This window comes from Ovis canadensis, chromosome 15 (assembly GCF_042477335.2).
Source record: "Ovis canadensis isolate MfBH-ARS-UI-01 breed Bighorn chromosome 15, ARS-UI_OviCan_v2, whole genome shotgun sequence".
Classification (NCBI taxonomy): domain Eukaryota; kingdom Metazoa; phylum Chordata; class Mammalia; order Artiodactyla; family Bovidae; genus Ovis; species Ovis canadensis.
In genome coordinates this window covers 8,298,399-8,370,487 of record NC_091259.1, presented here as the reverse complement: position 1 = coordinate 8,370,487, position 72,089 = coordinate 8,298,399, and the positions used below count along the sequence as shown (strand labels likewise).

The 72,089-nt window shown below is 37.7% G+C and overlaps 1 protein-coding gene and 1 pseudogene across 1 annotated transcript; both read right to left on the bottom strand.

The window, feature by feature from the left end:
* Window positions 1-5,681: 5,681 nt before the first annotated feature.
* Window positions 5,682-6,599, bottom strand: LOC138420376 (olfactory receptor 4A15-like). Its single transcript, XM_069553565.1, has one exon. It carries the CDS (start codon window positions 6,597-6,599, stop codon window positions 5,682-5,684), a length of 918 nt encoding a protein of 305 aa, XP_069409666.1.
* A 17,683-nt stretch (window positions 6,600-24,282) lies between these two features.
* Window positions 24,283-49,528, bottom strand: LOC138421042 (olfactory receptor 4A47-like; annotated as a pseudogene).
* Between the last annotated feature and the right edge of the window lie 22,561 nt (window positions 49,529-72,089).

Below are 72,089 nucleotides of genomic sequence, written 5' to 3'. Positions count from 1 at the left end.
CTGCAGCAAAAGATGGAGAAGCTCCATAGAGTCAACAAAAAACAAGATCAGGAGCTGACTGTGGCTCAGATCATGAACTCTTTATTACCAAATTCAGACTCAAATTGAAGAAAGTAGGGAAAACGGCTAGACCAGTCAGGTATGACCTAAATCAAATCCCTTATGATTATACAGTGGAAGTGAGAAATAGACTTAAGGGCCTAGATCTGACAGATAGAATGCCTGATGAACTATGGAATGAGGTTCGTGACATTGTACAGGAGACAGGGATCAAGACCATCCCCATGGAAAAGAAATGCAAAAAAGCAAAATGGCTCTCTGGGGAGGCCTTACAAATAACTGTGAAAAGAAGAGAGGCAAAAAGCAAAGAAAAGGAAAACTATAATTATCTGAATGCAGAGTTCCAGAGAATAGCAAGAAGAGATAAGAAAGCCTTCTTCAGCGATCAATGCAAAGAAATAGAGGAAAAGAACAGAATGGGAAAGACTAGAGATCACTTCAAGAACATTAGAGATACTAAGGGAACATTTCATGCAAAGGTGGGCTCGATAAAGGACAGAAACGGTATGGACCTAAAAGAAGCAGAAGATATTAAGAAGAGGTGGCAAGAATACACAGAAGAACTGTACAAAAAATATTTTCAACTGAGATAATCATGATGGTGTGATCACTAGTCTAGAGCCAGACATCCTAGAATGTGAAGTCAAGTGGGCCTTAGAAAGCATCACTATGAACAAAGCTAGTGGAGGTGATGGTATTCCAGTTGAGCTATTTCAAATCCTGAAAGATGATGCTGTGAAAGTGCTGCACTCAATATCATAGCAAATTTGGGAAACTCAGCAATGGCCGCAGGACTGGAAAAATTCATTTTTCATTCCAATCCAAAAGAAAGGAAATGCAAAAGAATGCTCAAACTACAGCACAATTGCACTCATTTCACATGCTAGTAAAGTAATGCTCAAAATTCTCCAAGCCAGGCTTCAGCAATATGTGAACCATGAACTTCCAGATGTTCAAGCTGGTTTTAGAAGAGGTAGAGAAAACAGAGATCAAATTGCCAACATCCGCTGGATCATGGGAAAAGCAAGAGAGTTATAGAAAAAAAATATCTATTTCTGCTTTATTGACTATGCCAAAGCCTTTGACTGTGTGGATCACAATAAACTGTGGAAAATTCTGAAAGAGATGGGAATACCAGACCACCTGACCTGCCTCTTGAGAAATCTGTATGCAGGTCAGGAAGCAACAGTTAGAACTGGACATGGAACAACAGACTGGTTCCAAATAGGAAAAGGAGGACGTCAAGGCTGTCTATTGTCCCCCTGCTTATTTAACTTCTATGCAGAGTATATCATGAGAAACGCTGGACTGGAAGAAACACAAGCTGGAATCAAGATTGCTGGGAGAAATATCAATAACCTCAGATATGCAGATGACATCACCCTTATGGCAGAAAGTGAAGAGGAACTAAAAAGTCTCTTGATGAAATTGAAAGAGGAGAGTGAAGAAGTTGGCTTAAAGCTCAACATTCAGAAAACGAAGATCATGGCATCCTGTCCCATCACTCCATGGGAAACAGATGGGGAAACAGTGGAAACAGTGTCAAACTTTATTTTTGTGGGCTCCAGAATAACTTCAGATGGTGATTGCAGCTATGAAATTAAAAGACGCTTACTCCTTGGAAGAAAAGTTATGAGCAACCTAGATAGCATATTCAAAAGCAGAGACATTACTTTGCCGACTAAGGTCTGTCTAGTCAATCCTATGGTTTTTCCAATAGTCATGTATGGATGTGAGAGTTGGACTGTGAAGAAGGCTGAGCGCTGAAGAATTGATGCTTTTGAACTGTGGTGTTGGAGAGGACTCTTGAGAGCCCTTGGATGCAAGGAAATCCAACCAGTCCATTCTGAAGGAGATCAACCCTGGGATTTCTTTGTAAGGAACGATGCTAAAGCTGAAACTCCAGTACTTTGGCCACCTCATGTGAGGAGTTGACTCATTGGAAAAGACTTTGATGCTGGGAGGGATTGGGGGCAGGAGGAGAAGGAGATGACAGAGGATGAGATGGCTGGATGGGATCACTGACTCAATGGATGCGAGTCTACGTGAACTCCGGGAGTTGGTGATGGACAGGAAGGCCTGGTGTGCTGTGATTCATTGGGTTGCAAAAAGTCAGACACGACTGAGTGACTGATCTGAACTGTGGAAATATACAGCCCTGTGTGTGATTAAATACAGACCTGTGAATGGCAAGATAGAGCCCAGTATGTGCAGACAAATCAAGTCTGTGTGTGATCACATCACACATATGTGCATATAAATATGCAAGTACATTCAGGTCTGTATTCAGATACTCATCCGTGGGTTTTCAGATGCAGACTGGTGTATGTTCACATACAATTGTTGTTTAGTCGTGTCCAACACTTTGCGACTCTGTGGACCATGGCCTGCCAGGCTCCTCTGTCCACGGGATTCCTCAAGCAAGAATACTGGATTGGGTTGCCATTTCCTTCCTCAGTGGATCTTCCTGACTCAGGGATCAAACCTTTTTCTCTGCATCTCCTGCATTGAAAATGCATTCTTTACTGTTGAGCCACCCGGAAAGCTCCTTCATGTATACAGACATACATGCGTATAGTTACAGATCTACAAATCATTGATGATGTAGATACATTATGGTCCTACAAATTCACAGGAGATGGATACAGATCTGAAGCCATGATGGGACTCATTATGCATTTTTGGATTCGGGCCTATTAATCTTTGAATACAGACATACACCTGTAGATTTGTGGTTGTGCTGTAATTCATGCCAGAATAAGACTTTAAGTCCTTTCTACTCAGCTTACTGAAAATGTGAATCAAATATAAGTAAGAAAAGCAAAAGGCAAAATTTTATATACTCCATGGAGATGATTGTAAATTTTTATTAAAATGTCAATCAGTTTTTCACAATATGTGTCTTTTTGTAGACGGGAAAACAAAATATTAAAGCATGTAATTTTCCTCAAAATAAAAATGCAGTCATAGTATTCTAAATAAGTCTTTATGGGATGTATTCCATCTTTGTAAATGGTCATAAATTTTAGAAGAGAAGGGGGAAGTAAGGTAGGAGGACAAAGAGGAGGATTTAATAATTATGGTGACAGATATTTTCACCTGTTTGGGGAAACAAGGCTTAGATATTTCTTCATCACAAGCAAAAATAAATTATTGATGGGTTTAACAATAAAATATTTTGAAAAGTTATTTAAAGAAAAGCAATAGGTTAAAATTTATAAATTCAATGGAAGGAAATGGAGTTTTCCAAGTGTAATGTGATGGAAAAAAAGTGAAATTATATATAAATAGCATAATTATATTAAGACATCCATTACTATGGCACTAATAACATGATAAATAAATATATCAAATGTCAAAGTACAGAAATTAGTTGTAGCAAATATATGCATTTAATATAAGAAGAGTTAATCAAATCAAATTTATCAATAAATTTCTCACTCCAATAGATTCACAATTCAAGGAATTGTCAAACTTTATGAAGTGGATTCTTTTCCCATATATTGTATAAGGAACAGGGAACACAAAGACAGTTAAATAACTTTTTCTGCCTTGGTGAACATGGTGACTGCAGCCATGAAATTAAAAGACGCTTACCCCTTGGAAGGAAAGTTATGACCAACCTAGAGAGCATATTATAAAACAGAGACATCACTTTGTCAGCAAAGGTCCCTCTAATCAGGTATGTTTTTTCCAGTGGTCATGTATGGATGTAAGTGTTGAACTATAAAGAAAGCTGAATAATAGGCTCCAGTTTCATCCACCTCATTAGAACTGATTCAAATGCATTCTTTTTAATGGCTGAGTAATACTCCATTGTGTATATGTACCACAGCTTTCTTATCCATTCATCTGCTGATGGACATTATACAGAGTGAAGTAAGCCAGAAAGAAAAACACCCATACAGTATATGAACACATATATATGGAATTTAGTAAGGCGATAATGATAACCCTGTATGTAAGAAAGCAAAAGAGACACAGATGTATAGAACAGTCTTTTGGACTCTGTGGGAGAGGGAGAGTGCTGGGAGCCAGCATGGGGAATCCCGCCTGTGGCAAAGGTTATGAGGAAGAGGCCTGATAGGCAAAGGCAATATCAGGCCTCAAGGAAACCCCCCTGAGCCTTCTCGAGCATCTACCCCAAAACCAGAATCTAAGACCCACAAGAGAGGGAGCCCAAGGTGGGACACCCTCTGTTATTCAAGCAGGCGCCTGTGGCCTTATGTAGATGGTGTAAGTCTCTTGAGTGAGGCTTTATTGGCTTTCTATGTAAACCAAGGAATACAGCCTCTTTCTCTCCTCTATTCTTTTAACTGAAAACTCTTTCCTTATCTCTCTCTAAATCTGAATCTCTCTCTCGCCACACTGTCCCTGTTTCAAATTACCCTGGATCCAACCAGGGCTGGTCCCCGGCAGGAGAGGGTGGGATGATTTGGGAGAATGGCATTGAAACATGTATAATATCGTATAAGAAACTAATCTCCAGTCCAGGTTTGATGCAGGATACAGGATGCTTGGGGCTGGTATACTGGGATGACCCAGAGGGATGGTATGGGGAGGGAGGTGGGAGGGGGGTTCAGGATGGGGAATATGTGTACACCCATAGTGGATTCATGTTGATGTGTGGCAAATCCAATACAATATTGTAAAGTAATTAGCCCCCAATTACAATAAATAAATTTAAATTAAAAAAAAAAAAAAAGAAAGCTGAGGGCCAAAGAACTGATGCTTTTGAACTGTGGTGTTGGAGAAGATTCTTGAGATTCCCTTGGACTGCAAGGAGATCCAACCAGTCCATCCTGAAAGAGATCAGTCCTGGGTGTTCATTGGAAGGTCTGATGTTGAAGCTGAAACTTCAATACTTTGGCCACCTGATGCAAAGAGCTGACTCATTGGAAAAGACCCAGATGCTGGGAAAGGTTGAAGGCAGGAGGAGAAGGGGATGACAGAGGATGAGATGGTTGGATGGCACTACTGACTCAATGATCATGAGTTTGGGTAGGCTCCAGGACTTGGTGATGGACAGGGAGGCCTGGCATGCTGCAGTTCATGGGGTCACAAAGAGTCGGACATGACTGAGCAACTGAACTGAAATAAACAGACTATGAACAAAGGTAATTAACAAATATGTTTAACTCATCATTTAAAATGTCTCTACAAATTAAAAGATTAAATTTCTGTCTTTGATCACATTAACTACAAAACAAAGCTTCTCCACTTAAAGCAATAATACACTTGCCCAATTGGCAAAATAACTATGATCTGATTACTTTCTGCATATACACCTTTTTCATTCAGATTATTCTTGTATACTTAGCCTCTTTATGCTTAGTAGTATACTGTCTGAGACATCACTGTTCTTCAATGTTAAGATGTTAAGCTATATAAAAAATAAGATATGAAAATTATCTGACAAAAACAAACATAAAATATCTACTTCAAATATTTATGTGGGCTGTCTTTGAGTGGAGAGATGTGAATCAATTTGTTATGTCTTATTTTTTATTATTGCTAGCTAGTAAACCTAAGAAAAATTTACTACAGTTAAAAAATTATACAAGGCTTTCATGGAAAGAGCAATTTTTCATTGAAAATAGGTGATACACTTTCCTTTTGCCTCATTTTCTTTTATTAGTCCAGAGCTTTTTCATGGCATTTTTCATTTCAGCATTTCTCAGAGTATAGATTAGAGGGTTCAACATAGGAGTGATAATTGTGTAAAACACAGTCAAGGATTTATCAATTGGTAAGGTGGAAGGAGGTCTCACATACATAAAAATACAGGGCACAAAAAAGAGGACCACCACAATGATGTGGGACCCACAGGTGGACAAGGCTTTGTGCCTCCCTTCCTGATTAAGATTCTTCAGGGAGTGCAGGATGACCCCATAGGAAAGGAGTAAGAGCATGAAAATGACCACACAGATCGCCCCATCATTGGCAACCACTGTGAGGCCAATAATGTAGGTGTCAGTGCAAGCAAGTTTCAACAAGGGGTACATGTCACAGATGAAGTGGTCAATGACATTGGGGCCACAGAAAGGAAGGCTGTAAACAAAGAGAAGTTGAACTACAGAATGTAAAAACCCTCCAACCCAGGCCAGGAGAAGAAGCATTACACACACTCGCTGACTCATGACGGTCAAATAATGCAAGGGTTTGCAGATGGCCACATAGCGGTCATAGGCCATGACCACCAGGAGTAAAATCTCAGCACCACCAAATAGGTGTCCTATAAAAAGTTGTGTCATGCAAGCTTGGAAGGAAATGGTTTTCTTTTCATAGAGTAAATCTATGATCATATTTGGGGTGACTGTAGTAGAATAAACAGTATCCATAAATGATAAGTAGCCAAGAAAGAAGTACATAGGGGCGTCCAAGGTTGGACTGAACACCACAGTCAGGACAATGAGTAGGTTGCCCACCATGGTCACAGTGTAGATGAGCAAGAACACAAAAAATAATATTTTCTGACCCTGGACACTCTGAGTGAGTCCCAAGAGGACAAACTCAGTTACATTTCTGCTTTGTTCCATAGATTTTTCTATATTTCATATTTCAGAGCTCAGGACAGATTAGCTATAAATATAATTCTTACACATGGCTGCCTGAAAAATTGAGATAATGCATTTACTTATTGAACCAACAGGTAGTATGGTTATTATGTTCTAATACTTTCAGAGATTATAATACCAGCCTGATTAAAATATCCTAACTTCAACAATATTATAAGGAGGAGGCAAGTGATTAGATAAGTCAGTGAAGTTCTACAGATAATACATCATCTTCTAATGTTTAACATATTACCAAACAATGCTTAGAGAACTTTATCAATTAAACCTATTAATTTAGATATTTAGAAATACCTGCCCTTTAAAATATCCCCAGATAGAAATATTTGAAGTTGGTTTCCAGGAACACTTGATATTAGAGAAAGTAAGTCTATTCTGGATCTTTATAACTTTAAACTATGTGGAAAAGGACACATTACAAAATACATGAGTTTCCACAGCTAGAACTAGCTTTCAGTTTGGAAGCTAATTAAACTGTACATATAGCTAATACCTTACACAAAGATAAAAATTGATTAAAGACTCAATAAAAAGGTAAAGCAAGATTTACTTCATATTTACATTACAGCTAGTAAAGAAGATGATTTTCTCCATTCTAATGGTGGAAGAATCTTCTTAACAAATCACTGAAATTCCAAATAGATGTCTTTGAATTTTTCCATTATTTTTAAGGATTTAGGAAGAGATACCACAACATCAGTAGACATAGGTAGTTACTGGAAATCATTTACATTTTATAAGGTATAATTGGAAATAATATCTAAAATAGACAAAGATATTTAAAGACTCAACTAATAAAATATAAATTAAATATAAAATAAATGAATTAAAAACAAGCAATTAAAAAAGAACACATCTAAATGGTAAACAGACATATGGTTGGATGCTAAAGCTCATCTGTGAAGAGAAAAATAGGAATTGAAGTAATAGCTTGCTTACAACAGTATTATTTTGGCTTCTTTAAAGCCACCTGGTCAAGTTCTACAGATGCTATATCATCTTCTAATTTTTAAAATATTAAGCAATGCTTAGAGAACATTATCAGTTGAACTTATCATGAGATTTAGAAGTATGTGTCCTTTAAAATAGCCCCAGATAGATACACTTGAAGTTAGTTTCTAGGTACATTTGATGTTAGAGAAGATAAATCTGTTCTGGATCTTCAAAATTTGAAAGTATTCTAAAAGAATATTACATAATAAAACTGATTCCAAAATATTTTAGTAACAGCAAAGGACTCCTGATTTGGCTGATCAAGAGAATTAGATAGGAGAACTTTTAAAGGACTGAATTCTCACCCCACCAGTGTACTGCTGCAAAATGGAAAACCTAGTTCAGAATCTTGTTTCTCAATATACTTCATAAGTTACCTGCATAAGGAGAAAGACTTTCAATTGATGTTCTGGGCTCTGGTGGCTTCTTCTTTCTTCTTGAGGCATTGATGCCATCTCTAGGAACACAGAGAGCAAGATACATGCAGCATCACTGGACCTTGAACTGAACATTTTTCATGTTTGTAGAAAATCAGATTTATTTTCAGTCTTTCAGAAAAATATTATTCTTCAAATTGCTGGAATTTTCAGAATGAATCTAAATGTCCTGTTGCCCAAATAAATTTGATTCTTGATTGTAAGCAGAGATTTAAAATATTTATTTCAAGACAGGGAAAGAGACACAGATGTGTATAACGGACTTTTGGACTCAGAGGGAGAGGGAGAGGGTGGGATGATTTGGGAGAATGACATTCTAACATGTATACTATCATGTGAATTGAATCGCCAGTCTATGTCTGACGCAGGATGCAGCATGCTTGGGGCTGGTGCATGGGGATGACCCAGAAAGATGTTATGGGGAGGGAGGTGGGAGGGGGGTTCATGTTTGGGAATGCATGTAAGAATTAAAGATTTTAAAATTTAAAAAATAAAAAACTAAAAAAAAAATAAAAAAATAAAATGTTTATTTCCAGCAGAATTTCTCCTTTTAAAAAACAAATGTTAAATCAACATTTTGAGTAGAGAGAAAATTGTAAGTTCTGTGTAAACTTTTAAATAAAAATTGCTCTTTTTTGTTTTATAACAATAAAAGTGAAACAGAGCAATAGCATTTACCACATTTTCATTCTCGACCAGTTATACTATTCTGTCTTCATTCAGCGTTTCTGGATTTTGTGTTTTCTGAAAGATGGAGAATAATTTCATACACATACTTTATATGTATGTATTTATTATGATTTTGAGTCCATCATTTTAATTCATGAAGAAGTCAGTCATGTAAGCACTGGTATAGGCTAATACTTTCAGAGCTAAGGGCAATTGTCTGTAAACACTTTATCTACCTTTAAGCTACACCACATATAATTGAGGCATTCAATTGGTGCATCTCCAAGAGTGATTCTTTTCTAATTATATTCACTGGGACCTTAATCACAATTTTGACAATAGACTCTACCTCCAGAGGTGCCACCAGATCACCAAGCAGATCTAGACTTAGAGAACTCTTTTGGGGAAAAAGTATAAAATAAAAAATTGAGGTCAAGCCACCAAAAGGGAAAAGTTCAATCTAAATAGAAATGAAATATGTAGAAACTTCTCTTTTAAATCATGACCTTCAAAGTCAGCAAATCTGCTGAGGTTCATTCTTTGTCTTTGCACATGACATCTGATCTGATTTCCAGAAATGATGAATGGCAACTTTAGAACAAGTCATTTAAAACTTATTTCTATTGCAGATGAAATTGTCAATAGAATCTGTACTTGTGTGAGAGTGAAGAAAGAAAAAAAAATTGTGGGACTCTTCTATTTATCTCAAAATGCTGCTCATGGAGACTCAATTCAGCAATATAAACAGCACATGAGTGCTTAGGCATTCAGTTGTGTGTGACTCTTTGCCACCCTTTGGACCATAGCCCATCAGGCTCCTCTGTACATGGGATTCTCCAGGCAAGAATACTGGAGTGGGTTGCCATGTCTTTCTCCAGGGGATCTTCCTATTCCAGGGATTGAACCTACTTCTCTTATGTCTCCTGCATTGGCAGACAGGTTCCTTACCATTAGTGTCACCTTGGAAGCCACAGAAAATATACATATATACAATTCAATTGGAAGTTTATAATTGAAATGTAATATTTTCCAGATACTTATGAATTAAACAAAATATCTAAATTGCTAGTGTATAATTTTAACAAATATAATTTCAATAGGAATATAATGGCATATATGTATAAAAGATATATGTAAGATATTTATGAAGAATATATAAACTACATGCTGTATTATATATATATATATATATATATATATATATATATATATATATATATACACACACACACATATGAATTAACTTGAGGCAGCTAAAGAAGTGGTTAGACATTTATGGCTTTAAAGGCAAGCATTAGAAGACAAGATATATTAAGAGCTGAACTAAGCTTCATTGTCAGGAAATTAGAAAAAGAAAAGCAAAATATGCATGGATAATATGGTAAAATGGAAATAGTAAACATTAGACAGAAATTATTGAAATAAATATTAATTGAAAAATAGGGAAAATCTGTGAATGCAGAAATTGCTTCTTTGAAAGTTTGATAAAATTGATAAGCTCCTAGTAAAATGAGTTAAGAGGAAAATAATAGGAAAAACAAAATGTCAGTTGTTTGAAATTGAATTGAAATTCAATCAATTGAATTTAAAATGTAAAGACTGTCTTCACTGAAGATTTTACTAATCTTAGAAAGATGAGAGAAAATATGATAAATGTACTTATGACAATATACTTGTCAATTAAAAGAAAATGGGCTACTGCTATGAAAAACACAACCTTCTCAAAACAATGAGAAAAATAATGAAAAACAGGAATAATCTAATACTCCAGAAAAATGAGACTTCCCTGGTGACTCAGATGGTAAAGCATCTGATAGAATGCAGGAGACCTGGATTCAATCCCTGGGTTGGGAAGATCTTCTGGAGAGGGAAATGGCAACCCACTCCAGTATTTTTGCCTGGAAAATCCCATGGAAAAAGGAGCCTGGTAGGCCACCAGTTCATGTGGTCACAGAGTCAGACACGACTGAGTGACTTCACTTTGTTTCCAGAAAATTAACTCTTACAATCCTTCCCTTCCCAAAATGAAATTCTATTTTCATAAAGCTTTGCAAATAAATTATATATTAAAATTAATCAAGAAATATAAACAATCCTATATTATCACTTTCAGAGATGACCAGAAATTATACTTCCCAAGTCATTTCATGCAGGCAGCATTGCTGTTACACCAGAATGAAACAAGGGCATCTCAAGGAAAATAGTGATATCAATATCACACATTAACACAGACAGAATTCTGAACATAATAATGTTTGATTCTTTTGAATGTTTTCTTTTTGGATTATTTTCCTTGCTGTTATAGTTTATGAGGCAACTGCAAAGGAGTGCTCAGTCTTGAGCTAATTATGTCCTACTACTTCATTCATATTCATAAAGGATCATATTCATGATGCACAGCCTCCATCATATTCAACCCACTGCACAGGCCTTGTGCATTATGAGGTTTTCCAGCTGGTGAAAATAAGTGCTCTTTCTGGTTCTGTGTGAGAACCAAGCTATCTTCTCTCTAATCCATCTGGATAAGTCTTTCCCCAGCCTGGTGTAGTCTCCTCAACTGCATGAATAATTGAGGGAATGCTATCCAGATCTCCAGCATTTCCTCCCTCAGTCTCTCTGAATCTCTCTCACTGTATCCCAGGTCTATCAGGCTATCATTTGCAATATTCTATCATCACTGTTCTAGCCACCTTTGTCTCCTCAGAGCCTCAACCTCATTTCTTACGCTCAGGGGAACCATTCCACTCCACAGGGGAATCTGCCTGACCCAGGCATTGAAACCCAGTGTCCTGCATTGCAAGCTGATTCTTTACCATATGAGGAATCAGGGAGGCCCTGACTGTGATAAGTTTGGAATGCTACTCAGTAATGAAATGAACTACTGACAAACAGTAATCGGTATAAATTTGAAATGCATTCTACTGGGCACAAGAAGAGATATTTAAAACAATATATATTAGACATGATCTCACATATGGAAAATCCAAAAATTGCATCAAAAATTATTAGAATTAATAGATAAATTCAAGAAGATTGCAGGATACAAAATCAACAAAAATAAGCTACGTTTGCATATACTAACAATGATTACTGGAAATAATTTTAATTTTGTATATAATCCCATATACATTAGCATTAGAAAGAATAAGTTCAGTTCAGTTCAGTTCAGTCGCTCAGTCATGTCCGACTCTTTGCGACCCCATGAATTGCAGCACTCCAGGCCTCCCTGTCCATCACCATCTCCCGGAGTTCACTTAGACTCACATTCATAGAGTCCATGATGCCATCCAGCCATCTCATCCTCTGTTGTCCCCTTCTCCTCCTGCCCTCAATCCCTCCCAGCATCAGAGATTTTTCCAATGAGTCAACACTTTGCATGACGTGGCCAAAGTACTGGAGTTTCAGCTTTAGCATCATTCCTTCCAAAGAAATCCCAGGGTTGATCTCCTTCAGAATGGACTGGTTGGATCTCCTTGCAGTCCAAGGGATTCTGAAGAGTCTTCTCCAACACCACAGTTCAAATGCATCAATTCTTTGGTGCTCAGCCTTCTACACAGTCCAAATCTCACATCTATACATGACCCCTGGAAAAAACCATAGCCTTGATTAGATGGACCTTAGTCGGCAAAGTAACGTTTCTGCTTTTGAATACACTATCTAGGTTGGTCATAACTTTTCTTCCAAGGAGTAAGCGTCTTTTAATTTCATAGCTGCAATCACCATCTGCAGTGATTTTAAAAATAAAGTCTGACACTGTTTCCACTGTTTCCCCATCTATTTACCATGAACTGATGGGACCAGATGCCATGATCATCATTTTCTGAATGTTGAGCTTTAGGCCAACTTTTTCGCTCTCCTCTTTCACTTTCATCAAGAGGCTTTTTAGTTCCTCTTCACTTTCTGCCATAAGGGTGGTGTCATCTGCATATCTGAAGTTACTGATATTTCTCCCGGCAATCTTGATTCCAGCTTGTGTTTCTTCCACTCCAGCGTTCCTCATGATGTTCTTTGCATATAAGTTAAATAAGGAGGGTGACAATATACAGCCTTGATGTACTCCTTTTCCTATTTGGAACCAGTCTGTTGTTCCATGTCCAGTTCTAACTGTTGCTTCCTGACCTGCATACAGATTTCTCAAGAGGCAGGTCAGGTGGTCTGGTATTTCCATCTCTTTCAGAATTTTCCACAGTTTATTGTAATCCACACAGTCAAAGGCTTTGGCATAGTCAATAAAGCAGAAATAGATGTTTTTCTGGAACTCTCTTACTTTTTCTATTATCCAGAGGATGTTGACAATTTGATCTCTGATTCCTCTGCTTTTCTAAAACCAGCTTGAACATCAGGGAGTTCACGGTTCATGTATTGCGGAAGCCTGGCTTGGAGAATTTTGAGCATTACTTTACTAGCATGTGAGATGAATGTAATTGTGTGGTAGTTTGAGCATTCTTTGGCATTTACTTTCTTTGGAATTGGAATGAAAACTGACATTTTCCAGTTCAGTGGCCAATGCTGAGTTTTCCAAATTTGCTGGCATATTGAGTGCAGCACTTTGGCAACATCATCTTTCAGAATTTGAAATAGCTCAACTGGAATTCCATCACGTCCCACTAGCTTTGTTCATAGTGATGCTTTCTAAGGCCCACTTGACTTCACATTCCAAGATGTCTGGCTCTAGATTAATGATCACATCATCATGACTATCTGGGTCGTGAGGATCGTTTTTGTACAGTTCTTCTGTGTGTTCTTGCCACCTCTTCTTAATATTTTCTGCTTATGTTAGGTCCATTCCATCTCTGTCCTTTATCGAGCCCATGTGTGTATGAAATGTTCCCTTGGTATCTCTAATTTGCTTGAACAGATTTCCAGTCTTTCCCATTCTGTTGTTTTCCTCCATTTGTTTGCATTGATAGCTGAAGAAGGCTTTCTTATCTCTTCTTGCTATTCTTTGGAACTCTGCATTTAGACGCCTATATTTTTCCTTTTCTCCTTTGCTTTTCACCTCTCTCCTCTTCACAGCTATTTGTAAGGCCTCCTCAGACAGCCATTTTGCTTTTTTGCATTTGTTTTCCATGGGGATGGTCTTGATCCCTGTCTCCTGCACAATGTCACGAACCTCATTCCATAGTTCATCAGGCACTCTCTCTATCAGATCTAGGCCCTTAAGTCTATTTCTCACTTCCACTGTATAATCATAAGGGATTTGATTTAGGTCATACCTGAACAGTCTAGCGGTTTTCCCTACTTTCTTCAATTTGAGACTGTATTTGGTAATAAGGAGTTCATGATGTGAGCTACAGTCAGCTCCTGGTCTTGTTTTTGTTGAATGTAATGAGCTTCTCCATCTTTTGCTGCAGAGAATATAATCAATCTGATTTCGGTGTTGACCATCTGGTGATGTTCATGTGTAGAGTCTTCTCTTGTGCTGTAGGAAGACAGTGTTTGCTATGACCAGTGCATTTTCTTGGCAAAACTCTATTAGTCTTTGCCCTGCTTCATTTCTCATTCCAAGGCCAAATTTGCCTGTTAATCCAGGTGTTTCTTGACTTCCTACTTTTGCATTCCATTCCCCTATAATGAAAAGGACATCTTTTCTGGGTGTTAGTTCTAAAAGGTCTTGTAGGTCTTCATAGAACTGTTCAAATTCAGCTTCTTCAGCATTACTGGTTGGGGCTGCGAGAGCCAGCTCACTAAGCGTGGCCGAGAGGATCTACCTTTTTTTCGAGGTCAAGGGCAGTGGCCGAGAGGAGCTACCCTGGGTCCGAGGTCAGTGGAGACCGGGAGGAGCTACCCCCGCTTCCGAGGCCAGGGCCTGCAGCCGGGAGGAGCAACCCGAGGAGCCTTGGTTGCACAGGCACAGGAGGGCCTAGAGGAGCTATCCCACGTTGAAGTTCGGAATGGTGACGGTAAGGAGATACCTCTCATTCAAGGTAAGGAGCAGTGGCTGTGCTTCGCTGGAGCAGCCGTGAAGAGATACCCCTACGTCCAAGGTAAGAGAAACCCAAGTAAGATGGTAGGTGTTGCAAGAGGGCATCAGAAGGCAGACACACTGAAACCATACTCACAGAAAACTAGTGAATCTAATCACACTAGGACCAAGCAGCCTTGTCTAACTCAATGAAACCAAGCAATGCCTGCGGGGCAACCCAAGATGGGTGGGTCATGTTGGAGAGGTCTGACAGAATGTGGTCCACTGGAGAAGGGAATGGCAAACCACTTCAGTATTCCTGCCTTGAGAACCCCATGGACAGTATGAAAAGGCAATATGATAGGATACTGAAAGAGGAACTCCCCAGGTCATTAGATGCCCAATATGCTACTGGAGATCAGGGGAGAAATAAATACAGAAAGAATGAAGGGATGGAGCCAAAGCAAAAACAATACCCAGTTGTGGATGTGACTGGTGATAGAAGCAAGATCCAGTGCTGTAAAGAGCAATATTGCATAGGAACCTGGAATGTCAGGTCCATGAATCAAGGCAAATTGGAAGTGGTCAAACAAGAGATGCCAAGGGCGAACTTCGACATTCTAGGAATCAGCGAACTAAAATGGACTTGAATGGATGAATTTAACTCAGATGACCATTATATCTACTACTGCGGGCAGGAATCCCTCAGAAGAAATGGAGTAGCCATAATGGTCAACAAGAGTCCAAAATGCAGTACTCGGATGCAATCTCAAAAATGACAGAATGATCTCTGTTCATCTCCAAGGCAAACCATTCAATATCACAGTAATCCAAGTCTATGCCCCAACCAGTAATGCTGAAGAAAGAATAAAATACTTAGGTATTCATGTGAAGTGATGGATACATAAATCAACTTGATTTTTGTAATCATATCACAGTATATTTGTATATAAAAAACTGACTTAAAACTTGGCACCCATAAATCTTAGATCATGACATCCACTTCCATTACTTTTTGACAAATAGATGGGAGAAAAAGTTGAAACAGTGGCAGATTTTATGTTTGTGAGCTCAAAATCATTGTGGATAGTGACTGCAGGTATGAAATTAAAAGACACTTGCTCCTTGGAAGAAAAGTTATGACAAACCCAGGCACTGTATTAAAAAGCAGAGACTTTTTTTTTTGTATTTATTTATTTATTTATTATTTTTTTTTAAATTTTAAAATCTTTAATTCTTACATGCATTCCCAAACATGAACCCCCCTCCCACCTCCCTCCCCATAACATCTTTCTGGGTCATCCCCATGCACCAGCCCCAAGCATGCTGCATCCTGCGTCAGACATAGACTGGCGATTCAATTCACATGATAGTATACATGTTAGAATGTCATTCTCCCAAATCATCCCACCCTCTCCCTCTCCCTCTGAGTCCAAAAGTCCGTGATACACATCTGTGTCTCTTTCCCTGTCTTGCATACAGGGTCGTCATTGCCATCTTCCTAAATTCCATATATATGTGTTAGTATACTGTATTGGTGTTTTTCTTTCTGGCTTACTTCACTCTGGATAAGAAAGCTGTGGTACATATACACAATGGAGTATTACTCAGCCGTTAAAAAGAATTCATTTGAATCAGTTCTGATGAGATGGATGAAACTGGAGCCGATTATACAGAGTGAAGTAAGCCAGAAAGAAAAAAGCAGAGACTTTACATTCTGAACAAAAGTCCTTAGAGTCAATGTTATGTTTTTTTTCTAGTAGTCATGTATGGATGTGGCAGTTGGACCATAAAGAAGGTGGAGAGCCAAAGAATTGATGTTGCCAAATTGTAGTGCTAGAGAAAACATTTGAATGTCCCTTGGACATTAAGAAGATAAAATCAATCCTAAAGGCAGTCATTGAAAGGAGTGATGCTGAAGCTGAAATTCTTACACTTGGCCACCTCATGCGAAAAGTTGACTCATTGGAAAAGACCCTGATGCTGGGAGGGATTGGAAGCAGGAAGAGAAGGGGATGAAGAGGATGAGATGGCTGGATGGCATCACTGACTTGATGGACATGAGTTTGGACGCACTCCATGAGTCGGTGATGGACAGGGAGGCCTGGCATACCACGATTCATGGGATCGCAAAGAGTCGGACACGACTGAGCCACTGAACTGAACTGAAAGGAAATCAACCGTGATTATTTATTGAAGGACTGATGCTGAAGAGGAAGCTCCAATACTTTGGCCACCTGGTCTGAAGAGAAACTCATTGTAAAAGACTCTGATGTTGGGAAAGATTGAGGGCAAGAAGAGAAAGAGGTGACAGAGGGTGAGATGTTTGGATGGCATCAGTGACTCAATGGACATGGATTTGAGCAGATTCCTGGTGGTAGTGAGGGACAGGGAAGCTTGGGGTGCTGTAGATCATGGGATCACTAATAGTCAGACATGACTTAGAGACTGAATAACAACAACAAAAATTATGAAATTGTACAACTTTACATACAACTCTAATTTATCAATCATACCTCAATAAAGTGGGGGGGGGGGGCTAGGACATTCTCAGTTCAGTTCAGTTCTCAGTCATGTTCGACTCTGTGACCCCATTGACTACAACATTCTAGGCTTCCTTGTCCATCATCAACTCTCAGAGCTTGCTTAAACTCATGACCATCAAGTCAGTGATGCCACACAATTTCCAGTGAGTCAGTTCTTCGCATCAGGTGGCCAAAGTATTGGAGTTCCAGCTCCAGCATCAGTCCTTCTACTGAATATTCAAGACTGATTTCCTTTAGGATCGACTGTTTTGATCTCCTTGCAGTGCAAGGAACTTTAAAGAGTCTTTTCCAGCACTACAGTTCAAAAGCATCAATTCTTCAGTGCTCAGCTTTTAGGGCCCAACTCTCACATCCTAGAAAAGACAAAGAATGGGAATAGATCAGAGTTTTCCAAGACCTGGAGTGAAAGAAGGAGGTGATACAAAGGGGAATGGGTTAATTTTTATTGATTTAAAATGATAATTTGTAAGACATTCTGCATATTTATTGATATGGTGGCTACCCAACTGTATGTATTTGTCAATACTTGGATAACTTTAAGTAAAAAGAATGAAAGACATACTATGAAGTTTATGTTGCTGCTAAGTCGCGTCAGTTGAGTCTGACTATGTGCGACCCCATATACGGCAGCCCACTAGGCTCCCCTGTCCCTGGGATTCTCCAGGCAAGAACACTGCAGTGGGTTGCCATTTCCTTCTCCAATGCATGCAAATGAAAAGTGAAAGGGACATCGGTCAATCATGTCTGACCCAGCGACCCCGTGGACTGCAGGCTACCAGTCTCCTCCGTCCATGGAATTTTCCAGGCAAGAGTACTGGAGTGGGGTGCCATTGCCTTCTGTGATGAAGATCATATGCAAAAATGGGAGCAAAAATAATTCTTACACTGAAACATCAGACAACTGGAAGATGTAACAGAAGACAAAATCTTATTAACAATAGTGCAAAAAATTTTAATTCAAAAAAATAGTAGCAAAATTCAAAAAGACGAAATCTACAAAGATCATAGAAGAAGACTTGTTAAGTGGAAATATCTACCCAGTTTACAGATAAGAATTCTCTTCAATAAGGTATGTTTTTTTGAATCAAATCTTACTGAGAATGCTATCTAAATGTAGCTTTTACCAGCCTACCTTGTTGAATTTTAGCTTAAAACTGTAAGTATGGAAAAATAAGAACTACCCTGGCAGCTCAGATGGTAAAGAATCTGCCTGAAATACTGGAGACTCGAGTTCGATCCCCGGGCTGGAAAGGTCTCTTTGAGAAGTGAATAGCTACCCACGCAAGTTTTCTTGCTGAAGAATTCCATGGACAGGGGAGCCTGGCAGGCTATAGTCCATAGGGTCACAAAGAGTTGGACAGGAGTGAGCGACAAACACACACAACACACACAGAAGAATAAACATAGTTCTGATAAGGAATAGTAATGAATGACTCCTAGGCTTATGAGGCATCACAGTGTATTTTAAATCAAATGCAGTCATGTTACATATTAAATGGTATATGAGTAAGGAGATCACTGGCAATTAATAGCACCCTGTTTTTTTTTTTAATTCAAACATGTCATACTGTAGAATACAAAGTTGGAATATCAAATTGTGAGGGAAAATAATTATGCATCTATAAAAATGGCTATCATCAAAAATGATTAAAATGCAGTGCCTACTTAATTCCTTACATAAAAGTATATGGCTCAAAAACTTAAACATTAAGTACAACAAAAGACTTTAAAATGTTGAAAAATATACGAGTATGTTGATAACATTTTAATAGGAAAGTTCCTTTAGCAAGACATAAAAATTGACAGATTTCATAATATAAATGTAAAAATAATTCTACATGACCAAAAATATTTTGCACCATATAGAAACAAAAAAATCAAATCAAGCAATGGTAAATTGGAAAAAAAATCATAATCAACATGCATGGTAAATGGGATAACTTCCTTGCTATCTAATTAAATCATGAAAATCAGTATCAAACAAGACCAGTAGTCAAATAAAGTGCATAAAGTGCATTCATTGACAAGCCATGAAAAGAAATACATGAGACTAAAACATGAAGAGGTACCCAAATTTGAATCTTAATTTGTAATTAAACTATATGAATGAAACACAATACCATTAACCAGACTCTCATAACTATAAATGTTTAGCCTGTACTGGTGATTGACAATGTTGTCAAATATATATTTGCCAGAATGAGGGAAGTAGGGAGTGTGATTGAAGTCATGGATGGCATTTTATCAATAAATATAAACATCAATAGTTTAAATACACATACTTATTGACTCAACAATTTCACTTCTAGGAACTCATATTTAGAAAATTTGATAAAGACTTTATTGCATAATTATTTGTCAGAGGAAAACATGAAGATAATTGGATACATTAATTTTAATGTATAGAATGGTATACAAAGGTCTTGAATAGACATAGTAGTAAAATACACATGTATACACAGAGACATAATCACAAACACATACATGAAAATATACTTGTTTGTGCAATGATTTTTACTTGAATAAAATAGGAATAGAGTAACTGCATCTGAAACAATTGGGAGAATCTGGATTGGGATGGGAAAGAAGTTTATCTTACTTATTTCATTTTGCATGGATTCTATTTTTCATATTTACTGTTTTCCATTATATTTTTTGTTTTCTACTTAAAGGGTAAAAGACTACATTAAAATGTCCCGTGTAACACAAATGAAATTGAATAAAGAGAAAGGTCTATATAATATGAAATATTCTACCTGGTGCAATTGAAAAATAAAGATAAATTAAGACTCTAAGAATAGAACTAAAAATAGGAAAATAATAAAAAGTAAATATAGAAATTAAGTAAATTTTAGTGGAACTGTATGAAAAATTAATTGATTAGTCCATTGCATCCTATTTAGTGAGTTTCTATTGTAAATGCATTCTATGGTGCGGTGTTGAAACAAACGTCATAGAGTTTACATTCTAGTAGGGAAATAGTTACTAATAATGTTGAGGATGATGCTAGCTATAGATGTGTTATATGTGGATTTTCTTCTGTCCAGGTACATGCCTTCTTTTTCCAATTTGTTGAAAGATTTTTTTACAAAGTGATGTTGAATTTCTATGTGATAATTAACAACTCAAGGAAAAATTAAGAAAATTATTCCACATAAAAAGAATTAAAAAATAACATATTTAAGTAAACAACAAAATAAGCAAATCTTGTAAACTGAAAACTACAAAAGTTTACAAAGAGATATTATGGAACAAACACAAATATGAAAAGACATTTATGACCTGGGACACTTAAAATTATTAAGCTGTTAATATTATCTCAAGTGATCTACAGATCAAGATAGCAAAATTGATTTTTCAGAAGCAGAAAAACCCATGATAAAATTCATATGTAATCTCAAGGATTTGAAATTGCCAAAACAATCTTAAAAATAAGAAAGCTGGGGGTCTCATAATTCCTGACTCTAAAACATACTATACAAAGCAATGGTAATCATGGCACCAGTATTCTAATAAAGATGGACAGTGGACAAATGGAATAAAATAGAAAGTCTAGAAATAAACCTTCGTATATGTCTTTAGATAATTTTCAAAAGGGGTGCCAAGAGTATTTAGTGGGGAAAAGATATAACAAGTTATAAAAAGGCAATCACAAAGAAACAATTATCATATGATTTCACTTACATGAAACACTTAAAGCAGTCAGATTCATAATGGGACTCCATGAGCTTAAATGGAGAATTTTGTTTAATGACTGAAATTTCAGTTTGGGAAATTGAAAAAGTTTAGGAGACGGATAGTGGTAATGTTTGCAGAACAAGTATGTGTCACTTTAAAATGATTAAAATTGTAAATTTTGTTATGTATGTTTTACCAAGTCATGTCCATCTCTGCTGATCCCGTGGGCTGCAGCAGGTCAGCCTTCCCTGTCCTTTTTTGATCTCCTGGATTTTGCTCAAAGTCATGCTCATCGAGTTTGTCATCCTATCTAACCATCTTATCCTCTGTCATCCCCTTCTCCCCCTGCCTTCAATCTTTCCCAGAATCAGGGTATTTTCCAATGAGTTGGCTCTTTGTATTAGGTGGCCAAAATATTGGAGCTTCAGCTTCAGCATCAGTCCTTCCATAAACAGTCGGGGTTGATTTCCTTTAGGGTTGGCTGGTTTGATCTCTTTATTGCCCAAGGGAATCCCAAGAGTCTTCTCCAGCATCACATTTCAAAAGTATCAATACTTTGACACTCAATTTTCTTTATGTATATATGGCCACAATTTTCAAAATAAATGTAAGAACAAAGGGACTTCCCTGGTGGTGCAGTGAATGGGAATCCGCCTGCCAGTGCAGGGGACATAGGTTCAATTCCTGGTCTGAGAAAATTCCACATGCTGCAGAGCGATTAAGCCCATGCTTCACAACCGCTGAGCACAGGCTCTAGAGCCTGAGAGGCATGACTTGAAAGCTGCATGTCACAACTACCAAAGTCTGCATACTCCAGGGTCCTCTAGCCACAACTAATGAGCCCCAGTGCTGCAATTACTGAAGCCCAGGCACCCTAGAGACAGCAAGTCACAACTACAGAGCCCTCAGGCTGCAACCATTGAAGCCCGTGCACCTAGAGCCTGCAGTCTTCAGAAAGAGAAGCCACAGAAATGAGAAGCCCGCACACCACAGCTAGAAAGCAGCCCCAACTCTCCACAACTATAGAAATCCTGCGTGCATCAATGAAGACCTAGTGCAACCAATAACTAAATAAAACAGTGTATGTGTTAGTTGCTCAGTCATGTCCAACTCTTTGCAACCCCATGGACTGTAGCCAGCCAGGCTCCTCTGTCTATGGGATTCCCCAGGCAAGAATACTGGAGTGGGCTGTGTTCCATGTAAAAAAAAAAAAAAAAAAAAAAAAAGAAGAAGAAGCAGAAGAAGAAGCAGAAGAAGAAGCAGAAGAAGAAGCAGAAGAAGAAGAAGAAGAAGAAGAAGAAGAAGAAGAAGAAGAAGAAGAAGAAGAAGAAGAAGAAGAAGAAGAAGTCAGTTTCTTAAAAGGAAAAAAAAAAAACCTAAGGTGACTTCACTAATTGGTTTATGATGGGAACATAAACCATAGCTAAATAACTCAAAGAAAGTGCAAATATCACTGGCTTTAGATAAACTTGAGTAACTTGTTTAAGAGGTAAATATGTCAATCCAATGGCAAAACCACTAAATTAAATTTTCTATTGTTTATTTTTATTTTATATTAGAGTACAGCTGATCAACAATATGTTAGTGTCAGGTGTAAGGCAAAGGGACTGAGTTTATACATATATATGTATCTATTGTATCAAATTCTTTTCCCATTTAGATTATTACAAAATATTGAGAATAGTTCCCTGTGTTATAGAGTAGGCCCTTGTTGATTACCTATTTTAAATATACTAGTTTGTATTGTCAATATCCAAGTATTATGTAATCAACTTGAGCAGCCTGCCAGGCTCCTCTGTCCATCGAATTTTTCAGGCAAGAATACTAGAGTGGGTTGCCACTGTCTGCTTCAAGGAATCTTCCCAATCTAGGGAGCAAACCCAAATATCTTGCATCTCTTGCACTGGCAGGTGGATTCCTTACCACTAGTGCCACCTGGGGTTGTAATAAGTCATAATAAAATAAACATGTTCACATTTCAGGAAAAAAAAATCTCTAAAACTGTATCCTAACACATTTTCTTTTTTTTTTTTAACTTTCTGTTGATGTTTATTCTACTTCATGTAACAAAGCTATGAAGTTCCATGTTTAAATGTACAGTGATATAATACTTTGCAATATAAAATAAAATTTACAGAAATTTCTATCAAGTAAACCTGAAGAAACACATTTGATTTTTTACATTTGTTGTATTTAAATTAGAAAATTTTTGCTTTACATGTTAAAAAAAAAAAAAAACACCTTCACATCACATTAGATGTTGGAACTCGTCACCACTTTAATGTAACTTAACCTACTGATAGGGTCTGTAACACCCATAAATTACCCAAACTGCCAAGTTCAATGTTCTCACAGCTTAAACGTTTGTACTAGAAAGGGAAGAATCTATAGTGATGTACAATGGAATAGACTCCAAAGAACAAAGGAAATTCTCTAACTTTACAATTGCTAAATTGTTTATGAAAATATAAAAAAAAAATCAAAGTACAGTCAAATAAATTAGCAAGTTTTCCTCTACTTTCCACTTCAGAAATACTTGGAAAACGCACGACGAGAAGCAGCTTACTGTGCTTTACGGTGAAAAGCATTCTAATTTGCAGTTTTTGAGCTAATTGCAGGCTTTTTACAAATATTTTTCACCTCAGGCTTTATACAAATATTTTTCCATTTCAAAGACAAATGCTGAGATTTATCACTTGACAAGGACAGCAGTGTGGAACTAGTGCACTTTTCCTGGGACAAGAAAGAGCTGCTCAGGTGGTAAAGTCCAACCAAACTCTGTTCCTGATTATTCAAGTAAAAGAACACCCCCCCCCACCACCTTTGAAATTACACTTAATTGATTTATTTACTTTCTTTAGACTGGTAAAATTTAAATCTTTTAAACTAAATGTTATATAAAATTCAACAGTTTCTATTCAAATGTTGCTTTTAATCATGTTTTTTCGGAAAGAAAAAGTGTAAGACAATACATAAAAACTGAGCAAAACTAAGAAATGTTTTGTTTCCTGGTTGAAATTTGTAATTCAAATTTCTTTGTGATGAGAGAAAGATGCATCTGTTAAGTTTGGCATTTCTCAACCAGCCGAGGTTAGCTGACAGCCATGCACAGAAACCCATGGCCACCAGGTCTGAACCCTGTGAAAACAGACTCTGGAAACAGACACACAGGTGAGATGTCAGGAAAGGTATGGCTCTAACAGCCACTAAACTCCCTCAGAATTTACAACAGTCAAATTATTAGAAAAGATAACTTTATAATCTGAAAAAGCAATATGCTTTTGTAGGTACGTTCCCATTTCAGGACATTTAAATGGAAATGTTAAGAGTTCTTAGTTTTTTGTTTCTAAAAGAGCATCGGAATTGTAAAGATGTGAAATTTTGTAAGAAATCATTATACACAAAATTACAGTAACACTTCAAGTCCATAAGGTTCTCTTTGCACATGAGCCCTCAGTTCTTTGCAAGACCATCTGCTCAGCAGGGAATGCGGCTCCTGCAGGGCCCTCGGTCTGGGGAGTGGGTGCAGCAGCCCGAAGGGTCTTGGTCTTGGGGTCCCAGGGCCGCTCTGGGCTCCGGCTGCGGTCCCTCTGGTGATCTCGCTCACGGGCCTTGTCACGGTCGCGGTCCCTGCTGCGGGACCTCTCCCGGTCTCGCCTGCGGTCGTGGTCCTGGTAAATGGATAAAAAATATTGACTGAAAGCACCAGAATGCAACTAAGGTATCGATAGAGGTTCACCAAGACTGAATTCAAGGTAGCCGTCTTCCTGAAAAGCTATTTGCCTTTATTATCTTTAGCTTGTAGAGCCTGATCAGAGAATAAGATCTGGAACTTGTGTTGTTTCCACTGAGCTGGTGCAGTGGATATTGAAGTTTATGGATACCACAGGAATTAAGAGGAGAGGATGGCAGATAAATGGAAGGATCAAAGTTGATTCGGGTCTTCTGTATACAATCACTCAAAAGGCATTTTCCAATTCCTGAGTTGGACATGCCCAGAGTAAAAGGTTAAAAACAACAAAATAAAACAGCTACTAAGAAAGAAAAGTGAATTATGACATTACCAGCTTGAATAAGTCATAGAACACTATCATCAATGCTATGACACATAATGAAGAATCAGGCAATTCTAGCCATTAACTGAATATTCACACAGTGCTTAAAATCACATCACAGGTGTATATCAAACTGGAATCAGAGAAAACTTCCCAAAGGAAGCAATGCTTCATCCTTTTTTTTTAATGAGAAAATAAAAAACATGGGAAGAAAATTCCATGAAAAGGAGCACCATTTATAAAGTCACAAATACGTAATACCTATGACTCTCTTAAGGTAATTTATGCAATCAATGTGAGTAGACTAAACTATAAATAGAAGATCCCTGTCTTGAATTGTCTCAGACCTCATTGATACGTCTTAGGTCTTTAGGTGGCTATTTCTCTTTTCCTGACTGATAAACGCTACAGCAGTCTAATTTTGTGTCTTCAGCCCACTTCTTCCACTTAATTTTCAAATTTATGTATGCAACATCTCTAGTTTTTAACATCCAGTTGATTGGTAATCTAGTATTTATAAAACTAGCTTTTAAATTTTTCATGAAAAACATAAGCAGTCCCTATCATGGTCAACAAAAGAGTCCAAAATGCAGTACTTGGATGCAATCTCAAAAACGACAGAATGATCTCTGTTCATCTCCAAGGCAAATCATTCAATATTATGGTAAACCAAGTTTATGCCCCAACCAGTAACACTGATGATTCTGAAGTTGAACGGTTCTATGAAGACCTACAAGACCTTTTAGAACTAACACCCAGAAAAGATGTCCTTTTCATTATAGGGGACTGGAATGAAAAAGTAGGAAGTCAAGAAATACCTGGATTAACAGGCAAATTTGGCCTTGGAATGAGGAATGAAGCAGGGCAAAGACTAATAGAGTTTTGCCAAGAAAATGCACTGGTCATAGTAAACACCGTCTTCCTACAAAACAAGAGGACTCTACACAGGGACATCACCAGATGGTCAACACTGAAATCAGACTGATTATATTCTTTGCAGCCAAAGATGGAGAATCTCATTACAGTCAACAAAAATAAGACCAGGAGCTGACTGTGGCTCACATCATGAACTCCTTATTACCAAATTCAGACTTAAATTGAAGAAAGTAGGGAAAACCGCTAGACCATTCAGGTATGACCTAAATCAAATCCCTTATGATTATACAGTGGAAGTGAGAAATAGATTGAAGGGCCTAGATATGATAGATGGAGTGCCAGATGAACTATGGACTGAGGTTCGTGACATTGTAGAGGAGATAGGGATCAAGACCATCCCCATGGAAAAGAAATGCAAAAAAGCAAAATAGCTGTCTGAGGAGGCCTTAAAAATAGCTGTGAAAAGAATATAGGTGAAAAGCAAAGGAGAAAAGGAAAAATATAAGCATCTGAATGCAGAGTTTCAGAGAATAGCAATAATAGATAAGAAAGTCTCCTTCAGTGATCAATGAAAAGAAATAGAGGAAAAGAACAGAATGGGAAAGACTAGAGATCTCTTCAAGAACACTAGAGATACCAAGGGAATATTTCATGCAAAGATGGGCTCGATAAAGGACAGAAATGTCATGGACTTTATAGAAGCAGAAGATATTAAGAAGAGGTGGCAAGAATACAAAGAAGAAATGTACAAAAAATATCTTCAAGACCCAGATAATCATGATGGTGTGATCACTCATCTACAGTGAGACATCCTGAAATGTGAAGTCAAGTGGGCCTCAGAAAGCATCACTATCAACAAAGCTAGTGGAGGTGATGGAATTCCGGTTGAGCTATTTCAAATCCTGAAAGATGATGCTGTGAAAGTGCTGCACTCAATATGCCAGGAAACATGGAAAACTCAGCAGTGGCCACAGGACTGGAAAAGGTCAGTTTTCCTTTCAATCCGAGAGAAAGGAAATGCCAAATAATACTCAAAATACCACACAATTGCACTCATCTCACATGCTAGTAAAGTAATGCTCAAAATTCTCCAAGCCAGGCTTCAGCAATACCTGAACCGTGAACATACTGATGTTCAAGCTGGTTTTAGAAAAAGCAGAGGAACCAGAGATCAAATTGCCAATATCCACTGGATCATGGAAAAAGCAAGAGAATTCCAGAAAAACATCTATTTCTGCTTTATTGTCTATGCCAAAACCTTTGACTGTGTGGATCACAATAAACTGTGGAAAATTCTGAGAAAGATGGGAATACCAGACCACCTGCTCTGCCTCTTTAGAAATCTGTATGCAAGTCAGGAAGCAACAGTTAGAACTGGACATGGATTCTTCCAATCCATGAACATGGTATATTTCTCCATCTATTAGTGTCCTCTTTGATTTCTTTCATCAGTGTTTAATAGTTTTCTATATATAGGTCTTTAGTTTCTTTAGGTAGATATATTCCTAAGTATTTTATTCTTTTTGTTGCAATGGTGAATGGAATTGTTTCCTTAATTTCTTTTTCTACTTTCTCATTATTTGTGTATAGGAATGCAAGGGATTTCTGTGTGTTGATTTTATATCCTGCAACTTTACTATATTCATTGATGAGCTCTAGTAATTTTCTGGTGGAGTCTTTAGGGTTTTCCATGTAGAGGATCATGTCATCTGCAATAGTGAAAATGAGTATACTACCCAAAGCAATTTACAAATTCAATGCAATCCCTATCAAGCTACCAGCCACATTTTTCACAGAACTAGAACAAATAATTTCAAGATTTGTATGGAAATACAAAAAACCTCGAATAGCCAAAGCAATCTTGAGAAAGAAGAATGGAACTGGAGGAATCAACTTGCCTGACTTCAGGCTCTACTACAAAGCCACAGTCATCAAGACAGTATGGTACTGGCACAAAGACAGACATATAGATCAATGGAACAAAATAGAAAGCCCAGAGATAAATCCACACACATATGGACACCTTATCTTTGACAAAGGAGGCAAGAATATACAATGGAGTAAAGACAATCTCTTTAACAAGTGGTGCTGGGAAAACTGGTCAACCACTTGTAAAAGAATGAAACTAGATCACTTTCTAACACCGCACACAAAAATAAACTCAAAATGGAGTAAAGATCTAAATGTAAGATCAGAAACTATAAAACTCCTAGAGGAGAACATAGGCAAAACACTCTCAGACATAAATCACAGCAGGATCCTCTATGATCCACCTCCCAGAATGCTGGAAATAAAAGCAAAAATAAACAAATGGGATCTAATTAAAATTAAAAGCTTCTGCACAACAAAGGAAAATATAAGCAAGGTGAAAAGACAGCCTTCTGAATGGGAGAAAATAATAGCTAATGAAGCAACTGACAAACAACTAATCTCAAAAATATACAAGCAACTTCTGCAGCTCAACTCCAGAAAAATAAACGACCCAATCAAAAAATGGGCCAAAGAACTAAATAGACATTTCTCCAAAGAAGACATACGGATGGCTAACAAACACATGAAAAGATGCTCAACATCACTCATTATTAGAGAAATGCAAATCAAAACCACAATGAGGTACCACTTCACACCAGTCAGAATGGCTGCGATCCAAAAATCTGCAAGCAATAAATGCTGGAGAGGGTGTGGAGAAAAGGGAACCCTCCTACACTGTTGGTGGGAATGCAAACTAGTACAGCCATTATGGAGAACAGTGTGGAGATTCCTTAAAAAATTGCAAATAGAACTGCCTTATGACCCAGCAATCCCACTTCTGGGCATACACACCGAGGAAACCAGAATTGAAAGAGACACATGTACCCCAATGTTCATCGCAGCACTGTTTATAATAGCCAGGACATGGAAACAACCTAGATGTCCATCAGCAGATGAATGGATAAGAAAGCAGTGGTACATATACACAATGGAGTATTACTCAGCCGTTAAAAAGAATTCATTTGAATCAGTTCTGATGAGATGGATGAAACTGGAGCCGATTATACAGAGTGAAGTAAGCCAGAAAGAAAAACACCAATACAGTATACTAACACATATATATGGAATTTAGGAAGATGGCAATGATGACCCTGTATGCAAGACAGGGAAAGAGACACAGATGTGTATAACGGACTTTTGGACTCAGAGGGAGAGGGAGAGGGTGGGATGATTTGGGAGAATGACATTCTAACATATATACTATCATGTGAATTGAATCGCCAGTCTATGTCTGACGCAGGATGCAGCATGCTTCGGGCTGGTGCATGGGGATGACCCAGAAAGATGTTATGGGGAGGGAGGTGGGAGGGGGGTTCATGTTTGGGAATGCATGTAAGAATTAAAGATTTTAAAATGTAAAAAATAAAAAACTAAAAATAAAAAAAAAAGAAAAGAAAAAAAAAAAGAACTGGACATGGAACAACAGACTGGTTCTAACTAGGAAAAGGAGTACCTCAAGGCTGTATATTGTCACCTTGCTCATTTAACTTATATGCAGAGTACACCATGAGAAACGCTGGGCTGCAAGAAACACAAGCTAGATTCAAGATTCCTGGGAGAAATATCAATCATCTCAGATATGCAGATGACATCACCCTTATGGCAGAAAGTGAAGAGGAACTAAAAAGCCTCTTGAAGAAAGTGAAAGAGGAGAGTGAAAAAGTTGGCTTAAAGCTCAACATTCAGAAAACGAAGATCATGGCATCTGGTCCTATCACTCCATGGTAAATAGATGGGGAGAGAATGGAAACAGTGTCAGACTTTATCTTCTTGGGCTCCAAAATCACTGCAGATGGTGATTGCAGCCATGAAATTAAAAGATGCTTAATCCTTGAAAGAAAAGTTATGAGCAACCTAGATAGCATGTTCAAAAGCAGAGACATTACTTTGCCGACTAAGGTCCGTCTAGTCAAGGCTATTGTTTTTCTAGTAGTCGTGTATGGATCTGAGAGTTGGACTCTGAAGAAGGTTGAGCACCAAAGAATTGATGCTTTTGAACTGTGGTGTTGGAGAAGACTCTTGAGATTCCCTTGTACTGCAAGGAGATCCAACCAGTCCATTCTGAAGGAGATAAGCCCTGGGATTTCTTTGGAAGGAATTGTGCTAAAGCTGAAACTCCAGTACTTTGGCCACCTCATGGGAAGTGTTGACTCATTGGAAAAGACTTTGATGTTGGGAGGGATTGGGGGCAGGAGGAGAAGGGACGACAGAGGATGAGATGGCTGGATGTCATCACTGACTCGATGAACGTGAATCTGAGTGAACTCCGGGAGTTGGTAATAGACAGGGTGGCCTGGCGTGCCACGATTCATGAGGTAGCAAACAGTCGGACACGACTGAGCGACTGAACAGAAGTGATACACTATTTAAAGAGGCATTCCCTATTGATCTCATTAAATACTATTATTTTCTGTGCTATTGTCCAGACAAAAAAATTGCAGTCCTCTGCACTTGATACCCTCATAAAACTTTATTAAGTCCTGTTGACTCTACTTTCAAAATATCACCAATTTTTCATTCCCTTCTTAATTTCTCCCTGTTCTACTGCAATACTCTCCTACCAATTTTTTTGTGTGTTTATTCTCCAAAAATTGGTTCTCCTAAAGCAGCTCAAATTGTTTTTTTAAGTTGTATTCTTATGACATCACTCTATTGTTCAAAACTTCTACAGTATATTCCAATCGTTCACTCCACTTATAGTCTGCTGCTGCTAAGTCACTTCAGTCCTGTCCGACTCTGTGCGACCCCATAGACGGCAGCCCATCAGGGTCCCCCATCTCTGGGATTCTCCAGGCAAGAACACTGGACTGGGTTGCCATTTCCTTCTTCAATGCATGGAAGTGAAAACTGAAAGGGAAGTCACTCAGTCGTGCCCAACTCTTAGCGACCCCATGGACTGTAGCCTACCAGGCTCCTCCATCCATGGGATTTTTCAGACAAGAATTCATGTTGATGTATGGCAAAACCAATACAGTATTGTAAAGAAAAATAAAGTAAAATAAAAGATTACTTGAAATGTTAAAAAAAAAAAGAATACTGGAGTGGGGTGCCATTACCTTCTCCGACTTATTGTTTAATATATCATACTTAATATTAACAATAACAAGAAATACAATTGCCATTTTATAATTGAGGATCTAACACTCAGAACATATCATTCATTTCTCCAAAATCATACATTTCTAAATGATATATCTAGAACTGAATTTATGCTTGTTTGACTTCAAAGTAATGTAATTTCTTACATAAAGAAAGTCATACAACTGTGAGCCTGGTTCTCATTATTTTCTTTTAGTCTTACCTTGCGGAGGTTTGTTCAGAATCTAAGGATGATTTGAAGTTACTCATAAACACTTGAAATTATTTTTCATCCAGTTTGATGACAGAGGCCAAATGCTGCCTTATTACTTGAGTTTATTTCATTTGGCAGTCTGTCCTTTTTCTCCACCGAATCTTCTGGTTATTCAGAAGTTAATTTTTATAAAAAAATATAGATTATTTGAAAGGAGTTCCATGTCACACAGAAAAACAATTTATCCTGTGTAATTTATCACATCAGGAAATGTATCAAAATTACCAGCAACTCCACCATATTCATAGAAACATAGGTAGACCTCAACTAGCCACTTTCTAAGGAAGTTTTTCACAACTTATTTCCTACTAACATCAAAATGAAAAATAGCATTTGAATGTTTAGCTCTTCTCACACTCATGTTAACATGGACAGACTAATTGATTTCAGATTTCAAAAGATTTTGCTGTGATTTTTTTTGTCATGTTTTAAATGTAAGAAATGACCTCCTGAAAAATGTATTACAGTCATTGAGTAAATAACATCTTTTCCTTGTTAAGGGTGAGATTAGGGAATATTCCATCATTTTCAGGTGAATTTATCATGGAGTCTCGGATTGTAATCTGTCCAAGACTGATTCTTGCTTTAATTAATACACTGGAATTTTCAACAAAGTTTTTAAAGAACATCTATAGGCAAAGATATTATTAGACCAAATTTCATTTTTAATATCATAATGGTGCAACATAATGATGGAAAAATAGCTTTAGAATCATTATGAGACTACTGCCAATCAAGAATAAAGTCAACCCAATCTTTTTGTCCCAGTGAACTTATTTGTTATATATTTCCCCCACCTGACGTAGGAAGATTTTCCATTTTTTTATTTACTACTCAATATTATCAGCTTGCCAATAAGTAGTTCATGATCTGAGCCACAGTCAGCTCCCGGTCTTGCTTTTGTTGACTGTACAGAGCAAAAAAATAATAAAATTGAAACCCTTAAATTTTAAATTTAAATTTAAGTTTACTTTAAAAAATTCTTAAATAGAAGAAAGTAGGTAAAACCATAGGATCATTCAGGTATGACCTTAATTAAATCCCTTATGATTATACAGTGGAAGTGACAAATAGATTCAAAAGATTAGATAAACAGAATGCGTGAAGAATTATAGACAGAGGTTGTGACATTGCACAGGAGTCAGTGATCAAGATCACCCCCAAGAAAAAGAAATGGAAAAAAAAGGCAAAATGGTAGTCTAAGGAGGCCTTACAAATAACTGAAAAAACAAGAGGAGCTAAAGGAAAAGGAGAAAAGAAAAGATATACCTATTTGAATGCACAGTTCCAAAGGAGAGATAAGAAAGCCTTCCTCAGTGATGAATGCGAAGAAATAGAGGAAAATAATAGAATGGGAAAGACTAGAGATCTCTTCAAGAAAATTAGAGATACCAAGGGAATATTGCATGCAAAGAGGGACACAATAAAGGACAGAAATATTATGGACCAAACAGAGTCAAATGATATTAAGAAGAGGTGGCAAGAATACACAGAAGAACTATACACAAACTATCTTCATGACCCAGATAACCATGATGGTGTGATCACTCACCTAGAGCCAGACATCCTGGAATGAAAAGTCAAGTAGGCCTTAGGAAGCATCGCTATGAACAAAGCTAGAGGAGGTGATGGAATTCCCTGTGAGCTATTTCAAATCTAAAAAGATGACTCTGTTAAAGTGCTGCACTCATATGCTAGCTATTTGGACAACTCAGCAGTCGCCATAGGACTGGAAAATATCAATTTCCATTCCAATCCCCAAAACAGGCAATGACAAAGAATATTCAAACTACCACTCAATTGCACTCATCTCACAACCTAGCAAAGTCATGCTCAAAATTCTCCAGGCCAGGCTTCAACAGTATGTGAACTGATAATTTCCAGATGTTCAAACTAGATTTAAGAAAGGGAGAGGAAAGGGAGATCAAATTGCCAACATGCGATGAATCATCAAAAAAGCAAGAGAGTTCCAGAAAAAAACATGTTTTATGGATCACGCCAAAGCTTTTGACTGTGTGGATCACAACAAACTATGGAAAATTCTTAACAGATGGGAATATCAGACCACCTTATTGGTCTCCTGAGAAATCTGTATGCAGATCAAGAAGCAACAGTTGGAATTAGACATGTAACAATGGACTGGGTCAAATTGCAAAATGAGTGAGTCAAGGCTGGTTATCGTCATCCTGCTTATCTAACTTAAACGCAGAGTACATCATGTGAAATGCTGGGCTGGATGAAACAGAAGCTGGAATTAAGATTGCTGGGAGAAATATCAATAACGTCAGATATGCAGATGACATCACCCTTATGGCAGAAACTGAAGAGGAGCTAAAAAGCCTCTTGAGGAAAGTGAAAGAGGAGAGTGAAAAAGTTGGCTTAAAGCTCAATATTCAGAAAATGAAGATCATGGCAGCTGGTCCTATCACTTCATGGGAAATAGACGGGGAAACAGTGGAAACAATGTCAGACCTTATTTTGGGGGGCTTCAAAATCACTGCAGATGGTGATTGCAGCCATGAAATTAAAAGACACTTGCTCCTTGGAAGAAAAGCTATGACAAACCTAGACAACATATTTAAAAGCAAAGACATAACTTTGCAGACAAAGGTCCATCTAGTTAAAGCTATGGTTTTTCCAGTGGTCATGTATAGATGTGAGAGTTGGACTATGAAGAAAGCTGAGTGCAGAATAATTGATGCTTTTGAACTGCAGTGTTGGAAAAGACTTGAGAGTCTCTTGGACTGCATGGAGATTCAACCAGTTCATCCTAAAGGAAATGAGTCCTGAATATTCATTGGAAAGACTGATACTGAAGCTCCAATACTTCAGCCATCTGCTATGAAGAACTGACTCATTTGAAATGACCCTGATGCTGGGAAATATTGAAGGCAGGAGGAAAAGGGGACAACAGAGGATGAGATGGTTCAATGGCATTACTGACTGGATGGACATGAATTTGAGCCAGTTTCGGGATATGGTGATGGGCAAGGAAGGCTGGATTTCTACAGTCCATGGGATGGCAATGAGTTGGACATGACTGAATGACTGAACTGAACTTATTCTCAGTTTAAAATTTTGTTAGAGATATAAAATTATATCAGAAAACACAACTGAATGTGTTAACATTTTAGAGATAACAGCTAATTATTTATCCAATTATTAATTTTTAAAAGGTTAGGACACCTATGTTATGCCAGGAATTGTACGTTGAGTAACAGCCCAGCAATTTCTAAAATTGTTTGGAAAATCATGCAAAATTTTTCTCCTGCATGGATGTTGTTTATTTATGATTCAGACAATAAAGAAAGAGACAGTTTAATAAAGTAGTTTTATTATTTTCATTACTTATAAGTTAAGATATAAGATAGTGTGACAGGAAATAACAGGGAAATTCTACTATATATAATGTAACCAGAGATGATTTTTCTTAAAAGGATATGTTTAACATGAGACTGAAAGAATAGAAAATGAATACCATCAGAATCACTGTTACAGAAATGATACCAATGGACAAAGCAGAATAGATTCGGAGACTCAGAGAACAAACTTATGGTTGTCAGCAAAGAACAATGTGGGAGAGATAGTTAGGAAGGCTGAGATCTATGTGTTCAAACCACTCCACTTAAAGTGGATAACCAAGAAGTTCCCACTGTACAGTACGGAAGCTCTGTTCAGTGTTATGTGGCAGCCTGAATGGGAAGGGAGTTTGGGGAGAATGGATACGTGTATCTGTGACTGGGTCCCTTTGCTGTCCACCTGAAATTATCACAACATTGTTAATGACTGTGCCTTCATTTTCAGTCACTTCCATCACATCCAGTTGTTTGAGAATCATGGACTATAGCCCACCAGGCTCCTCTGTCCAGGGCATTATCCAGGCAAGAATACTAGAATGGGTGCCATGTCCTCAGGGAATCTTCCCAACCTAGGAACTGAACCCTTGTCTCTTGAATCTCTTGAATTACAGGTGGATTCTTTACCACTGAGCCACTAGTGACACTCATTAATTGGATACACTCCAATATAAAATAAAAGTTTTTAAATAAATAAGCACTATTACAGAAAGTAAAATTAAATTTAAAAAGTGAGATAATAAAATCATCTCACTTTAAGAGTTGACAGGAGTTATACTTAGAAAAAAATTCACAAGAATTTTTATGGCAATACTGTGTTAAAAAAGGCTTGTGAGAGTGTGCCCTCTTCATCCATATTTTAATGGGGAAGTTTTCAATCTTTCAAAATGTATGGCAAAAACCACTACAATACTGTAACATAATTAGCCTCCAATTAAAATAAATAAATTAAAAAAATAAAAAAAAATTTGAGTATGTTGTTAGCTGTGATTTGTAATTATATGGAATTTATTATGTGAATATATTGACATTATATATATTACATAATCATATATATAATATGGCCATAATATATTCTTATTACATCTTGCTTCTATCTCCAAGTTGTTGAGATTGTTATGAAATGGAATTGAATTTCTATACCATCATGAACAACCCAAGAGAAATAAAGAAAATAATTCCACCTACAAGCACATCATAAAGATTAAAATTGTTACAAGAAAACATAACCAAAGAGATAAAAAACTTGTAAACTGAAAACTACAAAATGTTACTGAGAGATATTATGGAACACACACGTATATGGAAAGAAATTTATGAAATGGGTTATTTAATAGTATTAAAGTGTTAATATGACCATAAGTGACCTACAGATTCAGTGCAGTAGTTATCAAAAACAAAAAGAAAAAAAAAGTTTTTGGAAGAAATAGAAAAATTAATATGGAATCTCAAGGACTCCAAATTTTTGCCAAGACAAACTTGAAAAGGAGAAAGTGGTTGGTCTAATACTTCCTGATTCTACAACATTACACAAAATAATGGTAGTCATAGCAACAGTTTTGGAATAAAGACAGGCAACAAATTAATGTAATTAAGAGAGCCTAGAAATAAACCTTTTATATGTGTTTAGATAATTTTCAACAAGGGTACCAACAGCATTTAATGGGGAAAGGATATTACACTGAGTGAAAAAAAGCAATAAAAAAAATAATTGATTCCACTTTACATGAGGCACTTAAAGTAGTCAATTTCAGACAGAAAGTAGAATGGTGATTGCCTGGGGCTCACTGAGTGGAAATGGGAAATATTATTTAATCGCTGTGGAATTTCAGTTTGGGAAGCTGGAAATGTTCTGCAGATGGACAGTGGGATTGTTTGCATAACAGGGTGAATTAATGTCGTTTTAAATTAAAAATTTTGTAGGAAACGGATAAGGTCCATAAACCTTATTTTGCTAACTACTGTCTTAAATAGTCCAACTTTTCATAGAAAATCAAAATTAAGAAAAAAAAGCCTTTATATTTACCCACATATTTGCCATTGCCAATGTATGCTTTGTGAGCTAAGAGTAATTTTTACATATTTAACAATAATTAAACATAAGTAAAAACTAATACCAATTATGTGCAACAGATCTCACATGACTGGCAATGTTTAAAACATTTGCTGTCCACTCCCAGTAAAATATCACCTGTTTAGCATTGTGATATTTATACCATTTGGAGAAGCAAATGTATGAAAATAATAGGACAAAGTCCAGTAGCAGGAAGAGGAAATAATGTCACAATAATTTTCTACTATCCTCTTAAGTAATACAATTGTGAAAAGTTAATTATATGTCAGTAATAGCTAATGATAAAGTAATCATTTAAAGAGATGAATAGTTAATAAGTCAATAAAGATACAATGGACTGAAAAAAAAATAACCCCTAATTCCAGAAGACAGGAGTGAAGAGGAAAAAGGATACAAAAGTCAGATAGGATAAATAAAAAATGATAAGTAAGGTGGTAGAACTAAACCTTAAAATATTAATAAATCACATTAAATATATAAATGGTCATGATATCCTATTGAATGTCAGATAAGTCAGATTGCATAAAAAAGCAAGATGCAAATATACATGGTATACAGTAAGCTCCTTTCAAGCATAGAGACATAAATGGATCAAAGTCAAATAATGAGAAAATATATGTAGTATTAAGCTAATATAAAGAAATCTACAGTGACTATAATAATATAGGATGAAATAAATTTGAAGCAAAGAATAATGGGTTATTTCTAATTATAAAAACATATAATAATAGCCCTAAATGTTTATGTTCCTATTACCAAAGATTATAGACATTTTCATTTTAATTAATGGAATTGAAAGGAGAAATGGGCAGATTCTCAACTACAGTGAAAGATTTTATACTTATAAACAAAAATAAATAAATAAGAATTGAGAAGACTTGAACAAAAATATAAACAAATTTTATCTAATAAATAGTTTTAGAACCTTTTACTCAGTAGTAGCAAAATATTCATTCTTCTTAATTGCACATATAACTTTTACCAGGATTTACTGTATCATGATTATATGCATATCTCAGCAAATCAAAAAGCATTCAGATCTTGCAAAGTATACTGTATAACAAACATGAGATTAAATTAGAGAACTAGAAGGGAAGATATCTGGAAAATTTCCTAACAAAATAAACCAACATCTGCAAGTAAAAAAAAAAAAAAAAATTTAAAAAAATTGTTATATATATTTGACCACAAATTTTAAAATAAATTTAAGAACTAAGGTAATAGGAGCTTTCCTGGTGGCTCAGTGGTAAAGAATCTGCCTTCAATGCAGGAGACTCAGGAAACATGAGTTCAATTTCTGGGTTGGGAAAATCCCGTGGAGGAGGGCATGGCAACCCCCTCCAGTATTTTTCTCTGGAGAATCCCATGGACAGAAAAGTCTTGTGGGCAACTGTCCACAGGGTGGCAAAGAGTCGGATTAGACTGAAGAGACTTGGCATGAACACACACCACTTTTGAAGAGATTGGAGAAAAAACCTGAGAGTCTGGAGAAAACTAGAGTACTCTGCATGCCCCCTACACACAATACCACCTAAGGAATTGTTTGTTGTTCCTACCCCCTGCTGTAGTGGGAACCCCAATAAAGCCTTGCCTGAATTTCTTGTCTGGTCTCTAATCAATTTCTATTGATTAAAGAGGTGAAGCAGAGAAGGCAATGGCACCCCACTCCAGGACTTTTTCCTGGAAAATCCCATGGATGGAGGAGCCTAGTGGGCTGCAGTCCATGGGGTCACTGAGAATTGGACAGGACTCAGTGACTTCACTTTCAGTTTTCACTTTCATGCATTGGAGAAGGAAATGGAAACCCACTCCAGTGTTCTTGCCTTGAGAATCCCAGGGATGGCGGAGCCTGGTGGGCTGCCGTCTATGGGGTCGCACAGAGTCGGACACGACTGAAGCGACTTAGCAGCAGCAGCAGCCGCAAAGAGGTCAAGAACCCTGTGTAGAAACAAGGACACCAGCTCAGAACCCTCTGGGACCTGAAACCACTCAAACAACACAAGTTCTGGGGCCCCTGGCCCCACAGCCCAGGACCCTGGGACTTGGCTCCACCACCAATGGGCTGGCCCTAGACCCAGGTCCTGGTCTCACCCGCCAGTGCACAAGCATCAGCCCCAGGACCCACTGGGCCAAAGCCTGACCCAACAGACCGTGGCCCTGATGCCAGCCCAGTCAAACCTAACCCACTCACCAGAAGGCCAGCACCACCAAGGACACCCTGGCCTGACCATTCTACCAACCAGCAAAATGACACCAGCTCCAGGACACCTTGTTTGAGGACTAGCCAGAAAGGTATCAATTATGTGTATGATATTAAAAAGTGTTGTTCCTTTATTAGACAATTATTTCATAAAAATCAGCATGGAAAGGATCAACAATTGAATGAATAGATAAAAGAGATTAACAGAAAATTCTAGGAAAAAATATACAATTATATCAAACACGTGAAAAGATGTCCAAACACAATTATATCAAAAGGATTTGTGGTAAATTATAATAAAATAAATTTAATCTGATTATCATATGCCATCAGTATTTACCAAGAGTGATTTTCAGAATGTGGACAAAAATATTCTCACATACTGTGGACAGGAGTGTAGTTGTTTTTACAGCTTCAAAAATGGCAATAGCTATGACCATTGATATATTTTTTTTTTAGTTTTTTATTTTTTTAATTTTAAAATCTTTAATTCTTACAGGCGTTCCCAAACATGAACCCCCCTCCCACCTCCCTCCCCATAGCATCTCTGTGGGTCATCCCCATACACCAGCCCCAAGCATGCTATATCCTGCGTCAGACATAGACTGGAGATTCTATTCTTACATGATAGTATACATGTTAGAATGCCATTCTCCCAAATCATCCCACCCTCTCCCTCTCCCTCTGAGTCCAAAAGTCCGTTATATGCATCTGTGTCTTTTTTGCTGTCTTGCATACAGGGTCGTCATTGCCATCTTCCTAAATTCCATATATATGTGTTAGTATACTGTATTGGTGTTTTTCTTTCTGGCTTACTTCACTCTGTATAATTGGCTCCAGTTTCATCCATCTCATCAGAACTGATTCAAATGAATTCTTTTTAACGGCTGAGTAATACTCCATTGTGTATATGTACCACAGCTTTCTTATCCATTCATCTGCTGATGGACATCTAGGTTGTTTCCATGTCCTGGCTATTATAAACAGTGCTGCGATGGACATTGGAGTACACTTGTCTCTTTCAATTCTGGTTTCCTCGGTGTGTATGCCCAGCAGTGGGATTGCTGGGTCATAAGGTAGTTCTATTTGCAATCTTTTAAGGAATCTCCACACTGTTCTCCATAGTGGGTGTACTAGTTTGCATTCCCACCAACAGTGTAAGAGGGTTACCTTTTCTCCACACCCTCTCCAGCATTTATTGCTTGCAGATTTTTGGGTCGCAGCCATTCTGACTGGTGTGAAGTGGTACCTCATTGTGGTTTTGATTTGCATTTCTCTAATAATGAGTGATGTTGAGCATCTTTTCATGTGTTTGTTAGCCATCCGTATGTCTTCTTTGGAGAAATGTCTATTTAGTTCTTTGGCCCATTTTTTGATTGGGTCATTTATTTTTCTGGAATTGAGCTGCATAAGATGCTTGTATATTTTTGAGATTAGTTGTTTGTCAGTTGCTTCATTTGCTATTATTTTCTCCCATTCAGAAGGCTGTCTTTTCACCTTGCTTATATTTTCCTTTGTTGTGCAGAAGCTTTTAATTTTAATTAGATCCCATTTGTTTATTTTTGCTTTTATTTCCAGCATTCTGGGAGGTGGATCATAGAGGATCCTGCTGTGATTTATGTCTGAGAGAGTTTTGCCTATGTTCTCCTCTAGGAGTTTTATAGTTTCTGGTCTTACATTTAGATCTTTAATCCATGTTGAGTTTATTTTTGTGTAGGGTGTTAGAAAGTGATCTAGTTTCATTCTTTTACAAGTGGTTGCCCAGTTTTCCCAGCACCACTTGTTAAAGAGATTGTCTTTACTCCATTGTATATTCTTGCCTCCTTTGTCAAAGATAAGGTGTCCATATGTGTGTGGATTTATCTCTGGGCTTTCTATTTTGTTCCACTGATCTATATGTCTGTCTTTGTGCCAGTACCATACTTTTTGATGACTGTGGCTTTATAGTAGAGCCCAAAGTCAGGCAAGTTGATTCCTCCAGTTCCATTCTTATTTCTCAAGATTGCTTTGGCTATTGGAGGTTTTTTGTATTTCCATACAAATCTTGAAATTATTTGTCCTAGATCTGTGAAAAATACGGCTGGTAGCTTGATAGGGATTGCATTGAATTTGTAAATTACTTTGGGTAGTATACTCATTTTCACTATATTGATTCTTCCGATCCATGAACATGGTATATTTCTCCATCTATTAGTGTCCTCTTTGATTTCTTTCATCAGTGTTTTATAGTTTTCTATATATAGGTCTTTAGTTTCTTTAGGTAGATATATTCCTAAGTATTTTATTCTTTTCGTTGCAATGGTGAATGGAATTGTTTCCTTAATTTCTTTTTCTACTTTCTCATTGTTCGTGTATAGGAATGCAAGGGATTTCTGTGTGTTGATTTTATATCCTGCAACTTTACTATATTCATTGATGAGCTCTAGTAATTTTCTGGTGGAGTCTTTAGGGTTTTCCATGTAGAGGATCATGTCATCTGCAAACAGTGAAAGTTTTACTTCTTCTTTTGCAATTTGGATTCCTTTTATTTCTTTTTCTGCTCTGATTGCTGTGGCCAAAACTTCCAGAACTATGTTGAATAGTAGTGGTGAAAGTGGACATCCTTGTCTTGTTCCTGACTTTAGAGGAAATGCTTTCAATTTTTCACCATTGAGGATAATGTTTGCTGTGGGTTTGTCATATATAGCTTTTATTATGTTGAGGTGTGTTCCTTCTATTCCTGCTTTCTGGAGAGTTTTTATCATAAATGGATGCTGAATTTTGTCAAAGGCCTTCTCTGCATCTATTGAGATGATCATATGGTTTTTATTTTTCAATTTGTTAATGTGGTGAATTACATTGATTGATTTGTGGATATTGAAGAATCCTTGCATCCCTGGGATAAAGCCCACTTGGTCATGGTGTATGATCTTTTTAATGTGTTGTTGGATTCTGATTGCTAGAATTTTGTGGATGATTTTTGCATCTATGTTCATCAGTGATATTGGCCTGTAGTTTTCTTTTTTTGTGGCATCTTTGTCAGGTTTTGGTATTAGGGTGATGGTGGCCTCATAGAATGAGTTTGGAAGTTTACCTTCCTCTGCAATTTTCTGGAAGAGTTTGAGGAGGATAGGTGTTAGCTCTTCTAGAAATTTTTGGTAGAATTCAGCTCTCAAGCCGTCTGGACCTGGGCTTTAGTTTGCTGGAAGATTTCTGATTACAGTTTCAATTTCCGTGCTTGTGATGGGTCTGTTAAGATTTTCTATTTCTTCCTGGTTCAGTTTTGGAAAATTGTACTTTTCTAAGCATTTGTCCATTTCTTCCACGTTGTCCATTTTATTGGCATACAACTGCTGACAGTAGTCTCTTATGATCCTTTGTATTTCTGTGTTGTCTGTTGTGATCTCTCCATTTTCATTTCTAATTTTATTGATTTGATTTTTCTCTCTTTGCTTCTTGATGAGTCTGGCTAATGGTTTGTCAATTTTATTTATCCTTTCAAAGAACCAGCTTTTGGCTTTGTTGATTTTTGCTATGGTCTCTTTTGTTTCTTTTGCATTTACTTCTGCCCTAATTTTTAAGATTTCTTTCCTTCTACTAACTCTGGGGTTCTCCAGTGCTTCCTTTTCTAGTTGCTTTAGTTGTAGAGTTAGGTTATTTATTTGACTTTTTTCTTGTTTCTTGAGGTATGCCTGTATTGCTATGAACTTTCCTCTTAGCACTGCTTTTATAGTGTCCCACAGGTTTTGGGTTGTTGTGTTTTCATTTTCATTAGTTTCTATGCATATTTTGATTTCTTTTTTGATTTCTTCTGTGATTTGTTGGTTATTCAGAAGTGTGTTGTTCAACCTCCATATGTTGGAATTTTTAATAGTTTTTCTGCTGTAATTGAGATCTAATCTTAATGCATTGTGGTCAGAAAAGATGCTTGGAATGATTTCGATTTTTTTGAATTTATCAAGTTTAGATTTATGGCCCAGGATGTGATCTATCCTGGAGAAGGTTCCATGAGCACTTGAAAAAAAGGTGAAATTCATTGTTTCGGGGTGAAATGCCCTATAGATATCAATTAGGTCTAACTGATCTAATGTATCATTTAAAGTTTGCATTTGTTTGCTAATTTTCTTTTTCTTTTTTTAAATTTATTTAGTTTTTTTATTTTTAAAATTTTAAAATCTTTAATTGTTACATGCGTTCCCAAACATGAACCCCCCTCCTACCTCCCTCCCCATAACATCTCTCTGGGTCATCCCCATACACCAGCCCCAAGCATGCTGCATCCTGCATCAGACATAGACTGGCGATTCAATTCTTACATGATAGTACACATGTTAGAATGTCATTCTCCCAAATCACCCCACCCTCTCCCTCTCCCTCTCCCTCTGAGTCCAAAAGTCCGTTATACACATCTGTGTCTCTTTCCCTGTCTTGCATACAGGGTCGTCATTGCCATCTTCCTAAATTCCATATATATGTGTTAGTATACTGTATTGGTGTTTTTCTTTCGGGCTTACTTCACTCTGTATAATCGGCTCCAGTTTCATCCATCTCATCAGAACTGATTCAAATGAACTCTTTTTAAAGGCTGAGTAATACTCCATTGTGTATATGTACCACAGCTTTCTTATCCATTCATCTGCTGATGGACATCTAGGTTGTTTCCATGTCCTGGCTATTATAAACAGTGCTGCGATGAACATGTTTGTTAATTTTCTGTTTAGTTGATCTGTCCATAGGTGTGAGTGGGGTATTAAAGTCTCCCACTATTATTGTGTTATTGTTGACTTCCCCTTTCATACTTGTTAGCATTTGTCTTACATATTGCGGTGCTCCTATATTGGGTGCATATATATTTATAATTGTTATATCTTCTTCTTGGATTGTTCCTTTGATCATTATGTAGTGGCCTTCTTTGTCTCTTTTCACAGCCTTTGTTTTAAAGTCTATTTTATTGGATCTGAGTATTGCCACTCCTGCTTTCTTTTGGTCTCTATTTGCGTGGTATATCTTTTTCCAGCCCTTCACTTTCAGTCTGTATGTGTCCCTTGTTTTGAGGTGGGTCTCTTGTAAGCAGCATATAGAGGGGTCTTGTTTATGTATCCATTCGGCCATCTTTGCCTTTTGGTTGGGGCATTCAACCCATTTACGTTTAAGTAATTATTGATAAGTATGATCCCGTTACCATTTACTTTATTGTTTTGGGTTCGGGTTTATACACTCTTTTCATGTTTCCTGTCTAGAGAATATCCTTTAGAATTTGTTGGAGAGCTGGTTTGGTGGTGCTGAATTCTCTCAGCTTTTGCTTGTCTGTAAAGCTTTTGATTTCTCCTTCGTATTTGAATGAGATCCTTGCTGGGTACAGTAATCTGGGCTGTAGGTTATTTTCTTTCTGCACTTTAAGTATGTCTTGCCATTCCCTCCTGGCTTGTAGAGTTTCTATTGAAAGGTCAGCTGTTATCCTTATGGGAATCCCCTTGTGTGTTATTTATTGTTTTTCCCTTGCTGCTTTTAATATTTGTTCTTTGTGTTTGATCTTTGTTACTTTGATTAATATGTGTCTTGGGGTGTTTCGCCTTGGGTTTATCCTATTTGGAACTCTCTGTGTTTCTTGGACTTGGGTGATTATTTCCTTCCCCATTTTAGGTAAGTTTTCAACTATTATCTCCTCAAGGATTTTCTCATGATCTTTCTTTCTGTCTTCTTCTTCTGGGACTCCTATAATTCGAATGTTGGAGCGTTTCATAATGTCCTGGAGGTCTCTGAGATTGTCCTCGTTTCTTTTAATTCGTTTTTCTTGTTTCCTCTCTGATTCATTTATTTCTACCATTCTATCTTCTATTTCACTAATCCTATCTTCTGCCTCCGTTATTCTACTATTTGTTGCCTCCAGAGTGTTTCTGATCTCATTTATTGTGTTATTCATTATATTTTGACTCTTTTTTATTTCTTCTAGGTCCTTGTTAAACCTTTCTTGCATCTTCTCAATCCTTGTCTCTAAGCTATTTATCTGTGATTCCATTTTGATTTCAAGATTTTGGATCATTCTCACTATCAATATTCGGAATTCCTTCTCCGGTAGATTCCCTACTTCTTCCTCTTTTGTTTGGTTTGGTGGGCAACTCTCCTGTTCCTTTACCTGCTGAGTATTCCTCTGTCTCTTCATCTTGGTTATATTGCTGCGTTTGGGGTGGCCTTTTTATATTCTGGTAATTTGTGGAGTTCTCTTTATTATGGAGCTTCCTCACTGTGGGTGGGGTTGTATCAGTGGCTTGTCTAGGTTTCCTGGTTAGGGAGGCTTGTGTTGCAGTTCTGGTGGGTGGAGCTGGGTTTCTTCTCTCTGGAGTGCAGTGGAGTGACCAGTAATGGGTTATGAGACATCAAAGGTTTTGGAATAATTTTGAGCTGCCTGTATATTGAAGCTCAGGGGAGTGTTCCTGTGTTGCTGGAGAATTTGCATGGTATGTCTAGGTTTGGAACTTGTTGGCCCTTGGGTGGAGCTTGGTTTTGGTGTAGGTATGAAGGCATTAGATGGGCTCCTATTGCTTAATGTTCCCTGAATTCAAGAGTTCTCTAATGTTTTCAGGCTTTGGATTTAAGCCTCCTGCTTCTGGTTTTCAGTTTTACTTTTACAGTAGCCTCTAGACTTCTCCATCTATACGGCACTGATGATAAAACATCTAGGTTAAAGATGAAAAATTTCTCCACATTGAGGGACACTCAGAGAGGTTCACTGAGTTACAAGGAGAAGAGAAGATGGAGGGGGTAGTTAGAGGTAACTGGAATGAGAAGTGGTGAGATCAAAAGAGGAGAGAGCAAGCTAGCCAGTAGTCACTTCCTTATGTGTGCTCCATAGTCTGGACCACTCAGAGGTATTTATGGAGTTATACAGGGAAGAGGAGAGAGAGGAAGTAGACAGAGGTGGCCAGGAGGATAAGAGAGAGGAATGAGAAGGAGAGAGACAAGTCCTGCCTGTAACCAGCTCCTTGGGTGTTCTCCACCGTCTGGAACACACAGCAATTCACAGAGTTGGATAGAGAAGAGATGGGGGAGTAAAGAGACAGAGGCCACCTGGTGGAGAAAAAGGAGAGTCGAAAGGAGGAGAGAGTGGTCAAGCCAGAAATCTCGCTCTCAGGTAAACTTGGGTAGTGAAGTTTGGGTTTTTAAATGTACAAAATTGACAACAAAAACCTAAGAGCAAAGATTAAAAATCTAGAGTAGAGGTTGGATTTTCAAAGACACAATATTAAAGAAAAGCAGAAGAAAAACAGAAGAAAGAAAAAACAACAAGAATTATTAAAAAACAAATAAAACAACAAAAACAAACAAACAAACAAACAAAAAACCACCAGCAACCATCCAAAGACTATATATGGTGTTTGCCTTTAAAAAAAAAAAGTCTTTTTTTTTAAAAAATATTAATAGTAGGTTATAGAAATAAAAGTTAGAGGAGAAATAGAAGACTTAACAATTAAAAAAAAAATTAGAAAAAAAAAAAGAAAAAAAACAAACAAACAAAAAAAAGGAATGATTTTAAAAATAGTAAAAATATACCTGGCCCTTCTCTGATGTTGTGGGCCGTGTGGGATCACTTCCAAGGTGGTTCCTTCTGTTTAACTTCTTCTGTTTGCTGGTTTTTTAGGCTCACTAGTTCAGTCGCTCTGTGGGGAGGTGGGGATGCTGCAAACAAATAGCACTGTCGTGTGCACACTGTGTCTCAGCCCCGCTTGACCTGTCCCTTCTCGTGGCGCACTACCCGCTCCGGCTCTACGATGCCCAGCCAGGAACCGTCTGGGGCCGGCCCTAGGCTGCGTGCACTTCCCTGGTCCAAGCCCCTCAGGTTCGGCGCTCAGGCAGCCCTCAGAGGCACAGATTCAGCTGGGACTGCGCTTTGTGCCCTTCCCAGGTCCGAGTAGCTCAGGAGTTTGGTGAGCGCAATCGCTGCGGCTTGTGACCTTTTCAGTCGCTGCTGCTCAGCTTTCTGGGTGGACCGCTGGCGCTCCCTGTGAGGCAGATTGTGACTGTCCAGCACCCCCAGAAGTCTTAGCAAAGAAGTCTGCTTGCAGTTAGGTAAGTAAAGTCTCTCTAGGTCTGCAATTTCCAGTCCTTATGGCTCTGGCTGCCTGTCCCCAGTGGGGGATGGTCTGCAGCCTGCTTTTTCCGTTCCGTCCTTTGTTCTGTGCTCGGTCCTGGCGGTGTCTTATGTTCGAGCTTTTCACGTGGTAGCTATCCCACAGTCTGGTTTACTAGCCCAAGTTAGATCATTCTGGTTGCGCATGGGGCGTTCCTGCCCGATTCTTATAAAGCACTGCAGCTCTCGCCTCCCGCGCATCCCTGCCCTGCCCTCACTTCCCAATGGCGGATGCAGGCGTCTGTGCTGCTTTTCCACTGGGGGAGTTACTGTTGGGCTTGTAATCTCTTGGTTTTAATTATTTATTTATTTTTTCTTCCTGTTATGTTGCCCTCTGTGTTTCCAAGGCTCACCACAGACTCGGCAGGCAGAGTGTTTCCTGGTGTTTGGAAACCTCTCTTCTTAAAATTCCCTTCCCGGGACGGGCTTCCCTTCCCGGGACGGAGCTCCCTCCCCACCTCCTTTGTCTCCTTTTTCGACTTTTATATTTTTTCCCTACCTGTTTTTGAAGACAATGGTCTGATTTTCTGGTTGCCTGATGTCCTCTGCCAGCCTACAGAAGTTGTTTTGTGGAGTTTGCTCGGTGTTGAAATGTTCTTTTGAGGAATTTGTGAGGGAGAAAGTGGTCTTCCCGTCCTATTCCTCCGCCATCTTTACCTCCTTCTCCCCTTCAATATTTTAAATGCATGTATTACCTGAGCATTGATTCAAACACAACACATAAATCAACAATTTCACTTCTAGGAGCTCATAATTGCACATATTCATAAATATACATTTATTGCAAAATTACTTTTCATATAAAAAAGTTGTTTAGGAACAACATGAAAAAGAATGGAAGCATTAACTTCAGCATGTCTCTATAAAGGAGTATGATGTAGTATGAGAAAACTTAAGGATTGGATCTAAATGAACTGCTAGGAAACTACTTAATAGATGCTACTAAAAAAGCAACAGATAATTGTGTGTTACCTAAACAGAAAAACAAAAACAAAAACATATATTTAAATACAATTGTTTTAACATAGATTATTACCAGATGGATATCAAGAAATAGAGTGCTCTTGCAGAAATGGACTAGAAAATATACTGAGAGATAAATAGGAAATGTATTCTACATTTTTTCCCATTTTGTATGATTTGCATTTTTAGTATTATTATTATCTATTTCACTTCAATTGCTTAAAAAATTTAGGGTTAAATGAAAAGTTTTGTGTATAATGAAACTGAAATTTTATAAAGAACACAATATATAGCATTAAATATTTTAAATAACAAAATAAACAGAATAAGTTAACAGACACAAATCTAACTAAAAATGACTACTGTCTGGAAAAATTAAAAAAAGAAAAAATGCATAAATTGATTAAAAATCAGTGTAACTATATAAAATTTTCTTCACTAATCTGTTACATGATATTGACTCCTTCAATATAAGCCTTACATCTTTCTAGGTAGTGATAAGGAAAATATTACAGACCTTACATTCTACCATGGAAAAGAACTACCCATGTTATTAACAGCACAGTTGCATAGTTGTATTATGATTTTTTATATTATAATTATAAATAAAGAAAAAAGATTTCAGCATCAGAAGGAGAAAGCTACTGAATTCCACGGAAGTGGTCTCTGATGTCAAATGACCCCCTTCATGGTGGATGATGCATTTTTTTTTTTTACCATAAAATACCATGTTCCTTCTCCAAAGCTTATTCATGGCATTTGTCACCTGTGACTTTCTCAGAGTGTAGATTAATCATGGATTCAGCATGGGGGTTATGACTGTATAAAATACACTTAATGATTTGTCAATAGGGAAGGTCTTAGCAGGTCTCCCATACATGAAAAATGCAGGGAACAGAGAAGCAGACAACCACAGTGATGTGGCAATCACAGGTCTGGAGGGCTTTCCGCCTCCCTTCCTGACTCAGGTTCTTCAGAGAGTGCAGGATGACTCCATAGGAGACGAGTAAGAGCAGAAATTTGATAGAGCAGATCAGTCCTCCACTGGCCACAACTAAGATGCCAATGACATAGGTGTCAGTACAGACGAGTTTCAATAAGTGGTACATGTCACACATAAAGTGATCGATGATATTGGGGCCACAGAAAGGGAGCCCATAAATAGTGCTAAGTTGAATAATTGAGTGCAGAAAACCTCCAACCCAGGACACCACCAGCAGCACAACACACACCCTCTGCCTCATGATCACCAAATAATGTAAGGGCTTACAGATAGCCACATAGTGGTCATAGGTCATCACCAGCAAAAGGAAGACCTCTGATCCACCAAAAAAAAAAAAAAATGCTCTGAAAAGAGCTGAGTCATACAGGATTGGAAAAATATGGTACGTTCCACCGTGAACAAGCTTGAAATCAGTTCGAGAGAAATAGATGAGGAATAAATGACATCCATAAATGATAAGCTGGCAAGAAAAATATACATCGGTGAATTCAGGGTCTTACTAAACGTTTCCGTCTCCACAGTAAGCATGTTGTCCAACACAGTCAAAATGTACAAGAACAAGAATATAACAAAACGGACTTTCTGCTCCTTTGGATTCTGTGTGAGGCTCAGGAAGATTAAGTGAGTCACATTGCTTCTTGGTTCCATTTCCTTGGTTCCATCTATTGCTTATAGGTGCTGACTTCAGATATGAGGAACAGTTTACCTGTAAATCAAAGCAAAAAGTTAAAAACACCTTTACATGATAATAGGCTTAACGTATTTTATTCATTCAATGTGTTAAACCTTACATTAGGATTACAAAATCAGATAAGAATGTTTCACTATTCTCAGTGATTAGATGTATAATGAGGGATCAGACCATACCAACCAATTTTATAAGTGCTACTATAAATATATTCATATGGATAATGGTTCACATTTCCAGAATATCTAAATCAACTCAGGATCTGGGAAGGTTTCTCAAAGAAAACAATACTTCAGCTGAGTTTTATAGGAAAAGTGAGATAATAAGAGTAGATAAATAGGGAATTCCATGAAAAGATGAACCAGGTATAAAATCATAAAAGTGAAATATTTAAGTAAAGAATCACTGAAGGTAACTTACACATTCAAAGTCGGAAGGACAAATTTAGGAATAAATATGTGTAGAACTGGGCATGGAACAACAGACTGGTTCCAAATAGGAAAAGGAGTACTTCAAGGCTGTATATTGTCACCCTGCTTATTTAACTTACATGCAGAGTATATCATGAGAAACGCTGGACTGGAAGAAGCACAAGCTGGAATAAAGATTGCCAGGAAACATAGCAATAACCTCAGATAGGCAAATGACACCACCCTTATGGCAGAAAGTGAAGAGGAACTAAAGAGCCTCTTGATGAAAGTGAAAGAGGAGAGTGGAAAAAGTTGGCTTAAAGATCAGCTTTCAGAAAACGAAGATCATAGCATCCAGTCTCATCACTTCATGGGAAATAGATGAGGAAACAGTGGAAAGAGTGTCAGACTTTATTTTTGGGGGGCTCCAAAATCACTGCAGATGGTGATTGCAGCCATGAAATTAAAAGACTCTTACTCCTTGGAAGGAAAGTATGACCAACCTAGATAGCATATTCAAAAACAGAGACATTACTTTGCCGTCAAAGGTCGGTCTAGTCAAGGCTATGGTTTTTCCAGTGGTCATGTATGGATGCGAAAGTTGGACTGTGAAGAAAGCTGAATGCTGAAGAATTGATGCTTTTGAAGTATGGTGTTGTAGAAGACTCTTGAGAGTCCCTTGGACTGCAAGGAGGTCCAACCAGTCCATTTTAAAGGAGATCAGTCCTGAGTGTTCATTGGAAGGACTGATGCTAAAGCTGAATCTCCAATACTTTGGCCACCTCATGCAACGAGTTGACTCATTGGAAAAGACCCTGATGCTGGGAGGGATGGGGCCGGGGGAGAAGGGGACGATAGAGAATGAGATGGCTGGATGGCATCACTGACTCAACGAACATGAGCTTGAGTGAACTCCATTAGTTGATGATCGACAGGGAGGCCTGGTGTGCTGCAATTCATGGGGTCGTAAAGAGTCTTACACGACTGAACGACTGAATTGAACTGAACTGAACTGATGTGTATGCAACTACCTAACTGACATATACAAACTGATATCTATTTAATATTTATTAAATAAAGTTTAATCATATTTACTAAATTTATTGAATAAATACATTTTCAATATTCCACAATTAACCTATTCCTTCCTAAATGTTCTTCGTCTCATTATGTGGTACAGAATAGTTTAATAAAAGGCCATATTAGCATTGTAAGAATACCTATCATTTTTATGCCAAACTATATGTTAGATGTTATCTCTGTGCTTGGACTTCTCAGATGGCTCAGTGGTAAAGAATCTCCCTGTAAGCAGGAGACAGGGGTTTAACTCCTGGGTTGGGAAGATCCACTGGAGAAGGAAAAGGTAACCCACCTCAATATTCTTGCCTGGGAAATCTGATGCATAGAGGAGCCTGATGGACTACAGTCCATGGGGTGGCAAAGCTTTGGATATGACTTAGGGATAAACAAATCTCCATGCTTACACTGATGTGTATATCTCCATATGTATATGTATAAGCTTTGGATATGACTTAGGGATAAACAAATCTCCGTGCTTACACTGATGTATATCTCCATATGTATATGTATAAGTGTATGTACTCTGTGCACTTATAAAACCACATTTATTGTATAAAATTTAGTCTTCACAGTAAGAAATACTGGTAACTTCATTTTTTTTTTTACAGAGACAGGCTATTGTAAAGTAATTAACCTCCAATTAAAATAAATAAATTTATATTTAAAAATAAACAAAATATTTTGTTACTTTAATTAAAAAAAGAAACAGGCTTATTAAATTTTCTCAAAATTGTACATTTTTTGTTGAGATAAATTGAATTTTAACTAGTTCACTTCAAAAATCTTGTGATTCCAGAAAAAGGTTTTCAACTTCTCAATTCTTATAAATCCAGTTTGCAATTTCCTACATAGTAAATTAATTTATGAAACTGAAAAATCTGGCATCTACTATTAACTGTTATAAATTTACCTTTCAGATTCCTGTTCACAATCACCAAGGAGCCTTTTCAACTATCTCATAAAGATGTAGAAATGTCTTCAATACAGTGTGACCACCAAGGACAAAAATCTGCATTATTCCTAAAAATATATTTGATTTCACATGACTATGTCAGCCCATTTTCTTCACAGAATCTTCTAAATATTTCAGAAAATTGTTATTACTCACGTTTTAGAAATATTTTAAAAGAATCCCCCCAAAATTCCGCATTACAAACAGGAATAATACTTTTCTGAGCTTAAGATAATTAAAACAGCACACAAATCTATGTCATTAAGTTAACAACTTTTTTGAAAAGGAAATTGCTCTAGTAACTAAACAGTTTTCCTGTAACTTCAATAAAGAATATATACGGCACAGGTTTTCCCCCTACCTTTTTCTATTGTGTCAGTATAGCAAAATAAATGTACTGATATTTTAAGAGCTCATTATTGAAATAGTTGTTGCAACTCCTAAAAATGGTATAATAAGTTTTAAAGATGATAGCATCATCTCCCTGACAGAGGCAAAGATCATGGGATCTTATGCTTTCTAATCAGATAAACTAAGTCATGAATTTGGAGTGTGTCCAAGACTGACCCTTGCTTAATTATATTCCCTGTGATGTTCCACCAAATCTCAACAGAATATTTCTGTGTAAAGATACTGTTAGACCAATGAAATATTTGGGGTCAGGAAGATGTAACAAGGAGAAAAAACATAGCTTCAGAACCATTATGGAACTTTTGCCAATAAAGAATAATAAAATATTAGCCCTGTCATTTTGCTGCAAGACAAATGAATTTATCACTTATTTCCCCAATTATCCATAGGAAAATTTTCTTTCTTTTTATCTAATACTTAATGTTTTCTGCCTGTAAGAGTGGGGCTGGGGATGATAAAATTGTATCTCCAGTTTAGTTGTAATAACTTTATCCAATCTATTTTTTAATATATTGGGTAAATTTATCCAATAAATGTATTAGTTGCAATAAAGTTATTAATAAACATAAATACTTTATTTATTTAGTTTATTATTAATTAATAACTAATAAATAATTAGTTATTAATAAACTAATAAAGTTTTTAGTTGCAATAACTCTTTTTATCCAATCCATCTTTATCGAGGACCTACTTTGTGGCAGGCTCTATACTGTGAGCCAGAGAATAAAGCATCAGTAAAGGGAAAAAAAATTAGTATAAAAGTGCTGCTGCATTCACGTTGTATATTATACAGCCAGTCATTTAAAAATTGAACAACTTCCCAGGTGGTGCTAGTGGTAAAATTCCCACCTGCCAATGCAGGATTCTTAAGAAGCCTGGATTCAATCCCCAGGTAAGGAAGATCCCCTGGAGAAGGAAATGGCAACTAACTCCAGTAGTCTTGCCTGGAGAATCCAATGGCTAGAGGAGCCTGACGGGCTACGTCCAGAGGGTCACAAACAGTCGGACACGACTGAAGTGACTTTGCACACACACAATAAGGTAATAATAATCTGTGATCCATGCTAATAAAAAAAAAAGCACAGGGAACTGTGATGGAAAATAAGAGGGAGAGTATATAGTGAACAATAATTAAAGGTCTTTATAAAGGTTAATCATATTCTAGCTGAGATACAACAGATGAAAAGCAACTATAATGAGAACAGTGTTACATGTCCTAAGCTCCAATGTTGGAAATAACCTAGAGAGTTGAGGATGCTGAAATATCATTGTGCCTGAAGTGGAGTAGGAAAAGGAGAGGGCAGAACAAACTGAGGTTGAAGAGGTAGACAAGACAAGAACCCTGAAGAGCATCACAGATCTTGGTTAGGAATTTGGATTTTGCTTATGTTTCTTTAAAATTACAGTGTGCTTCTGTAGTGGCTCAGACAGAAAAGAATCTGCCTGAAATGCAAAAGACCTGGGTTCGATCCCTGGGTCAGGAAGACTCCCTAGAAAAGAGACTGGCTACTCACTCTAGTATTATTGCCTGGAGAATTCCATGGACAGATAAGTCTGGTGGGTTTCAGTCCACAGGACTCAAAAAGACATGACTGAGTGACTAAGCATTCACTTACATGCAAAGTAAGACAAGCAAGTTTTTAGTTAAGGGAAGAATCCACCTCATAAATATCTGAAAAATTAAGGTGGCAGAGCCTTTTGGGAAGTGCTAATAAATCCTATGCTACAGTACAATAATGCCAGAATATAAATATAAAGAACTATTCTATCCATCTGTGCTTCTGAAGTGAAAATAAAAGTGTTAGTCATTAAGTGGTGTCTGACTCTTTATAACCCCATGGACTGGAGCCCACCTGGCTTCTCTGTCTATGGGATTCTCCAGGCAAGAATACTGGAGTGGGTGGCCATTCCCTTCTCCAGGAGATATTGCCCACCCATGGATCAAACCTGCTTCTCTTATATCTCTTGCATTGGCAGGTGGGTGCTTTACCACTAGTGCCACCTGGGAAGCCCAAACACAGTTACTAAAATGGACATGAGTTTGAGCAAGCTCCAGGAAATGGTGAAGGACAAGGAAGCCTCCCATGCTGCAGTCCCTGGGGGTTGCAAAGAGTCAGACTCAAGTGAGCGACTGAACAACAACAATGAAGCAGGAATTCAGTAGGAGAAAAACAACAACAACAACAACAACAGGCATTATAGGAATAACTCTATAGAATTCAACTGTTTTTTTTTTTTTTACTCTAGATTCCTGTGATCTTCTGTCTCTGCTTTTCTTTCTGCCTTTAAGCAGACATAAACTCTTGAATTTTTCTAGGAATGAGCAACTGTCTATGAGATAATGAAACCCATTTTATGAGACTACATCCTCAACTGTAGTGAACTCTGGGAGTGTGTGATTACCAAAATTCTCTTCAGTGAAACATGCATAAGTTGTTAGTTTCGAAAGTGTAAACCCAGTTTCTCTACCTAAAATCAGAAGAGGTACATTCCCCTGTCCTCCTGCAAACTAGATGAAAATATTTGATTAGAGTCTGACAAACAGGAGCATTATTGCAAGACTTTGGGTGGATATCCATTACCTGAGACTAAGCAATTCTGAGAGTCATATTGATTCTGTGGTCAAGAAAGTGGTGGCACTCTTGCAGTTTAGCCAGTGATAGCATGTTGACATCAATAAGATGGCATCTCCCTATGCCATACCTGTCCTGTCCAGGTGTGCTTCTGAGAGTTATTAATTTTAACTCAGATTAGAATCTATGGTCCAAGTCCTTCCAGAGATCTTTAACCCATTTATTTGTATATACTAAAAGTATATTTTTACAAGTAAAAGTATACTTGTTTTGTTTTAGCTGTTAAGTCATGTCCAACTCTTTTGCAACCCCATGGACTGTAACACACCGGCCTCCTCTGTCCATGAGATTTTCCAGGCAAGAACACTGAGGTGGGTTTCCATTTCCTCCTCCTTCTCAGGGGATTTTCCAGACTCAGGGATCGAACCCATTTCTCCTGCATTGGCAGACCGATTCTTTACCACTGAGCCACTTGTGTTAATCACTCAGTCATGTCCAACTCTTTGCGGCCCCATGGACTGTAGCCTGCCAAGCTCCTCTGTCCATGGGATTCTCCAGGCAAGAATATTGCATTGGGTTGTCATTCCCTTCTCCCATGGATCTTCCCAAGGATTGAGTCCAGGTATCCAGATTGCAGGCAGATTCTTTACCATCTGAGCCACCAGGAGAGCACTGAACCACCTAGGAAGCCTATATATATATATATATATATATATATATATATATATGTGTGTGTGTGTGTGTGTGTGTGTGTGTGCATGAATATATATATATGTGCATGATTTTAATATATATATATCATGCACACACACACACATATATATATATAAAATCATGCACATATATATATAAAATCATGTATATATATATATATATATATATATATATATATATATATATATATAGGCTTCCTAGGTGGTTCAGTGCTTTCCTGAATATATATATATATATATATGCTGGTGCTGGAGAAGACTCTTGAGAGTCTCTTCGCCTGTGAGGAGATCAAACCAGTCAATCCTAAAGGAAATTAACCTTGAACTTTCATTGGAAGGACTGATGCTAAAGTTGAAGCTCCAATACTTTGGTCACCTGATGCAAGGAGCCAATTCTTTGGCAAAGAGCCAACTCTTTGGAAAAGACCCTGATGCTGGGAAACATTCAGCGCAGGAAGAGAAGGGGACAATAGAGGATGAGATAGTTGAATTGTATTAGGGACCAAAAAAAAAAAAAAAACCAAAAACAAACAACAGTAAAGTTAAGATTATAGTAACTGTGAATTTTAATATAAATAATATAGCAAAAATAGATGGTAAACTTTATCTTTTGCAAGAAGAGGAAAAAAAAAAAAAAGAGAGACTCAGAAAAGATGAGCCAGAATATTAGAAAGCTGTGAAAAGAGAAACTAGGAAATGAATACTCTAGGATTCCTTTTCCCCCATATAATTTATTTTGTTTTGAAATTTCATGGGCAGTGAACAACTGCATTTTAACAAGAAATCAAACGTGTTCTGACAGTATTCCTACATTTGATCAACAAATAGGTGATAAATACATCCAAAATCAATATTTTGTAATGATGAATTACTATTATGGCTCTCTTCAGATTTCTGAATGTCAGCATCAGTATTCCTCTGACAAACAGTGTTCTCTTGGTCCTAAAAAACAGAAATTATCTTTAATACTTCACAAATTTTTAAATATATAGTTCATTTATTTTACTGTAGAGCTCAGGGAATTCTGCTCAGTGTTATGTGGCGATCTGGATGGAAGGGGAGTTTGGGAGAGAATGATTACATGTATATGCATGGCTGAGTCCCTTTGCTGTCCAATGCTGTTAATTAGCTATACTCCAATATAAAATAAAAAGTTTAAAAATATATTTATTTATTTGACTGCACCAGGTATTAGTTGTGGCATGTGGGGTCTTTAGTTGCAGCATGGGAACCATTAATTGCTATATGTGGGATTTAGCTTCCTGACCAGGAATTGAACCTGGCACCTTGCATTGGGAGTGCAAGTCTTAGCCACTGGATCATCAGGGAAATCCAACTCTTTATTCTACACCTTAAGAAATGCAAAGGTAAACCGTGTTGTGAAGAAATTCTGAATCAGAAGATGATTTCATAGGGGAAATTATGAAAGCAGCACAAAATAACATTATTTCTTATATGATAAACAGTTAAAATTATTCTCTGTTTTCATTACTTACCCTCTAAAGTCATTTTTGTCTCAGAACTTCACAGGAATTTTTAATTCTGTATTTCTGAGGATGTAGGATAAAGAATATAAGGTAAAAATTAGCATAGTATAAGATATAGACATTGATAGGAAAGGTCATAATCTGAGGTAGATACAAAAATATGCAGGGCACAAAGTATAAAATAACCAGAGAGATGTGAGAGAGTCTGACGGAGAGGTGTTGCAATTACCATTCAAGCTGTGATATTTAAAAGTGTTTAGTATCACAACATAGAAGTCCATCAAAAGGAATTATGTTTAACAGGCAGATACATTCTTCAGATCAGTTCAGTCGCTCAGTTGTGTCCGACTCTTTGTGACTCCATGAATCGCAGCACGCCAGGCCTCCCTGTACATCACCAACTCCCAGAGTTCACTCAGATTCAAGTTCATCGAGTCAGTGATGCCATCCAGCCATCTCATCCTCTGTCGTCCCCTTCTCCTCCAGCCCCCAATCCCTCCCAGCATCAAAGTCTTTCCCAATGAGTCAACTCTTTGCATAAGGTGGCCAAAGTACTGGAGTTTCAGCTTCAGCATCATTCATTCCAAAGAAATACCAGGGCTGATCTCCTTCAGAATGGACTGGTTGGATTTCCTTGCAGTCCAAGGGACTCTCAAGAGTCTTCTACAACACACAGTTCAAAAGCAACAATTCTTTGGTGCTCAGCTTTCTTCACAGTCCAATTCTCACACACATACATGACCACAGGAAAAACCATAGCTTTGACTAGACAGACCTTAGTCGGCAAAGTAATGTCTCTGCTTTTGAATATGCTAACTAGGTTGCTCATAACTTTTCTTCCAAGGAGTAAACGTCTTTTAATTTCATGGCTGCAGTCACCATCAGCATTTATTTTGGAGCCCAAGAAGATAAAGTCTGAAACTGTTTCCACTGTTTCCTCATCTATTTCCCATGGAGTAATGGGACTGGATGCCATGATCTTCGTTTTCTGAATGTTGAGCTTTAAGTCAACTTTTTCTCTCTCCTCTTTCACTTTCCTCAAGAGGCTTTTTAGTTCCTCTTCACTTTCTGCCTTAAGGGTGGTGTCATCTGGATATCTGAGGTGATTGATATTTCTCCCGGCAATCTTGATTCTAGCTTGTGTTTCGCCCAGTCCAGCGTTTCTCATGATGTATTCTGCATATAAGTTAAATGAGCAGGGTGACAATATACAGCCTTGACGTACTCCTTTTCCTATTTGGAACCAGTCTGTTGTTTCTTGTCCAGTTCTAACTGTTGCTTCCTGACCTGCATACAAATTTCTCAAGAGGCAGGTCAGGTGGTCTGGTATTCCCATCTCTCTCAGAATTTTCCACAGTTTATTTTGATCCACACAGTCAAAGGCTTTGGCATAGTCAATAAAGCAGAAATAGATGTTTTTCTGGCATTCTCTTGCTTTTTCCATGATCCAGCGGATGTTGGCTATTTGATCTCTGGTTCCTCTGACTTTTCTAAAACCAGCTTGAGCATCTGGAAGTTCACGGTTCATGTATTGCTGAAGCCTGGCTTAGAGAATTTTGAGCATTACTTTACTAGCATGTGAGATGAGTGCAATTGTGCGGTAGTTTGAGCATTCTTTGGCATTGCCTTTCTTTTGGATTGGAATGAAAACTGACCTTTTCCAGTCCTCTGGCCACTGCTGAGTTTTCCAAATTTGCTGGCCTATTGAATGCAGCACTTTCACAGAATCATCTTTCAGAATTTGAAATAGCTCAACTGGAAATCCATCACCTCCACTAGCTTTGTTCATAGTGATGCTTTCTAAGGCCCACTTGACTTCACATCCCAGGATGTCTGGCTCTAGATGAGTGATCACACCATCGTGATTATCTGGGTCGTGAAGATCTTTTTTATACAGTTCTTCTGTGTGTTCTTGCCACCTCTTCTTAATATCTTCTGCTTCTGTTAGGTCCAGACCATTTCTGTATTTTATCGAGCCTATCTTTACATGAAATGTTCCCTTGGTATCTCTAATGTTCTTGAAGAGATCTTTAGTCTTTCCCATTCTGTTCTTTTCCTCTATTTTTTTGCATTGATCACTGAAGAAGGCTTTCTTATCTTTTCTTGCTATTCTTTGGAACTCTGCATTCAGATGCTTATATTTTTCCTTTGCTCCTTTGCTTTTCGCCTCTCTTCTTTTCACAGCTATTTGTAAGGCCTCCCCAGACAGCCATTTTGCTTTTTTGCATTTCTTTTCCAGGGGGATGGTCTTAATCCCTGTCTCCTGTACAATGTCACGAACCTCATTCCATAGTTCATCAGGCACTCTATCTATCAGATCTAGGCCCTTAAATCTATTTCTCACTTCCACTGTATAATCATAAGGGATTTGATTTAGATCATACCTGACTGATTTGGCGGTTTTCCCTATTTTCTTCAATTTGAGTCTGAATTTGGTAGTAAGGATTTCATGATCTGAGCCACAGTCAGCTCCTGGTCTTGTTTTTATTGACTGTATAAAGCTTCTCCATCTTTGGCTACAAAGAATATAATCAATCTGATTTCATTGTTGACCATCTGTAGATGATTTCTGGAGATTACAAGTGAAATGACATAAAACATACAAGACATACAAAAGACAGACAGGACACCACTCTGGTCAGAGGAACAACTGGGCAAACTAATTGCCGTTTATTATTATAAAGCCTTCCTAGGCAGAATTCCAGACTGTAAGAATAAGCCTTTTCAGTGCAGTGCAGGTGCATACATGTTATCGTATAGCAAAGGGGAGTGAAATCTCTGTCTCCTGAAGAGTCTGCCCAAAGCCCTCATCTCCTTCTTATCTCAAGAAGGGAATGCTCCCTCATTTTCAAGGGACCATTAAACTCAAGGCTGTGTCCAGACTCTTTGGCAGAACACCTCGTATGCAAGGATGCTCAGCCAGAGCAGAGAGACCCATTTGCACGCACATCTCTGCTACCCTATTAACCCTTCACCATCTGGTGATGTCCATGTGTAGAGTCTTCTCTTGTGTTGTTGGAAGAGGGTGTTTCTATGACCAGTGCATTTTCTTGGCAAAACTCTATTATTCTTTGCCCTGCTTCATTCCACATTTTAAGGTCAACTTTGCCTGTTACCCCAGGTGTTTCTTGACTTCCTACTTTTGCATTCCAGTCCCCTATAATGAAAAGGACATCTCTTTTAAGCGTTTGTTCTAAAAGGTAGTTGGCAGCAATGAAATGTATAAGTATTCATGTAAACAACTTTCAACAGGGTCATGTTACACATGAATTCTATGTCACTGGGACCAAAAAAAGCAGCCAGATTTAAAAAGGATCCACAGTGTTACATGAATACATCTTCTAACCCGGGTAACTCCCAGATATGGCCACACCTATATAAACATGATGGTGAGGTAGGGTAGATGGACGGAAAGTATTCATAGGCTAGACTCATCAGTAGAATGCTCTCAGCCACATCAACTGAAGGTCAACAAAGTTTTAAGTCATGGACTTCCTAAAAGAGATATTTTTTCTTACAGCAATAATGTCAGCTAACACATAAAAGATCAGGTAGTAAGAACAGTAGCTATCTATAAAGGATTTAAAAACATAGAATATGAAAAGCACTTATAAAATGGATAAGAAAAAGACAATGAAAACACCTATCCTCTTCATGGACAGGAGTTCTCAAATCTCTAAAAATATAAAATTTTCCTAAACTATTATTTGTAAGTCAAATGTTGAAATGGAATTTTTGTGACTGGGCCTTTATTATGAAATTGATTTGACAACATACATGTGCAAAACAGACATAATTCTGAAAAAGAAGAGTAATGAAGAAGTTCTGGGCTTATTGGATTTCAAAATACTCTATAGATGAATTACAATTATACCATGCATTAGATACTTCATGACTGAAGAAATCAGTGGAACAAAATAAAATCAAGAGTTGCATCCACATAGATGTGGAATTTTGGAATACAGTAAAGTTAGGATTTCAAATCAGTGGCGAAAGATAATCATGCAGCTACCAAAAAAATTCATTTAGAAAACAATAAAATACAATTCTTATTTAACTCCTTATTTATCAAAATAAATGCCTGATGGATAAAACATTTCATATAAAATATAAAACCACAAAAGTGCTAAAGTATGAATGTCTAAAAAATATGGAGTAATGTTTAGGGAGAAATGTGCAAAACTTTTATTGATGAAACAAAAAGCACATAAAATATTCATAAACCTGACCAAGTAAATTCCCCCCTCAAAAAAAACTACATAGCCAAGAAAGAATTCTGTATAGCAAAAGAAATCCAAAATCAAATAACAGTCCAGAAAATTAAGTACATAGATAATGGTTTTTTTTTTAAGATTATTTCCTTAGTATATAATTGCTCATAAAAGTAAGTATGAAAAAGAAAATAATCAAAAATATTAATAGATAATTCAAATATAAATACATACAACTTATAAAGATGCCCAAGTTAATCCTATCATGTTTGGGAACACATGTAAGAATTAAAGATTTTAAAATTAAAAAAAATAAAAATAATAAAAAATAAAATCACAAAAAAATAATAAAGTACAAAAATGAATTAAAAATTTTTTAATGAACCATATTGTCATATCCCCAAAACTGATCACTGGTTATTAAGAAGTTAAACAGGAGATAGACTGTGGGCAGAAGTGTAGGTATGACCTCATGATTCATTTTGAAAATAACTATGAATATCAACATTTTAAACACATATTTCCTGTGATCCAAAATCTCTACTTCTGGAAACTAACATTTCTAAGAATACACAAACAAGAATTTACATATTTATTGCAGAATTACACATCATAGGAAAAGATTTGAAATGACATGAAAAGTACTGGATGCACTAATTCAGGAATATTATGAGGAAAATCACATATTATAAGAATAACTGAGAATGAGTTAGATCTATACAGACTGTTATGGAAAGATACTCACTGTGTTTAATAATAAAATGTAAATATTCAGACATTTTACACACAAAAACATAGATAAATATGCTTGTATTTGAACAAATTAATACTTGAATAATCTTAAGAAATAGACTTGTGACTACTCTGGGGACGAACACTACGAAACACTGAAAGGGATGGATAGGAGGTTTTATTTGGTTTTACAGGTCATTGTACTAAGCTTTCAAGGAACAAATCCCTCCAATTCTGTATGAATACTTCCTGTGAATATCAATTCAGTTTGTAACTTGCCTTTTTGCTTTCTTGCAGGTGTTTTTATTGAACAGAATCTCTTAATACATTCAAATTTATCATTCACTCCTTCTTACCTTGTTTTGAACTATTTTGAAAGAAGGTATTTTCCACTTTTACTATGTCATATGGTTTCAAATTTTATCTATTATTATGCTTTCCTTTTACATTAAAAAGTGTTACAGAAAATTTCACATGTAATGCAACTGAAATTGAATACAGAGGACAATGTATATAATTAAACATTTTCACTAATAAAATAAAAAGAATGGACAAAAATGATGAGTAACATAAAAAATAAAACTAAGTCTCAGAAAATAATTTTAAAGATAACTGAATAAATTGATTAAAATAATTGAAATTATAAATATTTAATTTATTATATAGTTTTATCAACTTCCTCCTTATATATATTACACCTTACTAGGCAAAGTGATAAGCAAATGCTATATATAGAGCTGACATTTTACCAGAGAAGCATATTAGTAACCCAATTATACAGTTAATTATTATAATTATAAAAATGCCTTAAATGAATGGGATACATGAATCCATTTTAAGAGACTTTTGGTTTCTAAGGTGAATGGGCCCTAAAGTTATATGAACCTCTTCATGGTGAATGTCAAAATTATTTGCTCCAAGATATGATGTTTCTTCTCCAGAGTTCCAGTATAGCATTTGTCATATCTGAGTTTCTGAGAGTGTAGATTAATGAGTTCAGCATGGGGGTTATGACTGTGTAAAACACGCTCAATGTTTTATCAATGGGAAAGCTCTTAATAGGTCTCACATACATGAAAATACAGGTGACGAAGAAAGAGACAACCACAGTGATTTGGGAACCACAGGTCTGGAGGGCTTTCCGCCTTCCTTCCTGACTCAGATTTTTCAGAAAGTGCAGGATGACTCCATAGGAGACGAGTAAGAGCAGAAGCACTATAGTGCAGACCAGTCCTTCACTGGCCACAACTAAGATGCCAATGACATAGGTGTCAGTACAGACGAGTTTCAGTAAAGGGAATATGTCACACAGAAAATGATCAACCACATTGGGGCCACAGAGCGGGAGCCAATAAATAGTGGTAAGTTGAATAATTGAGTGCAGAAAACCTCCAACCCAGGACACCACAAGCAGCTCAACACACTTTCTGCCTCATGATCACCAAATAATGCAAGAGCTTACAGATGGCCACATAGTGGTCATAGGCCATCATTAGCAGATGAAGACTTTGGATCCACTGAAAAGGTGCTCTGTAAAGAGCTGAGCCATACAAAATTGGAAAGATATGATATTTTCCCCAAAGAACGTATCAGAAATCAATTTTTTGGGTAATGGCTGAAGAATAAATGGCATCCACGAATGGTAAGCTAGCAAGAAAAAGTATATGGGTGAGTTTAGAGTCTCACGGACAGTGATGGTCACAATAATGAATAGGTTGCCCATCATGGTCAAATGTAGAAGAGCAAGAACATAATATAAAGTACTTTCTTCTCTTTTGGCTTCAGTGTGAGGCTCAAAAGGACAAAGTTAGTCACATCTATTCTTTTTTAGTTATGGATTTCACAAATTAGAATAGTTTAGCTATAAAATAAGGAAAATATTTTAAAGTATTATAAGCTAAATATGACTTTCCATGTGGTTCAGTGGTAATGAACCTGCCAGCCAAAGCAGAGATGCAGGTTAAATCCCTCGCCCAGGAAGATGCCCTGGAGAAGGAAACGGCAATCCACTCCAGTATTCTTACCTGGGAAATCCCATGCAGAGAACCCCTGAGAGCTGCAGTCCATGGGATCACAGAAGAGTTGGATATGACTTAGCAACTAAGCAACAAGTACAAAGCTTGATATTGTCTTTGTACATTCAGGCAAAATTGTTTATGGAACTACTGTATAGCACAGGGAACTCTACTTGATATTATGTAACAACCTAAATGGGAAAATAATTTGAAAAAGAATAAATGCATGAATAAATATATCACATTGCTGTACACGTGAAACTAATAAGACACTGTTAATTAACTACACTCCAAAATAAAATAAAAGGTTTTTTAAAGATGCCTGTGGAGCAGCTCTTTGTATCAAACATCCTATCACAGAAATTAGGATTACCATGTTGAATAAGATTGTTTCCATGCTATCAGTGATTTAATATATGATGATTGGATTATATAATTTATAACCTATTAATTATAAATATATTCATATTGTGCTAAAGAGCACCTAAATCAAATTGATACCAGGGAATTCTTCCCAGAAGAAGCAATGCTTTACCTGATTTTAAAGAAGTGGGAAAACAGAAGAGGATAGCAGGGAATAACATGAAAAGATGCACTATGTTTAAAGACACAAAACCATAATACTCAAGACTCACTTAAGATAATCTACATATTCAGTCAGTAGAGCAAATTTGAATATAAAGACCAAAGGTCACATATTAGCTGTTCAGTTCAGTTCAGTTCAGTTCAGTAGCTCAGTCTGTCCCACTCTTTGCGACCCCATGAATCGCAGCACGCCAGGCCTCCCTGTCCCTCACCAACTCCCAGAGTTCACCCAGATTCACATCCATCCAGTCAGTGATGCTATCCATGCATCTCATCCTCTGTCGTCCCCTTCTCCTCCTGCTCCCAATCCCTCCCAGCATCAAAGTCTTTTCCAATGAGTCAACTCTTCACATGAGGTGGCCAAAGTACTGGAGTTTCAGCTTTAGCATCATCCCTTCCAAAGAAATCCCAGGACTGATCTCCTTCAGAATGGACTGGTGGTTTCTCCTTGCAGTCCAAGGGACTCTCAAGAGTCTTCTCCAACACCACAGTTCAAAAGAATCAATTCTTCGGTGCTCAACCTTCTTCAGAGTCTAACTCTCACATCCATACATGACTACTGGAAAAATCATAGCCTTGACTAGACAGACCTTAGTCGGCAAAGTAATGTCTCTGCTTTTGAATATGCTATCTAGGTTGGTCATAACTTTTCTTCCAAGGAGTTAGTGTCTTTAATTTCATTGCTGCAGTCACCATCTGCAGTGATTTGAAGCACACACACACACACACACACACACACACACACACACACACAATAATAATAATAATAATAAAAAATAAAGTCTGACACTGTTTCCACTGTTTCCCCATCTATTTCCCATGAAGTGACGGGACCGGATGCCATGACCTTCGTTTTCTGAATGTTGAGATTTTAGCCAAATTTTTCACTCTCCTCTTTTACTTTCTTCAAGAGGCTTTTTAGTTCCTCTTCACTTTCTGCCATAAGGGTGGTGTCATCTGCATATCTGAGGTTATTGATATTTCTCCCAAAAATCTCGATTCCAGCTTGTGTCTCTTCCAGTCCAGCGTTTCTCATGATGTTCTCTGTATATAAGTTAAATTAACAGGGTGACAATATACAGCCTTGACGTACTCCTTTCCTATTTGGAACCAGTCTGTTGTTCCATGTCCACTTCTAACTGTTGCTTCCTGATCTGCATACAGATTTTTCAAGAGGCAGGTCAGGTGGTATGGTATTCCAATCTCTTTCAGAATTGTCCACAGTTTCTTGTGATCCACACAGTCAAAGGCTTTGGCATAGTTAATAAAGCAGAAGTAGATGTTTTTCTGGAACTCTCTTGCTTTTTCCATGATCCAGCGGATGTTGGCAATTTGATCTCTGGTTCCTTTGCCTTTTCTAAAACCAGCTTGAACATCAGGGAGTTCACGGTTCACATATTGCTGAAGCCTGGCTTGGAGAATTTTGAGCATTACTTTACTAGCATGTGAGATGAGTGCAACTGTGTGGTAGTTTGAGCATTCTTTGGCATTGCCTTTCTTTGGGATTGGAATGCTTATTCAGAACAATAATTGCCTTCTTTCAATGTCCAATAAGAGGTTCTTCATTTCATTCGGGAGAAGACAATGGCAACCCACTCCAGTACTCTTGCCTGAAAAAATCCCATGGATGGAGGAGCCTGGTGGACTACAGTCCATATGGTCTCAAGGCATCGGCTTCACTTCTGACGACTTTGCTTCATGACTTAGCAATTTCACTTTCACTTTTCACTTTCATGCACTGGATAGTGAAATGTCATCCCAGTCCAGTGTTTTTGTCTGAAGAATCCCAGGGATTGATGAGCCTGGTAGGCTGCTGTCTATGGGGTCGCACAGAGTCAGACATGACTGATTCGATTTAGTAGCAGCAGCAGCAACAGCAGCATTTCATTTGAGACTTCAAACTTATCATATTTCTAGCAATGTTAAATAATTTTTAACAATTTTTCTCTCAGATGATAGATAATAGATTCTTTCTCTATAGCCATTTTGTTCTCTTCTGGGAACATTGAGACCACATTTTATTGTTCATATTTCTACCAATTGTCTCTTAAAGGCACTTTAGGACTTTTCTAACAGGCAGCCCAAAACTCTTTAAGCATCTACCCACTACCGAAACCCAAAGCCACTTGCTCATTTTTTGGTATTTAGTATAATACTTTTTTGTATCAATGTCTTTATCAGTTTATTAGAGCTTTTATAAAAAAGTAACAAAAATTGGGTGGATTTAAAAAATGGAAATTTATCATCACACCATTCTGGATGCTAGAATTCTAAATCAAGTGTCAACAGGATTGGCCACTTCTAAAGACTGTGAGAAAAGGACTTGTTCTCTGCTTCTTTCCTTGGCTTAAAGATGACCAGATTTAAGTTCACATGGTTTTCTCCATGTAAACCTATCTGTATCTGAATTTCTTTTTTAATAAGAAAACTAGTCTTGTTGCATTAAGGTTTACCCTAGTGATCTTATTTTAAATAAATTAACTCTGTAAAGAACCTATTTCCAGATAAACTCACACTCTCTAGTTTTAAAGATTCAGTTCAGTTCAGTCGCTCAGTCATGTCTGACTCTTTGTGACCCCATGAATCGCAGCACACTAAGCCTCCCTGTCCATCACCAACTCCCGGAGTTCACTCAGACCCATGTCCATCGAGTCAGTGATGCCATCCAGCCATCTCATCCTCTGTCGTCCCCTTCTCCTCCTGCCCCAATCCCTCCCAGCATCAGAGTCTTTCCCCGTGAGTCAACTCTTCACATGAGGTGGCCAAAGTACTGGAGTTTCAACTTTAGCATCATTCCTTCCAAAGAACACCCAGGGGTGATCTCCTTCAGAAAAGACTGGTTGGATTTCCTTGAAGTCCAAGGGACTCTCAAGAGTTTTCTCCAACAACACAGATCAAAAGCATCAATTGTTTGGCACTCAGCTTACTTCACAGTCCACCTCTCACATACGTACATGACCACTGGAAAAACCATAGCCTTGACTAGATGGATCTTTGTTGGAAAAGTAGTGTTTCTGATTTTCAATATGCTAACTATGTTGGTCACAACTTTTTTTTCCAAGGAGTAAGCGTCTTTTAATTTCATGGCGGCAGTCACCATTTGCAGTGATTTTGGAGCCCCCCAAAATAAAGTCTTTTCCACTGTTTCCCCTTCTATTTCCCATGAAGTGATGGGGCCAGATGCCATGATCTTCGTTTTCTGAATGTTGAGCTTTAAGCAAACTTTATCACTCTCCTCTATTAATTTTGTCAAGAGGCTCTTTAGTTCCTCTTCACATTCTGTCATAAGGTCTGAGGTTATTTATATTCCCCTGGCAATCTTGATTCCAGCTTGTGCTTCTTCCAGCCCAGCACTTCTCATGATGTACTTTGCATATAAGTTAAATAAGCAGGGTGACAATATACAGCTTTGACCTACTCCTTTTCCTATTTGGAACCACTCTGTTGTTCCATGTTCAGTTCTAATTGTTGCTTCCTGGCAGCCAGGAGGAGGTACCGCAGGGCCCAGGTCAGGGGCAGTGGCTGAGAGGAGCAATCCAACATCCAAGGAGCAGTGGCTGCACAGGCACAGGAAGGCCTAGAGGAGCTACTCAACATTCAGGTCAGGAGGGGTGATGGTGAGGAGATACCCCTCTTGCAAAGTAAAGCACTTTGCTGGAGCATCCATGAAGAGATACCCCATGTCTAAGGTAAGAGAAACCCAACTAAGATGGTAGGTGTTGCAAGAGGGCATCGGAGGACAGACAAACTGAAACCATACTCACAGAAAACTAGTCAATCTAATCATGCTAGGACCACAGCCTTATCTAACTCAATGAAACTCAGTCATGCTGTGTGGGGCCAACCAAGACAGGTGGGTCATGGTGGAGAGGTCTGACAGAATGTGGTCCACTGGAGAAAGGAACGGCAAGCCACTTTAGCATTCTTGCCTTGAGAACCCAATGAACAGTATGAAAAGGCAAAAATGATAGGATACTGAAAGAGGAACTCCCCAGGTTGGTAAGTGCCCAACATGCTACTGGAGATCAATGGAGAAATAACTCCAAGAAGAATCAAGGGATAGAGCCAAAGCAAAAACAATACCCAGTTGTGGATGTGACTGGTGATAGAAGCAAGGTCCAATGCTGTAAAGAGCAATATTGCATAGGAACCTGAAATGTTAGGTCCATGAATCAAGGCAGATTGGAAGTGGTCAAAGAGGAAACAGTAAGAGTGAATGTCTACATTCTAGGAATCAGTGAACTAAAAAGGACTGGAATGGGTGAATTTAACTCAGATGACCTTTATACCTACTACTGTGGGCAGGAATCCTTAGAAGAAATGGAGTAGCCATCACGGTCAACAAAATAGTCCAAAATGCAATACTCCGATGCTCTCTCAAGATCAACAGAATGAACTCTGTTCGTTTCCAAGGCAAAGCATTCAAAAGCATGGTAATCCACGTCTATGCCCCAACAAGTAACACTGAAGAAGCTGAAGTTGAACAGTACTATGAAGACTTACAAGACCTTTTAGAACTAACACCCCAAAAAGATGTCCTTTTAAAGATGAGGACCCCAGCATATAAATTTTAAGAGGACACAAAGGAACCATAATTGTGTCCTCAGACGTATCACATAAGTCATAATAATCACTTCCTCAGATAATGCTTCGCCAAGCTCATGTCTTACAACTCTCCATGTTCACTCTGCCCAGTTCAGTTCAGTTCAGTTCAAGTGCTCAGTCGTGTCAAACTCTTTGAGACCCCATGAACTGCAGCACGCCAGGCCTCCCTGTCCATCACCAAATACACGAGTTCACTCAGACTCACGCCCATCGAGTCAGTGATGCCATCCAGCCATCTCATCCTCTGTCATCCCCTTCTCCTCCAGCCCCCAATCCCTCCCAGCATCAAAGACTTTTCCAATGAGTCAACACTTCGCATGAAGTGGCCAAAGTACTGGAGTTTCAGCTTCAGCATCATTCATTCCAAAGAACGCAGGGCTGATCTCCTTCAGAATGGACTGGTTGGATCTCCTTGCAGTCCAAGGGACTCTCAAGAGCCTTCTCCAACACCACAGTTCAAAAGCATCAATTCTTCGGCGCTCAGCCTTCTTCACAGTCCAACTCTCACATCCATACATGACCACAGGAAAAATCATAGCCTTGACTAGACAGGCCTTAGTCGGCAAAGTAATGTCTCTGCTTTTGAATATACTATTTAGGTTGATCATAACATTTCTTCCAAGGAATAAGCGTCTTTTAATTTCATGGCTGCAATCACCATCTGTCCATGCTAGTAAAGTAATGCTCAAGATTCTCCAAGACACGCTTCAGCAATACATGAACTGTGAACATCCTGATGTTCAAGCTTGTTTTAGAAAAGGCAGAGGAACCAGAGATCAAATTGCCAACATCCCCTGGATCATGGAAAAAGCAAGAGAATTCCAGAAAAAAAAAAACCACCCATTTCTGCTTTATTGACTATGCCAAAGCCTTTGACTGTGTGGATCACAATAAACTGTAAATTTCTGAGAGAAATGGGAATACCAGACCACCTGACCTGCCTCTTAAGGAATCTGTATGCAGGTCAGGAAGCAACAGTTAGAACTAGACATGGAACAACAGAGTGGTTTCAAATAGGAAAAGGAGTACATCAAGACTGTATATTGTCACCCTGCTTATTTAACTTATATGCAGAATACATCATGAGAAATGCTGGACTGGAAGAAACGCAAGCTGAAATCAAGATTGCCAGGAGAAATATCAATAACCTCGGATACAGATGACACCACCCTTTTGACAGAAAGTGAAGAGGAACTAAAAAGCCTCTTGATGAAAGTGAAAGAGGAGAGTGAAAAATTTGGCTTAAAGCTCAAGATTCAGAAAACTAGATCATGGCATCCTGTCCCATCACTTCATGGCAAATAGATGGGGAAACATTGGCTAACTTTATTTTTCTGGGCTCCAATGTCACTGCAGATGGTGATTGCAGCCATGAAATTAAAAGATGCTTACTCCTTGGAAGGAAAGTTATGACCAACAGAGACAGCATATTAAAAAGCAGAGACATTACTTTGTGAACAAAGTTCTGTCTAGTCAAGGCTATGTTTTTCTAGTAGTCATGTATGGATGTGAGAGTTGGACTATAAGGAAAGCTGAGCGCCAAAGAATTGATGCTTTTGAACTGTGGTGTTGGAGCAGACTCTTTGAAGTCCATTGTACTGCAGGGAGATCCAACCAATCTATCCTAAAGAGATCATTCCTGAATATTCATTGGAAGGACTGATGTTGAAGCTGAAACTCCAATATTTTGACCACCTGATACAAAGAGCTGACTCATTTGGAAAGATCCTGATGCTGGGAAAGATTGAATGTGGGAGGAGAAGGAGACAACAGAGGATGAGATGGTTGAATGGTATCACTGACTCAGTGGACGTGAATTTGGTAGACTCCAGGAGTTGGTGATGGACAGGGAGGCCTGGCGTACTGCAGTTCATGGGGTCGCAAAAAGTCGGATGCGACTGAGGGACTGAACTGAATTGTCCATAAATAGATGAATGCACAAAGATGATGTGGTACATATATTTAATGGATATTTTGTGGGGGTTTGGTTAAAAATCATGATGGGTAAATATAAGCATAACATAATACCAGTAAAATACATGAGGGTAGTGGTGCACTTTTTAAGCTTAACATAACTGTAGAAAAAGCCTGATAGATTTCACCATATATTGTGAAATTTCATTCCTGCTTTATTCTGTACTTTTCCTTTAAAAAATTCTATTCTCTTCTGTTCTACCAAACTGATTTTATTAATATTCCCATTGTTGTTCTGTCACCAACTTGTGTCCGACTCTTTGTGACCCCATGGACTGCAGCATGCCAGGCTTCCCTGTCCTTCACTGTCTCTTAGAGTTGGCTCAAACTCATGTCCATTGAGTTAGTGATGCCATCCCACCATCTCATCATCTGTCACCTCCTTATCCTCGTGCCCTCAATCTTTCCTAGCATCAGAGTCATCTTCTAATAAGTCAGTTCTTCACATCTGGTGGCCATAGTATTGGAGCTTCAGCTTCAGTATCATTCCTTCCAATGAATATTTGGGGTTGAATTCCTTTAGGATTGGCTGGTTTAATCTTCTTGCAGACCGAGGGACTCTCAAAAGTCTTCCCCAGCATCACAGTTCAAAAGCATTACTTCTTCAGTGCTCATCCTTCTTTATGGTCCACCTCTCACATCTGTATATGACGACTGGAAAAAACATAGCTTTGACTCTTCGGACATTTGTAGGCAAAGTGATGTTTCTGCTTTTTGGTATACTATCTAGGTTTGTCATAGCTTTTCTTTAAAGGAGCAAGCCTCTTTTAATT

What these genes read in the sequence shown, in the direction of transcription:
- LOC138420376 (XM_069553565.1), bottom strand. Translation starts at nt 6,599, where the DNA reads ATGGAACAAAGCAGAAATGTAACTGAGTTTGTCCTCTTGGGACTCACT.